Source organism: Juglans regia, chromosome 12, assembly GCF_001411555.2.
Source record: "Juglans regia cultivar Chandler chromosome 12, Walnut 2.0, whole genome shotgun sequence".
In the NCBI taxonomy this organism is placed as follows: Eukaryota; Viridiplantae; Streptophyta; class Magnoliopsida; order Fagales; family Juglandaceae; genus Juglans; species Juglans regia.
The window spans coordinates 22,402,433-22,470,847 of record NC_049912.1 but is presented as its reverse complement, the minus strand read 5'-3'; the positions used below and the strand labels follow the sequence as shown (position 1 = coordinate 22,470,847).

At 36.7% G+C, this 68,415-nt stretch overlaps 5 protein-coding genes across 6 annotated transcripts; 2 read left to right on the top strand and 3 right to left on the bottom strand.

The window, feature by feature from the left end:
- Positions 1-2,797: 2,797 nt before the first annotated feature.
- Positions 2,798-6,038, top strand: LOC109005843 (probable prefoldin subunit 2). Of its 2 annotated transcripts, XM_018984905.2 has the most exons (3): positions 2,814-2,966; positions 3,058-3,159; positions 5,174-6,038. In XM_018984905.2, the coding sequence occupies exon 3, from the start codon at positions 5,182-5,184 to the stop codon at positions 5,626-5,628; it is 447 nt and encodes a 148-aa protein (XP_018840450.1). In that variant the 5' UTR covers positions 2,814-2,966; positions 3,058-3,159; positions 5,174-5,181; the 3' UTR covers positions 5,629-6,038. The 2 variants fall into 2 exon arrangements, with proteins under 2 accessions (XP_018840449.1, XP_018840450.1); XM_018984904.2 differs by lacking the exon at positions 3,058-3,159 and having other exon boundaries at positions 2,798-2,966.
- A 4,285-nt stretch (positions 6,039-10,323) lies between these two features.
- On the bottom strand, positions 10,324-10,967 carry LOC109005775 (transcription repressor OFP12-like). Its single transcript, XM_018984824.2, has one exon. It carries the CDS (start codon positions 10,965-10,967, stop codon positions 10,332-10,334), a length of 636 nt encoding a protein of 211 aa, XP_018840369.1. The 3' UTR covers positions 10,324-10,331.
- Positions 10,968-21,083: 10,116 nt separating this feature from the next.
- Positions 21,084-31,119, top strand: LOC109005844 (SART-1 family protein DOT2). The gene is made up of 13 exons (XM_018984907.2): positions 21,084-21,238; positions 22,165-23,032; positions 23,531-23,672; positions 23,772-23,826; positions 24,202-24,315; positions 24,416-24,512; positions 24,767-24,833; positions 24,976-25,035; positions 25,338-25,956; positions 26,793-27,190; positions 28,180-28,400; positions 29,891-29,975; positions 30,723-31,119. Exons 2-13 carry the CDS (start codon positions 22,170-22,172, stop codon positions 30,795-30,797), a joined length of 2,796 nt encoding a protein of 931 aa, XP_018840452.1. The 5' UTR covers positions 21,084-21,238; positions 22,165-22,169; the 3' UTR covers positions 30,798-31,119.
- A 3,432-nt stretch (positions 31,120-34,551) lies between these two features.
- LOC109005845 lies at positions 34,552-58,523 on the bottom strand. The gene is made up of 3 exons (XM_018984909.2): positions 57,463-58,523; positions 40,045-40,352; positions 34,552-35,135 (listed from the first exon to the last, which is right to left on the bottom strand). The coding sequence occupies exons 1-3, from the start codon at positions 58,380-58,382 to the stop codon at positions 34,783-34,785; spliced, it is 1,581 nt and encodes a 526-aa protein (XP_018840454.1). The 5' UTR covers positions 58,383-58,523; the 3' UTR covers positions 34,552-34,782.
- Positions 58,524-63,045: 4,522 nt separating this feature from the next.
- On the bottom strand, positions 63,046-67,886 carry LOC109005846 (imidazoleglycerol-phosphate dehydratase, chloroplastic). Its single transcript, XM_018984910.2, has 7 exons — positions 67,505-67,886; positions 66,989-67,093; positions 66,442-66,534; positions 65,896-65,970; positions 65,422-65,484; positions 64,846-64,955; positions 63,046-63,474 (listed from the first exon to the last, which is right to left on the bottom strand). Exons 1-7 carry the CDS (start codon positions 67,850-67,852, stop codon positions 63,447-63,449), a joined length of 822 nt encoding a protein of 273 aa, XP_018840455.1. The 5' UTR covers positions 67,853-67,886; the 3' UTR covers positions 63,046-63,446.
- Between the last annotated feature and the right edge of the window lie 529 nt (positions 67,887-68,415).

Sequence of the window (68,415 nt, the reverse complement as noted above, 5' to 3'; positions counted from 1 at the left end):
CTTTTTTTCGTCTGCGAATAGATCCGTTCTTTTCAAAATAAACAATGTTAATACCCAAAATAAACTTCGGTAAAACGAATAGATTTGTTCCTCAATGCTTTAAGACAACACTCGCTCTCTCTCTCTCTCAGACTGCCAGCGCTCTCTCTCTCTCTCTCAAACGGCACTCTCTCCCTCAGACTGTCGGCGCGCTCTCTCTCCCAGACGACACTTCCTCCTTTCCCTTCTTCAGCCGAGTTTCATTTTTTTTTTTTAAATATATCAGCTGACATGGCATTATAGCACGTGAGCCGATTCTCCAAAAGATCCACCAGATACCAACTCTTTTTTATTTTATAAAATCAGATACCAACTCTGATGACGGTAAATTTTAATCTTGAATAAATTCTCGTTTTTTTTTCGTAGTTGGAATGAGGTGAGTTTAATTAGGATAAAAGTTAAAAATTAAATAAAATATTATTAAAATATTTTTTTAATTTTATTTTTATTTTAAAATTTTAAAATTTAAAAAATTAAATTATTTATTTTATTTTATATAAGAATTTGATAAAATTATAATGATGAGAATTTTTAATTTTATTTTGTGTAAAAATTTGATAAAGTTATAATGATGAGATTAGATGAGAATAATTGTAAAAATAAACGAGGTGTTACAAATCTTTAAAATCATCTCATCTCACTACTTTACATAATTCAAACATAAATATTTTTCATACTTAAATTTTTAAACTTTTTATATATTCATTACTTAATCATTACAACTTTTTGAAATTTTTAAACAAAACACAACAAATAATTTAATTTTTTCAAATTTTAAAATAAAAATTATATTATAATCCTCTTTTAACTTTATAATTTTTTTTATTCAACTTTTTCTCTCTCGTAATTTAACATTTCATAAAAATCTTTATTTAAACCATTTCATTACTATTTACAAATTATATCATTACCATTCATAAAATTTTTATCTCATCTTATTTAATCAGTAGATTCAAATGAGATCTCACTCTCTCGCGTATCTTATTTAGGTTCTTGTTGAGTGAACATTGGACTCATTGCGATGAGTTTCTAGTGTCTCGAGTGTTGTTAGTGTGCAATGATCGTGGCCATCTAATGTGAGTGCAAGGAGAGTTGTAGGTTGTGTTCCGACAATGGTAGACGGACAAGCTGTTAAAGCTCGCTGTTATGCGATGAACTCGTGTGTGGGCATTAGTGATGACATGCTAGCCTTGATCATTTTTGCCGTGGTCATCATGGAATAAGAGGTGAACCTACCATTTTTGCCGTGGTCATCATGGATTCATGAGGCATGGCTGCAGGTTGCATAGGTTTGGTTGGGGATGAGATTTTAATATATTGTATCTTAGAATCTAGATTTTAATCCGTTTTTTTATTTAAAGGAAAATTGTTATCATTCATTTATCAATAAATTTACATCCAATATGAAATCATAAACCAAAATAATGTATTTGGAACTCTACTAGTACATTATTTCCTTTTGTGACTAATCTGATCTTCATTAGTATTATTGATACTCTCTACATATAAACGTCCAAAAGACAACACTCTCTGCCTAAACAGAAACTCAACATCACCCTTTATAGAATTGACTCAACCTCTACAGATAAAAGTCCGAGAGACAAACTTTTTTTTTTTTAATTAACAATAAGGAAAATAAAAAAGGAAAGCAGTAATATAGATGCGAAAAAGAACGGATTACAGTTTGGACCAACTTTGATAGATTTTGGAATCTGTGGCGGCGCGTGAAGGCAACACACTTGTATCTTTTCAGCCACAAATGTCAGATATGAAAGCTATGATGGTAGCGAATCTGGTGATCTGGCGTTTGTGGCAAAAAGAGCTGTCGGAATGGATGGCGCGTGAGGACCACGCGCAGATGTGGGCGGCGCGTAAAGACCTTTCGTAGTTGTTTTCACAAAAGTGCCACTTTCCTCTAAATGATTTGCGGCTTGGGAGTTTGCTTGTGCCGCACGTGTCTCTCAGGAGTTGTCAGAAAGTTATAGATCTGTTTTTTTCAACCTTGAAATAAGTAAAAAAAAATTAAAAAAAAAATAACTATCTTGATAGACAAGGTGAGAGATGGAGGAATGAGAGAAATGGGAGGGAGAATCGGGCAAAAATAAGATGTAGAGTCCTTATTTTTTATGAGAGAGAGAGAGAGAGAGAGAGAGAAGCTGTTATCTTTGATTTTAATTAGAGTTCGATATATTGTATCTTCGATTTTAGTTTTAATGCAAAGTAGCTAAGAAAAGAAAGATCAAAGAATAACGTTTACAATCTAATGATGTTTATATAAATATTATCCATTGAAAATATAATTATAAAATAATTATTAAGAAAGTTATAGCTAGTATGATTTTTGGATAATATTTTTCTACAATTGTTTTTAATGAAGCATCTTCTACAATTTAAAAACAAATAAGCACATTATTTTTTATTAAATAGCTAAATACAGTCTTAAAATATACAAATTATACATTTAAAAAAAAATTATGTTCATTATTAAAAAATAATTTTCCATGTAGATATATTTACCCACTTTTTTAGTATGAAGAACTTATACACTAAGATTATAAATATTACTTTTCATTAAATATGATACATGTACAATACTTTTTATAATACTTTATACAACCATATTTTAAAATAAAAATATTTATATAAAATGATGTTACTTTTAAGTTAATTTACAAAAATACTCATTTAAAACATAATATTATAAAATATTATAAAAAAGAATTGTATTATATATATATATAACGCAAAAAATTGTAGTAAATCCCACTCAATATTTTCCTACTTAAAATGTGATGGACTGAAATTTCCAGCAGGGGGACATTTGTCGGACTTCGCTCACCCTCGCAAGGCGGAGCCAGGAAAAACTCACCGTTCCCTTTACGACTTCTGTCCAGTGTCCATTTCCAAAAACTAACATCCTCGAAGAGGTACAAATCTTTCCTCCCATCTCTCACAGGGTTTTTTTCGTTGGGGATTGGTAGATCCGACGCCTCTCTCTCTCTCTATCTCTGATTGTAGGGTTTTGTAAAGTGCTATGCTGTTTCGAAGATTACTGGCTGATTTATCTCCGTCCGGTTCTCGATAAAATTTAGGAGAAAATATATAAGAAGATTGGGAATGGTATGTATTCATTGTGTTGGTTTAAAGGAAAGACTAAATTATCGTTTGGAACAAACTAAGATAGCGTAATAGGTCCGGTCTACTGACTTTAAATAGTTATATTAGCTCCATACGATTTCATTTGTAAGCAGCCAAACGAAGCTATGAAGTGGGATTTTGAGGAAAACGTGGGATTGAATCTATGTATGAAGTGGAGGAAATGGAGACTTTCCTTATCTTAGTTTCTTAGTATTATAGACAGTTCACAACCTCCCATAAGCTGGTGCGATGATGATGTGCTTCTAACTACTTACAGATTAATACCTGATGTGGACATATTGTACAAATTGAGGCTGGAATTTGAACTTAGGGTGTTGGTAACAGCTAGTTAAATTTGAAAATGAGGTAATAATTTTGGGGAGCGATATGTAGTTTACCTCTTCTTTATTAACAATGTGATCATTTATCAAATAATCTAAGTTAATCTTTTGACACCCATGTCTTGTCATTTGAGGTATTGAATTCCAGCTCCAATTCTTGAACAAGATTTAGTTATTTAGGTAAAAAGAAATAAGAAAACAGGTTTTGAACTTTTGTGTATTGGGACCTTTCCTTGTCTTGAGTTGTACTAGCTACTATTCAAACTTCAAATATACAAAATTAACTTAAAAAATATATCAGAAATAAAATATTTTATTAAAACTATGTCCAATTCTAAGAAGAATCATAATCTTCCTTCTATTACATTTAGTTCAGCTTCCTCAAAATACACTACTGTAAGATTAAAGATGGGACGATTGTGATTACTACCAAAATGTTGAAAGGGTGATATATTTACAAACAGTAGTTAGTTATATGGTTCATACATGATACATCAATAGTTGTAGAGTCAATGGTTCCATAAGCTACCTATCTCAAATAGTTGTGGAGTCAATGGGTTCATAAGCTCTCTAACTCATGTGGTTACTCATGAACTTTCCTTCTCATTGGGAAAGAAAGAAGGGAAACAAGGTGGATACCAAAGAAGGAACTGCTAACAATGGTTTTCGTTAAAACCTGATTTTTCGTACAATGGGTTGAAAGTCAAGTTTCTTGAGATGCCAATCATGTATGAAATTTAGAGGATTAATAAATGTTATTAATTTAGGTTAAATGGAATTAGTAGCTCGAGTAGTGTCTGTGTCTCCAAACCTTTCTTAATGATAATCATATTAATCCACTGTTTCTTCTAGAATTTATGGTAGACTTAAGCAATGTAGTGTATTTTGTATGAATTTAGTAGCCATGCAATTGTTCATGTGAGGCTTGTATTTTGATCTTTGAAGCATGTTGTGGCAGAATTGATTTTAGAATTTGAGCATGTTTTTTCTTAGGAGTTAGGTTGAAGTTGTAACAGATTGACATTGGGATCTAAAGTGTTAGTTGAGTTGAATGTTATATATCTTTGAAATGACTAGAAAAGTCTACTGTACCAAAATCAAAGGATAAACGTTAGTGACATTTGGTTATCATATATCATAGAGTGCAAGTATGAGCTGTTGAGAAATATCAAATTCAAATTATGAATTTCACAAAACGGTATCAATGAAAAGTTTGTTTTTGTCATTTTCAGTTTGAAATCATGTTACTTGTGGAATAAATTTATTAAAATTCATGTCTGATCCTTATCAATTTGAAACACCAGAAGGAAAAATTATTGTGTCACTGGTTTTTCTCAAGGTTGTATTTCCAACCCTGATTGTTGGCAGTGTAATCAATCAGAATTTTCTGTAATGTCTTTGTCCTTCTTATTATGCTAATCTTACATGTACCTCATCTCTATGTTTTTTTAATAAATAGATTTTTATCTGCGAATGTTTTGTTTTTATCCTGATGAATTCTTAAAAAGCTTGGGTCACAAATATTTTTTGTAAGTTTTGCAAAATTAGAAGTGGAATGTGCAGCGCTGTTGCATCATTGGGGGCAACCTTTGCTAATGTGGAACAATATTTCTATCTAATGTCCTTAATCCCTTTTTTTTATTATTCATTTGTAGAGAGAACAATGGCGAGCAAATCTGAAGATGATCACAATGAACCAGTAAATGAACAAGCGGTTGCAAATAAGTATGCTACTATGAGGTCTGAACTGAACCAAATTTACTCAAAAATCACTGAACTAGAGATGGAAGTGAGTGAGCACTCATTGGTCATGAATGCTATTCAGCCGCTAGACCCATCTAGGCGTTGCTATCGGATGATTGGTGGTGTTCTAGTGGAGAGAACCATCAGAGAGGTGTTGCCTGCTGTCCATCGGAACAAAGAGGGGCTTGAGGAGGTTATATCCAGGCTCAATGAAGCCTTGGAAAAGAAGAAAAAGGAAATTGCTGACTTTGAGACCCAGTACAAAATTAGGATAAGAAAGTCTGATGGTGAGACGAAGGATGACAATGGACGAAAGGAAGGTTCTTCTCAAGGAGTCCTTGTCGGCCCTGCAAGTGGAAGCGAATGATGGGTCTTGCATCTCTTCCCACTTTATTTTCTCGAACTAGATACATAAATTTTCCTATAGTTTTGTACTGGACATTAAAGTCTAGGGTCTTTGGTTGCCTGATAGTAGACTGTAAACTCTACCAATGTTGCTGAATGTGAGTTTGTGTTCGTTATTTGTGTGAAAAATGATATTTGGTAAACTATTGAGCATGAACACAATTATCTTCTATAATTCTGGGCTGGATGACAATGATAATAGTGGAGAATAGTGGATGTTAGCATCAACAGCAGGGATCTGTGTCTTTTGGTTTGGATGTCAATTTGGGCTGGATGTGGAGTGTGGGCTTCACTTCTAATATGAAACGTCGCTCAAGACTTGTCTTTGTATTATTCTATGTATTATCCTAATTCAGTCGAGGTTCTTTTTCATTTTTGGTTAAATTTGCAGTACTGCAGCTTTTCTAATGTTGATTTGGTCATGGGCTGAAGACAAATAACACGGCATTTAAAAATGTGGAGTGCACTGTCACTTTGCGTGAAAACAAGATCATTTCTGGGTTGCATAATTTTCAGTGAAAATAAAAGACAAAAGTCCTATTCAAATGGACTGAGACAACCATTCCCGAGGAAAATTACGCGGAGCCGGGAAACAGTATCCATGCATACAGATGGCGCCTTTTTGCCAGAGAAGCAGCGGATTGCAGAAGTATCCAAACTTTGACAGATAAAGTTGCAGTTGCTAAATGAAGGACCTCCCTATCACTGCCACAACCTGCTGATCTCTGGTAAGGCTGTATCTGTTTTGGTGTTTTTGAATAATTTGAATTTGAAACTGCCATGGAAATGTTAGTTGTACTGCACCTGTTTACAGAGTTATATTCGATGTTATTGCATCTGTATCTGTACTGTAATGCAACTTTGATGGTGCACCTTGAATGGGTCCAAACAAAGAAAAGATTGCTCTCCCCAACAAAATCAGATTTGAGTTGATTGATGAACAATCCATAAGCTGACAATCCTCTCACATTTGGACATGTATTGTGGCTGTTTATATTTGCATTATTTCCTATTATTGGTTGTCTAGAGGTGACAAATATCATGTTCTCCTTCAGTTTGTTTTGAACTTGACCATTGAACCAAACCTCTTCTTGCAAAGAAAAATTGATAAACACACTATTTCTTACAACATATGTTTTAAAATAAGAGGTATTATTGTAAAATATTATATAAAAGTAACACCATTTTATATAAATATATTTATTTTATATTATGTATTGTGAAAAGTGTTGTGTGTATCATTACTTGTCCTTTATTATCTTTTAAGAACTTGGAGATTGGATTTAATACTCGATCCTCACCCCCATCAAATTGCATAACTTGTTGCCCAAATCTACTCCGCAGTTCAATAATGCAGACATACACTTGAGAAAAAATGGTCTGCTATTAAGCTTTTACCTAAACCAACTAACTTCACAAATAATTATTAATGTTATAGTTGTTGATAAGCTCTCTTTGGATCCTCCTCGTTTGCCTCATTTTTCATATATAATTAATTAAACATACACTATTTTCTAATTACCATCCCACCGTGTTCTCTGCCATGCATTTTGGGGTTCCCAATGGTTTTGCTCACTGATTTATAGACCGAATGGAGACTGCACATGACACCTCCCGGTTGTTGGGATCTTGTGCAATTTGAGCTTTAAAATGTTGAAGACTACATATTATTAAGGAACCAATTTGGCACACTTTTCCCAAATGAAATGGTTGTACTCGAACACATGATTTCACTCAAGTTGAGCAAAATTTCATTGGGTACAGGTTATATATATATATATATATATATATATATATATATATATGTGTGTGTGAATTGAGCCTTTCTTGAGTCATTTTCATTTAAGTTATTTAAAATTATCATAAATATTTAAAACTTGTCCATCTTATCAGAGTAATTATACATCCATAAAGAAGCAGGTATGCTGTAAGTAACTGGTAATTGTACGATGCCCTCCTGCCAAACAAGGCTCTTCGTGGTTATGTGTGCAAAATGGACAACCTAAATGTTCCCACCAAAATGCTGACAGGACCGCTACTACTAAAGTCCAAAACAAGGACAATGAACGAACTTCGGATGTTAATTAAGAGTAATTCTACGTACAACCGTGAAGTGCGTAACCGCCGCGTAATCGTTTTGAAAAAGAGTAGGGTCCACTATTAAAAAATTAATTTTTTTCATGTGGGTCCCATGTTTTATTCATTTTTTTCAAAGCGATTACGCGACGGTTACGCAATTCACGGTTGTAAGTATATTTTCTCGTTAATTAATTATGGGTCGTGCTACAGCCCCCGCTGGGGCTGTAAGCATATATTGTATGTGTTTTTTTTTAAGTTGTTTTTTATATAATATTTTTAAAAAATAAAATAAATTTAGAACATTATTAAAAATATTTTCTTAATCAAGAAGTAAAAAAAAAATTATTAAAAAATACTTCCTTAATCACAAAGTAAAATATAAAATCATCACGAAGTAAAATAAAAAATCATAAAAAAATATTTTATATTTTACTTCGTGATTAAGTAAGTATTATTTAATAATATTATAAATTTTTTTATTTTTTAAAAATATTTAAAATCATTAAAAACATCTATATAAAAAAAAAATTAAAAAATACACATGATAAAATACATTAGAGCTCCAGCGGAGCCCCCAGCAGGAGCTCCAGCATTATCCATTAATTATTAACAATTCTTCTACACACAGTCGAGGGGTGTAAGCGGTGGGGAGTCGGTTGATTTTTGTAATGCCACGTCAGTTGATAGATATTAAAAAAAGAACTACGAGTACTGTGTGAAATCCTTATCCAGAAGTGGAAAGGCAAAACCAAAAGACCAAGAAAATTTCTTCAGCCAAGAGACCAACGCACGAAAATCTCTTCCAAGACAAGTGATCAAGATGGGTTATCGGATTACAACCAACGCACAAAAATCCTGCTTCGTCTAGATATTTGTTGAGCGACACTACATACTTCGATGGGTTATTGGATTACGACCTGGTTTTCTTGTTGGTTCTAGTTGCACAAAAGAAGAAGACTCAAGCTGTAAATGATCAAGATGAATCCTCTGTTTCGAAACCTGTCTCTTCGTCATCTCACCCAAAATCTTCTTCATTCGACCAGGTTCATTCACAAGCTAGCTCTCTTTTCATTTGAACGCAGGAATCAAAGAAATGGGAGAATCATTGGCAAGGTTGTTTTCGTACGATCCACATTGATATTCATGAAATATTTGTATCTATCTATTTAGCTATGGGATTGTTCTACAGATACAAGCTTAAATTGGATGGATGCAACAGCAAGTTGCAATTTTTTTTTTTTTCTTTTTCTTAAATCTAAAGTTGCTCCCTTTACCATTCAAAAGAGAGAAGCAAAATTTCAAAATCTTGCAACTTTTTCTTGTGGGGTTGTTACTGTAACGTATTATGATGGATGGAGGGAGGGAGGCTTCGATGGAGGGAGGACTCGAGGGAGCTGGCTTCAGTAGAAAGAAACGCAGAGGTGGGAAGACGAAACTGATGTAGGCCAAGGAGAGCTTGAATGGAGGGGGAGAAATGTTTGGGGGTCAAACGGTACGTTTCCATTTTTTCCACCAAACAATGCGTTTTCATTTTACCATATCAGTCGCGTTTTCCCTGCGCTTACGCGAGGCGACTGAGTTTAGCTTTTTTCAATTATTAATGGGTCTGGGCATGGGTTTGTCCTCGTCTATTTTTGTCTGCTCAGCCACCATTCTTCACTGTTGTGAATCAGCCACAGAACATCCAACTAGAAAACAAAGAAACCACATAATAGATATAGCTAGCATGCGTCGAGACACGGATTGAATTAGTCATTATATTCTTTATAATAATAAAATATTATTATTTTTTATTTTTATATTTTATAATTAATTTTTATTTTATAATTAATTCTATTTTCATAACTTCCTATAATCACCTATAATTTCTAATAATCATATTCATTTTCATTTTTATAATCCAATAAACAAAATTGATATCAATATTATCAAAACAATTCTATCGATCTTCAATACTCAGGAGAGGAAGAGGGAAGAATAAAGAAAAAGGAGACGGAAGAGAGAGAGAGCCAATATTAATAAACAATATATTTGGAGGTGAAATAGTATTTTTCATATTTGAAAAAAAATATGAATTTATTGTAACTGATATTTAAGATAAAAAGTGTTTGACTAATTTAATGTGGGCCAACTATTGATAAAGTTATTTAAATTTAAAGATGAAATGTTATTTGAAGAAGCCAATGTGAATGCTCTTAGATAGTAAAAATATCTTATATAATTATTATAATTTTTTTAAATTTTTATAAAAAATATAATAAACAATTCAATTTTTTAAAATTTTAAAATAATAATAATATTAAAAAATAATATTTTATTTAACTTTCATATAAAATCATCTCATCTCACCTCACGTTATAAAATGATCTCACGTCTCCTAGCTAGACTACCTAGCCTTTTCTGATTATCAGGTACATTTTTCCTTTGTCTTCGCAGATGAAGAATCATCTGCTCTCACCAAGGACAAAGTAGAAAAAACATTAATCGCCTGCATATCCAAATATATCGTTGCATATTCATTATAATCGCCTGCAAACTATTATAAGAGGAAAAAGTTTAGGAGGGGGACGAATGTTACACCTGCAACTACTGTGAAATATATCGTTGCCGGCGGTTCTTGGACTCCCGGCAGTGATTGGCGGCAGAAAACGTTGGGGACGACGACGACGACAAGATACAGATGACAAGGTCGGCGAAAGCACGAATAATATACCTGTGGGTGTGTTTAGGATTCAGTGTAAGGTAACATAAGAGAAGCTCATGCAAATACTCCCATTCCCTTGTCACGTCGGTGAGATTTCTTGCTTCAGCCATCTCTTGCATTGACCGCCGGAAATCAATGTAAGGATCTAGCGAGTACTTAGGCACTTTGACGCTTCCCTTCACCAATGCGTTCTCAGGGTCTTGCCCGGCGTCCAGGGACTCGAAAATGGAGTTGGAGCGGCCAGGGGAGGGGAAGAAGAAGCGGTGGGAGGCGAAGATGGTGGTAAAGTCGGGGGGTGAGTCTGCGCCGTCAGAGTCATCGGAGGAGGAGAAGAAATCAGTGGAGTCTGAAGAGTTAAGGTCGTAAAGGGTGTTGAAGTTTTTGAGGATGATTGAGCACGGAGTTGTGGAGATCATGGGTGAGGTGATTGGATCTTTGTTTGGAGGGGTTTGGATGGTGGGTACGCTTTTGAGTTTGGAGAAGCAGCTGTGGAACTTCTTCCAAAAGTAGTTCGACATTCTTCAGCTCCACAGAGAGAGAGAGACAGGAGTACACACACGTATATATATTATATGGAAAGAAGAGAAGAAAAAATGCAATTGCTCTAAAGCAGCCTTCACAATATATCATGCATGCATGTTTAGCACCTTACAAATATCAAAGCTCCAATTTACTATCTTAAATTGCTCACGAAAAATATTTAAGAAAAAATAATGATATACATACAATATATTTTTATAACATATTTTATAATAATATTATAAGATGAGAATATTTTTATAAATTGATATTATTTTTATAATATATTTTATAAAAATATCTCTCATTTAAAATATAATTATGTAAAATATTACGAAAGATATTGAGCTAAATCATTTTCCTTAAAAAAAAACTCTCCAAACCACATGAATCTTGCCGATGAAACAGTGAATTTAGACTGCAACTCATTGGGTGGTCTCATATAGCTCAGTGAGCCCTACGGCAGAAAACTTACATGGCCGGCACGTGATTCAAGGAAGTTAAATTGGTTGGCATTATATAACTTATCTTCAGCAATTTCAAATTTCCAAACAACCATTCTTAAAAAGCAACGTCACCGCAATTTTATATATTTTGCTCCATGCATCAACTCACCCGCCGGGTTTAGAAACGTTGTCCAATTCAATACATACTTTGTGAAAACCAAGCACCAAATTAGTACACATTCGATCTAGACAACTAATTTACGACTTCATCTCATTTCATCATTATAATTTTTTTAAATTTTTACATAAAATATAATAAATAATTTAATTTTTTTAAATCTCAAAATAATAATAGTATTAAAAAATAATATTCTAATAATATTTTTTTCAACTTTTACTTTTTATCTAAAATCATTTCATCTCATTTCTGAATTCAAATCAACTCTTAAGAAATGATCTACATCCATTTTCTTAGAGAAATGATACTTCGTCTCTTGATTTTGCCTCCTCAAAATTATTGTTTGGATATTTTAATTTTTTTTTCTTAATAGTTCGAAATGTAGCTATTAGTGAAGTGATGTATTTTTTAAAAAATATTTAAAAGAAAAGGGAAAAAATGCAATTGCACTAATAATAAATTTGAAGGGACAAAATTATGGAACCAGCACCTATGTATAATTTGTGATGTCTCCACAAGTTCTCGTAAAGTGCTTCAACTTAGAAGTGTTTCGACTAGGCCTGCAACCCGGCATGATATTAACGGGTTTGGGCCCGACCCGACCCGAATACTACTGTTTATGGCGCCAAACCGACCCGAACAAAATAAGATCGGGTCGAACCGTACTACTCGAAAAGAGACCCATCTTCATTTTCACAAGCGTGCCATTCTCGTTCAAGCTAATGTATCATTTGCCTAAACCAGAACCTACCGTCTGCCTAAAAAGACACAAAGCTTCAATGCCCTTCCTAGTCTGATCAAGCCCACTAATCATCGAAGTCCATGATATCACATTACGAAAGGCATCTTGTCAAACAATCTCATAGCATCGTCAACTCTACCGCTACCACAATACCCATAAAGTATTGAATTCCACGCTGCCACGTCCCTCCCCGGCATCTCCCAAAAAAAACACTCAGTCATCTCAACTCTCCCGAACTGACAGAACCCATTCACCATCGTGGTCCAAGAAACGAAATTCCTTTCAGGCATTTCACCAAAAAGCTTCACGGCCATTCTCAAATCCCAGCAATCCAAACGCCCTTTGACTATCGAATTCCAACAAACATTGTCTTTATCTGGGATTTCGTAAAACAGCTTCAAGGCATCGCGGAGTCTATCATTTCTGGCATAAGCGTTGATCATCCTGGTGCATAGAGTCGCATCGAGAATGGGGATTTTATCGAGGAGCGCCAGAGCTGCGTCTAATCTGTGGTTCTTTAGGTGAGCAGAAGACAACAATGATTTGTGAGAAGGAGTGCTTGAGTTGGTGTAATTGACCATGCCGAGGAAGCATCAGGAGAAATTAGAGCGTGAAACAAAGGACAAAAAGGAAGCGAGGGGAGATACAAAATTACGAAAAGTAGGGCGAAACATTAGCATCGTATTCGCTTGTGTAAAGCTCGCTTACGAATTGATCGACAAGTTGGAGATGGGAGGCAGTCTTCTCATCCGGATTTGGGAGGCTAGGGTTTGAGAACAGATAAGTATGCTTTTATAGTCGGACGGGTAGACACCCAAAACACAGACCCGCTACTTAGTCGGGTTGAGATCCGAAAAGGTGGAACCCGATAAAAGTCGGGTCGGGTCGAGTTATTTTGATCGGGTTCAACGGGTTATCGGATTTTATGCACAGCCCTAGTTTCGACCATGCTTATGGTTTTATTTTATTTTTTTATTTTGTTAATTACGTTATGAATATATTTAGGATAGATCTTTGGGATTGAGTTGGCAGAAATTTCTTCCAAATCATTTATAAAAATAACAAGTACTGTTTATTGAGCATCTGACACAGATGCATTTTTAAAAGTCTAATTTAAAAACTCATATGTTCATTTATTAAAAACCACATGTACTTCTCACATGACCAAAGGACAGATATAGTTTTTTATAAATTGGTTGAAAGATGTTTTTTTCAATCCAATTTTGAAAAGATTTTGTAAATATATTTATAATAAATAACTGAAAATTTTCAAATATTGAATTGTCGAATACTAGGATATCATTATTATTATTATTATTATTTTTAGGATTAGGATATCAATATCTTCATTTGCACTAATGCATGAATTTTGCGGCCCATAAAAGTTGAACTCTCCCCCCATAAAAGCCCAGTTCAAGGCCTGACTCGTATATAGTACGGTAAGTTGGTAACCGGCCTCACCGCTCAGTGCGCTCACCAATTTCCTTTCCCAAAAAATAAAAATATAACTACAAATTCGTTTACCACATCTATTACTATAGATAAATTCTATTTATAGTCTCTATTTAGAGATTGTATGTGTAAATTTTTTATTAAATAAAAAAAAATATCACTTTGATAAGGATATTATTATAATTTTTAAAAAATTTAAAAATAAAATTAACTAGGCTTGCAATGCAGTCCCCATTTTGGGACTGTACGTAGCAATTGCTCATTACTATATATAAAAGCAAAATCATATAATTCTAACTTAACATTCTACCTGTTAGGGATTAAATTGATTGGGTGAAATCCTCTGGACACTTATCACTAAGGGAATATATAAAATCAAAGAGATAAGGCAAGAAAGAGATATGACAAAAAAGTTGGCTCAGACTTCTAGAAAGAAAATGTATCATAAGTCAAGTTGGACTCTATCACTCAAATGAAATAATCTCTATATAAAGAGCAGCTCCCCCACAAATCTGACAGGCTCTCTCCATGCACTCTCCACCAATTCTCTAGAGGGACTCTCCTGAGACTAAATTCTCTCATTGTATTGAGCGATATGTGAGGTCATGAGACGTTATAAAATCATTACCTCTTATAGTGAATTTTACCCCCAACAACCTGTGGACGTAAACTTTTATGCCGAAGTACGTAAATTCTCGTGTCTCTCTTTTATTTATTTTTATTTGCTTATTTATTATTTATTTCATAGATGAACGCGAAGAGTATCGTATCGAAACTCGAATCACCAACATAGATCGGGGATGACTCTTTCTTCATTTTCGATCTGTTGTACAAATTTAGGCATTATCACTACCCATAAAAGTATGCATTCTACTTATTAAATTTAAAGTATTATGTTTATGAAGCGTTAAACCTTTTAAAAGCAATATTTCATTATGAATCATCGTAATTTTTAAGTTTCATTTATTTTCTTACATATAACGATGTAAACCGATTCAAGACTTCACCCAAAAGTACTAATTCAACGTTTATATTATTTTATATTTTAAGCAAAGTTATATGACTCCGATGTGGCATCCTACCAATAAAAGTAAGCATTTTACACATTAAACTTGAAATATTATATTTATGGAGTGGTAATTCTTTTAAAAGTAATGTTTCATTATAAATTATTGTAATTTTTAAATTTCATTTCATTTTTTACATATAAAGATATAAACCGATTCAAATCTCCACTCAAATGTATTATTTCAACCTTTATATTGTTTTGTCAAATAAACTGTCTTATAAACCGTTTCGAATTTCTCCACTATAAAACTCTGTCTCCCTCTAAATCTTTCTTCCTCATACACAATATACACAACAATCCGCGCATTGTACGGGTTATAGGCTCATGTACGTATAGTTTCCAAATTTGAATGGGGTAAAATATACCTTGCCGAGATAAACTAAGTACAGCCCATCAAAAAGTTTCCATTAGAAAATGACAGAATGAGAGAGGAAGAAGTAGGGATGTAATCGGTTCAATTCGGTCTGATTTTGGATATATTTTAAGACTAAATTGGTATATATTGGTTTTGAAATTTGAAAATCGATATCGCACTAGTTACACCCTTGAACCTATATTTTTTATTTTATCAGTTATGGTCTGAACCTCGGAATATTATATAATATATATTATAATATATAATAATATAGTTATAATATATTGTAGCATATTATAATATATATTATAATTTTATTATAGATTATAGTGATATATTATAGTATATTATAATATATAGAGATATAATATTAATATAACTATTAATATAATAGACTATAGTGATAATATATAGTTATTTATATAGGATTTTAAAATTTAATCATATATTAATTAGTAATTTATCATATAATACAAAATTATTTTATATATAATTATATATAAAAATGATATATAATATAAAAAAAAGTACTTTATACAATATAAAAAATTAAAATATATATATGAACCGGTCTAGTCCGATGTTAGAAAAATAAAAAAATGAACCAAATCGATTTCGATCGATTTTGAGAGAAATGAAAATAGTATCGGATAGAATCGAACCGAACCCAGTATCGGACCTAGTGCAGTTTATCGATTCATCAATTTTTTTTCACCCTTAGGAAGAAGAGACAAATAGTGGACAATGAGAGAACAAAGAAAAAGAAGATGCCATGGGAAAAATAAGGAAATGACATAAAGGAAAAGAAAAATGAGAAATGAGAGAAAAGTAAGTGAGGCACGCAAGCGAGAAGCGGAATAAAACTGTTATTCCTTATCACTCCCGAGGCCAAGATAAAAAAGGATAAAATCGAACGAAAAATATGATTTTTTCTTGAACTTCTCCAATTTCTTCAACCTAGTGACAAGAGCTCCAGAGATAAGGACATTCTCTAGAAAATAACCCTCAAACCTTTATTGTACAGAGAGAAATAAAAGACCATGAAATATTGTAAAATACTCATATTATAGTGGATTTGTCCTCTAAACGACCCGTGTACGTAGGTCCAGTGTAGAACTACTTAAATATGTGTTTCTATCTCCATTTATATTTCTTGCATTTATTTTGCTAGTATGTACGGTCACCGTACAATTACTCTGTATCGCCATCGAACGCTCCAAACCACTTTGATTGAGGCACAAAATGTCATTTTAGGTTGGGAATAACTTTTTCTCCTATTATAGCATATTGTGTAATTTTTTGGCATTAACATTTGGCGTCATCCGTGTGATCGATTTCTTTTCTACACCGAAAGTGGGAGAATGACGATTTTCCAGCGTGCGAAATAATATCAGATGAAGTAGATAAAATTTTTCCCATATAAGTGTTCTCAACCTTTCTTACTCTTATTTTTATTAGCACTTTTACAAAAATTGGGCGAGTAAACTTTTCCTTACCCATAAGGTTAAGAATATTGTGCATTTGGGTGCATAATGCATAAAACACTTAAATTGCCAATGAGAACAAAGTTTCCCGACCATGTAAGATCAAGTGTATTGTCCATTTAAGTTCGCAGTACTGTGGCATGCAAAGTGCACATGTACCGTGTGTAAGGTCATGCACCCACTATGCATGGGCATGAACAGTGTCATGCACAAGGGCACTATAGGTGCACGTTACTGTGCACCCAGGAGGCCCATGACGGTCAGTCGTGGGCCCAAGACTTCTGTTGGCTCGATAGTGGTCCCCGACCACTACAACAAGCAGCATCCTGTGCACCTAGAAGCTCACAGCAACCAGCCGTGAGCCCACTGTGGCAACTAGTGGTCACCATGAAGATCGTTGACGCCTTCTAACGCAACCATAGTGGTACCCAACCACTACGACCAGGCACATGGTGGTTCACGACCACACATCATGTGCACGTAACATGCACCCAGAAGCTCACAACGAGTAGTTGTGAGCCCACTGTGGTAACCAGTAGTCCCCACGACCATTACGACCGGGCACACTGTTGTCCACGACCAAGGGTCAACCGTACGAAATATGGACCGAATAGCTCACAATGGCTAGCCTTGAGCCTAACAGCCAATTAACAGCCACCACGTGGACTGTCAGAGGTTTCTGCCCACGTCGTGTCGACCTTTGTCAACAGTGGTTATGCACGGTATGGGCAATGAGTGCATGTTGTCGTGCACCGGAAGGGGGGCCCCACTTCCAGTAACACCCTCGAGCTTGTGAGCAGCTGCCCGCCACCACTAGGACCGCTGGTGATCTTTGTCGCCAGCGAGGCACTCCACAACTAAGCCGGTTCCTCGGCCACGAAGCCCGACATGCATCCCGCCATGAATGCAAACAGGAACCATGCAGCCCTGCACAGGCGGGCACCCGCCATGCAAACCAGTTGGTTCAACCACCTTTCCCCGTCCACTTCCTCCACCACTTGTAATTCCTTGGGCTTGTGGAGTTGCTTGGCCACAGAGCACCACGGTCACTTGGAATTGCTTGGTCATAGAGCTCTTCGGCTATGTGGAGCTCCTCGGCCATGCGTTCCTCACCAACGTTATCTCGACGAGATGTCGCTCAGCCATAGCTTCCTTAGCTACAATGGGTCCCTCAGCCACAACCACTCCTTACCATAACTCCTCTCCATCACTGAGCTCGTTGGCATTTTTTGTAGCTCGCCACCCTCATGATGTGCAACGGGCCCCAGTAACTCACCGCCAGAGAAACAACCCTACCACCTAGGAGACAAGACCATTGTAACCTATGGCCGAACGACCATCCAACTAGGGTAACTCGGCCACGTGCACCTTGCATGGGAATGTGCAACGTGCTCACTTTCAACATGCACGTCAACATGTGACTAACAGCCATGTAAGGTGGGCAACCCCTTGACTGCCACGAAGCTTCCTCGCCCACGGAGTCAGCTCACCAGCATCGGTCAAAGAGTGCAGTGCACTCGGACACAACTTACAACCACAGTGAGTCACTAGCCACATCTCGACCAACTAAGTTCCTCAAGAAAAAAAGAAAAGAAGAGAGAGAGAGAGAGAGAGAGAGAGAGAGAGAGAGAGAGAGAGAGAGAGAGAGGGAGAGAGGAGAAGCAGGAAACAACAACCAGAAGTAGTCAATTTCAGTCAAACAAAGGTTGGCTACAATGGCTAAAACACCCTAACTTGTCTCTTTCAAAATTTGTGTGAATTTCAGTTTTATTAATAAAATTAGTTTTTGAGTCTCTCTTCGCCAAACTCTTTGAGGTTTCACGGGAATTCTACTGTCAACACACCCCGGGAACATACTCTGTCAGAACTCACCTACGTAACGCGGGACATCAAGTACACAACCCTGCTTGATATCACAGGCACTCCAGATCTTCATCTTTGCCAAAGCATGGCTGCCCAAAGGCCTTACCAGTGCGCCTTAAACCTTCGCCACGCTCTAGCAAAACGATTCAGGTTTGCAAATCTCACATTTGTGATATCGGTTATTTATGCTAATCGATTTGACTTTTTTAGCACGGTCAAGCATCTCTTTCAACAAAGACTCGCCGCGAACCAACAAGTTGGATAAGTCACTCGATTGCCTGATCACTCTCGTGCACAGAAACGCCGAGTTGTTGGACTCACACCTAGACAACAATACCAGCACAACATATTTTTCAGTAAACGCCGAGTGTTTACACTCGTGTTATAATCGCCGCTAGCGAGTTACCTCCGAGAATGAGCATTCGAGCTCCATAACCGCCTCTCACGGGTTACATTCGGGAACGAGTCGACGGGCTCAACAACTGTCTAAGATGGACCTAGGAGTCGACGGACTCCCTGACCACTTAGTGCAGGTTACTATAAATAAACTCTAGCATCAATACCAAAATGGAAACGCTAACAACAGTTCATATCAAGAGGTGAAAATCCGCTAACACCATAAAAAACGAAAAAGATCAGTAGAATATGCACTCTTTGTTAACGACAAAATGATCTCATGCAATCTATTAGGCAAACGTCCATACAAGCAGACTCAAAGTCGAGTCTCTTGAATCGCGACGAACAATAGTGATGACAATCTCTTGACCACTTCGACCCTCGCCCACAGGCACAACAAAGTTAAGTCCCTAGACTCGTAACGAACTACGAGTAGCGACAGTCTCTTGACTACCCGACCCTCGTGCCTAATCTGAGCTCTACACTCACATTCTGTGCGGTCGAGTACATGTTCTACCCAAGCCGAGCTTCGCATTCGCAACTATTGTGGTCGAGCACATCTCTCGCCTTACTCCCCAAGCCGAGCTCTGCTTTCTCATTTAACATGGTCAAGCACATCTCCCGCCTAGCTCCCCAAGTCGAGCTCCTCATTCACACTTAGCACAGTTGAGCACATCTCTCGCAAATCTCTCCGAGCCAAGCTTCGTGCTCGAGTACATCTCCCGCCTAGCTTCGCACTTAGAAATATTTATCGCTTAATGCGAGCAAAACAGAAAGTGGGAGACCCGTTTCCAAAATTTATTTTTCTACAGTTTTATGCAAGCTATCTTTGTTGCAATTAAACTTAAATATTTTCAATGCCTTCTTTTGGAGAAAATTGACTTTAAGAATCGTGAGCAACTGAAGGGGAGTAAAATATCTCCCTAACCCAGTTAAACTAAGCCCAACCTATCAAATGTCTCTCATTAGAAGACAACATAATGAGAGAGGAAGAATAGACAAATAGGAGACAATGAGGAGATAAGGAAATAGAAAATGTTAGAGGGAAAAGATGGAGGTGACGGAAAGAAAAAAAAGAGAGGAGAAAATGGGGAAAAACAAGTCAGACGTGCAATCGACGTGTGAAATCAAGCTGTCATTCCTCATCACTTCCAAGGCTAAGATAAAATGGGATCAGACTGAATGAGAAAAGAGACTTCTTTTTTAACTTCTCCCACTTCTTCAACTTGACAACGAAAGCTCTAGAGACAAGGTCCTTCTCCATAAAATAATCCTTCAGCCTCTGTTGTACAAAAAGAAATAAAAGACTATAAAACACTCATATTCTAATGGATTTACCCTCCAAACGATTCGTGGACATAGGTCCAATGTTGAACCATGTAAATCAGTATCTCCATCTCTATTTATATTTCCTGAATTTATTTTCTATTCACTACTATGAATATATGTATAGTCACTGTACAATCGCTGCAAATCGCTACCAGAGGCTCCAAACCGTTCGGATGTCACCGTGATCAGGAATGACTATTTATTCAATTCCAATTTGTTATGCAATTTTTTGGTATTAACAAAGACAATATAAAGCATATTATTCACTTAAGCTCCGTTTAGATTAAGAGATGAGTTGAGATGATTTTAGATGAGTTGAATAAAATATCGTTAGAATATTACTTTTAATATTATTATTGTTTTGAGATTTGAAAAAACTGAATTGTTTATTATATTTTATATGAAAATTTAAGAAAGTGGTAATGATGAGATAAAACGAGTTGATGTGAATTTTGAATCCAAACAAGATATGATAGAATTTAATTTATAAAATTCAAAACTAAAAATTTATATTACAAATTAAATCATTTAATATATTAAACGATTATATAATGAGTAATACTATACACCACACTATCATCTTATTTTCACTCTATTATGTAAGATGTGTTATATTTAATAATTTATCAGTATTAGATGATAAAAATATATAATAAATAATTATTTAATGATAATAAATATATCACATCATATATAATGAAATGAAAGTGAAATGATGATGTGATGTATAAAATTTTTCTTATATAATTCTTTAATTTAAAATGATGATAATTTCCTATTCGTAAACGATACATAACGGGATCTCATCGACAAAGTTGTTTTTTTCTCTGTTCTCAGCTTCTCACTCCACCGGCGCCCCAGTACCCCCCCCTTCTCGCCGGCAGTTCCCCCTCGCCCCAGTCCCGTCGAGTCTCCGACAGCCCTCACCGACGTCTCCGACAGCCTTCTACCGCTAGGTATCTATACTTCTCTCTCTCTCTCTCTCTCTCCACTTTCGATCTTGCCCCAACTTATTGCTCTCTCACTGCTTCTACACATCGTCGATCGATATATATTACTCCTCGCCGCTCCCGTCACGACTTCTTTTAACTTTTCCACAGCTAACAACCTCGAAGAGATACACATATCTCTTCCTCTCTCCCACAGGAGTTTTTTTCGTTAGGGTTTTATATCCGACGCTCTCTTTCTGATGGTTAGGGTTTGTGGAAAGTACTCTGCTGTATCGAAGGTTTCTTACTGATTAATCTTCAGTTTGGTTCCCAAAAAAAATAACGAGAAGATACATGCAAATTATTGCGAAGAGTGTTTATTTGTTGTTTTGGGTTATGGGAAGAAAAAATTATTGTTTAAAACGGGCTAAAATGTTGTATTGGGTTTGATCTAGTGACTTCGAATAGATTATTGGGTCCATACGATTGCACTTCGAGCAGCCAAACGAAGCTATGCAATATCTTTCGTTCTTGGAACCCTATTCGATATAAATTTTTGTGAAATTTTCGATATAATCCCTAGGGGTTGGCTCAAATGCTCAAGGTTCGAATCCTCTTAAGTGTAAATAATTGCTTGGGGCCATTGGACTGGGTTAATTTTTCCTTGAATTACCTAAGGTACACTTGCAGAAAATTCCTTCCCGATAGCCTGTGCATCCCAGGATTAGTCGAGACTTTGTTCTCGCACACCTGGTGCCAATAGAAAAAAAATTGTGAAAACGTGAGCGAGCTTCACAAATTTTCATACTATTGACCTTGAGCTCGTGCTTGATAATGCCTAAAATGTTCTGCTGGTTCCTGATATAGTTATTTATTTATCTCTTTTGTATTTTTGTTCCTTTTAATAGTGAGGGAAATGGATGGTCTAATATCGGTTTTATATTTTCTTTTAGTTGTGATGGACGTAGAATGGAGGGATAATCAAGATGATTCTCCAGTGAGAGAACATTGGGATGGAGGAGCTTACGACGATTTAGAACAGAATGGAACTGATAAATCAAGCAAGCACCGGAGCAAAGATAGGAAGAAGAGTAGCCGAGGGGAAGACAAGGAACATAGGAGTAAAGACCGAGAACGGTCAAAGAGAATTAGTGATGATGTTTCAAAGGAAAGGGAAAAATCAGCCAGAGATGCAGAGAAGGATCGAGTGTCAAGCAGGGATAGGAGGAAAGAAGATAGGGATGAGTGGGAGAAGGATAGGAGCAGAGATATTAAGTTGAGGGAGAAAGACTATGAACGTGAAAGATATAAAGAAAAAGAGCGTGATAGGGATAAAGATGGAAAAGATCGAGGGAAGGACCGTGAGAGGGAGAAGGAGAGGGAAAGAGAGACAGATAAGGATAGTGATCGAGGACGTGAAAAGGAGAGAGCTAAGGAGAAAAACAGGGAGAGGGATAAAGATAAAGAAAGAGAAAAGGAGAGAGATAGGGCGAGGGAAAAGGAAAGGGAAAGACATAAAGATCGGGAGAAGGATAGAGAAAGCTTTAAGGATGCAGATAGGGAGAAGGGAAAAGATAAAAATAGGGAGAAGGAGAGGGAGGCAGATCAAGATAAAGAGAGGTCAAGAGATAGAGAAAGAATGAGCAGGAAAATTCCAGAGGAAGATTACAATTGGAGCAAGGATGAAGAGCCTAAAATGGACTATGAAGAAAATAAGATTAGGGATGCTTCAAAGCAAGGGAAGGTGTTCCATCACAGTGAGACTGAAGAAAATGCTGAGGGCCACCTGTCGGCATCAGAGCTTGAGGAACGCATCTTGAAGTTAGTAAATCTTTATTTTTGCTTTATTTGTGCATATTGGCATATGAAATTAACAATTGTAATGCTTGAGATTCTTTTTCCCACAAATCCTACCTTAGTTTTGTGAAACAATCACAGCCATTCTTTTGTGCTACCCTTGTTTCACTTGTCTTTTTCCAGTAGCTACTTTGTTCTTGGCACCGTATGAATTTGTATTTAGGTTACTTTTCTTTCTAGTATTCAATTGGATATTATGTCCTATTCTGATTTTTTTTTAAAAAAAGTGTTGTGTGTATTCTGATTTAGTTGTGTGTAATTATTTTGGAGAGTCATTTACATCATATTTAATTTCTTTCCTAGGATTTGTTGCATTCTCTGTTGGTGGTGTGACAAGCCATTTAAGTTTCAGAAGTTTGAAAAACTATATTTTCTAACCATTTGAAATACTATGTTTCTATAACCAAATTTTATGTAACATGAATATATTTCTTTACTTCTTGTTTTAATCTTTTTATTCAGGAAGAGAGAAGAGAGATTGAATAAAAAATCTGAAGGTGTTTCTGAGATTTTATCTTGGGTGAGTCGGAGTCGTAAGCTTGAGGACAAAAGGAATGCTGAAAAGGAGAAGGCCTTCCAGCTCTCTAAGGTCTTTGAGGAGCAGGTTAGTTTTGTTTTTGTAGTGTCTATTTGTACTTCGTTTTACAAGATGATTGATTTCATGTGAGAATTTTCACTAATGTCATGGTATGAGTTTTCTCAGGACAATATTGGTCAAGGAGACAGTGATGATGAAGAACCAAGCCAGCGTACTGCTCGTAAGAGTTCTTACTCTTTGAAGGCTTTTTGTTTATTCCATCAAATTGATTTATTGGGGGTCTGGGTCACATGGAATTGAATCTGTCCAGCCTGTATTTTATTCATTTTGAGTGCACAGTTGGACTGATTCAAATACTGTACTCATTTAGTTCTATTGGGGACTTGTGTAATTTCCTAATGATGTCCAAGCACGATAATAAAAATAATCAGTGTGTCTGCATGTGCATGCATGTGTTAATTGGTCTGAATGAATTCGCTTATGTTCATGATTTATGTTGACTTCTGGTATCTGATCCGTAAGCTAATGGTTCTGGTTGATGGGTTGCTACATTGCTGATCCAGACTGACATTTTTTTAATCTTATCACTTGGCAGATGATCTGGCAGGAGTTAAAGTTCTCCATGGCCTTGACAAAGTAATGGAAGGTGGGGCAGTTGTTTTAACGCTCAAAGATCAGAGTATACTTGCAGATGGGGACATCAATGAAGGTAAAGCTTTTCTGGCGTAACCTTTTGCTTTTCAGAGCTCAATTGTCTTAAGATGACTTGGCATTTTAATGTAACAGACGATTTTGGTCTGATGTGACAGACACGGATATGCTTGAGAATATTGAAATTGGAGAGCAAAAGCGGCGGGATGAGGCATACAAGGCTGCAAAGAAGAAAACAGGGATCTATGATGATAAGTAAGATGAATGTTGGGATTAGTACTTATTCCAATGGCCAGTTGTAATAGAACTCAATGGATTTAGTATCCATGACTTTCTTGCATCAATTGTTAATCATGCTTAGGTGTTTCTCTTGTGACCCGTGTACATGGGCTATGCTTATTGCAATCATTAAAATTTCTTGCTTACCTATCAAAAATTGTTTTTCTGATGTCTTATCATTCATAATCATACCAAAAATGGTTAATGACACTTTCCTTGTGACACTTTAGGTTTAATGATGAACCCGGAGCAGAGAAGAAAATGCTGCCACAGTATGATGATCCCACTGCAGATGAGGTTTATTTTTGCTTTTACCTTTTGCGCTTTAGTTTTTTCCTGAGCTTTGTTTGCCTTTTTTTTTTAATTAAAATTACTGGGAGAAATTGTTGATCATGGACAGTGGTCTTGAAATATGTGCTTACTCGATTCTTATTTTCAGGGAGTAGCTCTGGATGAAAGAGGACATTTCTCTGGTGAAGCAGAGAAGAAGCTCCAAGAGGTAAACTTCTTATTCCGTGTACAATATATTTGAAGATAAAAGAGGAGAGTGGCTCTGTTTGAGGATGGGGAACTTCCTATGCAGTAATGGCATTTTAAAAATCATTGTTTTGGTGACTTCTGTTTATTTGAGTTTTAATCCCATTCTTCCTTTCTGCCGTCTTTTTTTTCCCCTTCACTTCATTTGCACAGTTTGAATATTTGTGATGAAAGATGATTTTAAGCTTCTTTTCATGCTTGAATAATTTATTTCTTAATCAAAATTTTCCTTGCTTATGAAGAATATATTTCCCTTATTGCCAGCTCCGTAAGAGGATAGAGGGTTCTTCTGCAAATAATCACTTTGAAGATCTCAGCTCAGCCGGGAAGATCTCATCAGATTACTTTACTCAAGAAGAAATGCTTCAATTTAAAAAGCCTAAGAAAAAGAAATCCTTGCGGAAGAAAGAGAAGCTGGATTTAGATGCCCTTGAAGCAGAGGCTCTATCTGTTGGTTTGGGTGTTGGGGATCTTGGTCCCCGGAAGGATGCAAGGAGGCAAGCCACAAGAGAGGAGCAAGAAAGAGCTGAGGCAGAATTGAGAAACAATGCATACCAGTCAGCCTATGCAAAAGCTGATGAGGCATCGCAATCACTGCGGTTGGAACAAACTCTTCCTGTTAAAGTAGAGGAAGATGAAAATCCAGTTTTTGCAGATGACGACGAGGATCTTTATAAATCTTTAGAAAGAGCAAGGAAAATGGCACTTAAAAAGCAAGAGGTGGAGGTGGCATCTGGTCCTCAAGCAATTGCACTTCTTGCCACCACTAACACCAGCAGAGAAACTGCTGAAGATCGAAACCCCACTACTGGAGAGTCACAAGAAAACAAGGTCGTCTTTACAGAGATGGAGGAGTTTGTCTGGGGTCTCCAGCTCGATGAAGGTATTAGCTGGGAGCCATTTTTATTAGCCGGTCAAAATTTAGATTTAGTTGTTACTATTTCCCTTTCGAATGTGTCCTGGTATTGTTGCTACCAATTTAAACGTGATTCCATTTACGTGTCAATTTCAAACCTTTTCCCTCCTTTGGCATTCTAAGATGTTTCTATTTTCTTTTCAGTTTGCCAATTTTTTTGCTTACAGCATGGTGGCTATATGACATTATTTGGATGTGAATTTGTATTATCTCTATCTGCACCATCTGGAAGATTAAGGGGATGTTTGGGGAATGAGATGAGATGAAATGAAAATTCTGTGAATAATAGTGAAATGGTTTGAGTTAAGATGTTTTATTGGGTTTTGGGAAAAGAGAGAAAAAATTGAATAAAAATATTATAGAGTTAAAATATTGATAGAATATAATGTTTTAATATTATATTTGTTTTGAAATTTGAAAAAGTAGTATTGTTTTTATGTTTTGTTTGGAAGTTTGGGAAAGTTATAATGATTAGATGAAAAAGTTGAAGAGTTGGAATTGAAAAGTGTTTGTATTTGAGTGATGCTTGGGAAGGAAATTACGAGAAATTATGAGATGAGATGATTTGTGTTTGCAAACAAGGGCTTAGAGTCTCTCCCTTTAAAATAACAGTTTACTTTGCTGTAGGTTTTGAAATCTTCCAATGCTTGTGTAAAAAATTATGTTAATATCTTTCATGTGCACTGTGGTAACACCTTCCTTTATTAATAAAATTTTATCTTACTCATAAAACAAAATTTTTTTTATCTTACTCGTAAAAAAATAAATGTTAATAACTTTTACTTTTGCTATTATTCTATCAGAAGCCCGAAAGCCCGAAAATGAAGATGTTTTTATGCAAGAAGATGAAGAGCCAAAAGTTTCTGATGAAGAAATAAAAGATGAAGCTGGTGGATGGACTGAAGTTAAAGATGTCAGTAAAGATGAGGACCCTGCTGATGAGGACAAGGAGGAGACAGTGCCAGATGAAACCATACATGAAGTTGCAGTTGGGAAAGGATTATCAGGTGCACTGAAGCTTCTTAAAGATCGAGGAACACTGAAAGAAAGTATTGATTGGGGTGGTAGAAATATGGACAAGAAAAAAAGCAAACTTGTTGGCATTGTTGATGATGATGAAGCAAAAGACACTCGTTCATCCACTTTGATCGATTATAAGAAGGAGATTCGAATTGAGAGGACAGATGAATTTGGGCGAATTGTAAGTGCTTCATTTTTTAAGCAAATATTCAAATTGAATTGTGTAAACATCGTAGTTGACTTATTACTTGCATAAAAAGAACATCATTGTCGACTTATCTTCTCTCATCAATGTGGTTTGACATAGTGGCCTGACTTAAATAAGGTACTCTTTTTCCCCCAATTAACTTCAGTGAGAGGAATTGACCATTGGAGTGGATGCTGCTTATGCTTGTTAGAGAGACAATTCACACAAGGTGCATGTTGTAGATATGGGAGTGAACCCAGTTGAAAGTTTGTTTCTTTAAAATCTGATTTTCAGGCAAATGGGCTGTTTTATGGATCTATGAATCTCACAATTGAGGGCTATATTGCATAAGTTAATGTTTGCTTGTCTGTTGGATTCTCTCTCTCTCTCTCTCTCTCTCTCTCCCACCCTCTTTAATTGGTTTAAAATTTTAACTCACATCCTTGATTGGAGATTATACAAAACAAACTGGTTACCACAGAGAAATTTTTTAATTTTATTTTTTTAACCACACCTATGGTTCTTTTAATGGCTATGAAGCATGCATTTAATGCCTACTGTTATTTATTTGTTATATACTAAATTATACTCCTAATTGAAGACAGAGATGATGTCATGATAGCTAGTTGCTATTAATTTATGTATAGTGAAGATAGAGATGGGCGAGACATTCAAGATAAATGTGGTGTTAAAAAAGATGGCTTCTCATATAAGGTGAAAAATTGACTACCTCAATGATTTTGTGAACTTTGAGACTGATTGTGGATGGCCATGTCAAAACATGTTGTCTTATCTGTGTCTGTGAGTTAGCATGTTGGTCAAATGTTGCAGATAAACGGAAGTTAGTCAAATATTAGTCAGTTGTAAATAATATGAGCCTCTTGCTCCCGGCTATATATTCCTATATGTAAGCCATTAGTTTTATGCATTTTTCTTTGTAAGTTTTTGTGTCTATTTGTGACTTGTGACCCTGTTTTTACCAGATGACTCCAAAGGAAGCCTTTCGGATGATTTCACATAAGTTTCATGGGAAGGGACCTGGCAAAATGAAGCAAGAAAAGCGCATGAAGCAATACCATGAAGAATTGAAATTGAAGCAGATGAAGAATTCAGATACACCATCAATGTCTGTGGAGAGGATGAGGGAAGCTCAAATGCAGTTAAAGACACCCTATCTTGTCCTTAGTGGTCATGTTAAACCAGGGTATGCTTTTGTTCTTATTACTTCATCTGTTCACTTAAAATCATTATCAACTACTAATGAATTTCGATATAAGGAAAGAATGTAGAAAAAATAGTTCTGACCAAAAGAAGCATTTGCGATAGATTGGGTAGATAAAAAACTATATTGGCATGATACTTCATGCTACTATCAGCAACTCTTGCACCCGAAATGAAGGCCATGTTTGGTTAAGTCCGATTTTCAAAATGTTTCTAAAATAAATTTTCAACTTCAAACCAAACAGCTTTCAATCTAAAAAAATTTTACTTTTTCAACTTTTCATCCAATAATTTGCCTAGATTTCATTGAAAAGTCAAAAACACAAAAACAAAATCCTAAAAAAGTTACATTTAAACAACTTTTCAAAATCCCAATACAAACATTTCAAAATAGTTTTTATTCAAATTTTCCTATCTATCTCCAAAAAACCCAATAAAAAACATCTCAAAAATTTTCAAAAAAATCCTCAAAATTTCATTTACAAACATGGCCACAGTTTTACTGGATAGTTTTTGTTAGTGTAAATTTTTTGTTGAAATGATGTGTGTGAATTTTAACAAATATCAGTTTACTTCCACAGAGATCACTTTGGGGATCTACCCACCAAAATTTTGGGGTGTGCTGGGTTAGGACTTAGGAGGCTAAACAATTAGTTAGGGCTTGGCACTGCAATTTTCATGTTCATTAATTAAATATGGTGCCTAACATTTTATTCCCCTTTCTGTTCCAGTGCTAGTAGTGGCGCTTACACTTTCCCTCATTTGTTGTGGAATCTAGGTTGCTGTCAGATGATCACAATGTCTTCACTGTATTGGTCCATATTAAGGAATATTTATTGGGGAAAATACGCTTTCCACCCTCCAACTAATTGATGTCTTGCACTCTGCTCCCCAAACTATCAAAACTGACATTACATCTTCCAACTGCTAATTTCTGTGAAATAGCACACCATTTAGCCAAGCCTGACCCATAAGATAATGAAAACAGGTGGCATAATCTTTGACTTTTGGATCTTAGCTATTGGTGATAGTTGGGGAATGCAAATGTGTTAGTTTTGGCAGTTCAGGGTACGTGTAAAACAGTTATTAATTGGAGGGTGGGAAGCGTTTATTCCAATGTTGATTTCTTGTTGGGCAGGTTCTAATCACTTGTTGAGTCACAATGTTGTTAAAAATAGATGACGGAGATTTTTTCACAATGGTACAAGCTATTTTGATGGTGGTGAACGTAAATTTGGTGTCCCTAGCTGGTAGATCATCATGATGTTGTGCTTGGATATCTAGACTTTTGGTATTTTCAGTTGATGGATAAATACATATGATGTTTTGCATCCCTTCAAGGAAAGCTTAGTTCTTAATCAAAGATTTGAATAAAAAATTATGTATAGTCTGTAGTTATATGGTCAAAATGGCATTTTTTAAACATCAAATCACTCAAATATATCAACTCTTTTTTTCCTGTTTTTTTACCAGGCAAACTAGTGATCATAGAAGTGGTTTTGCTACTGTTGAGAAGGATCTGCCTGGGGGCTTGACGCCCATGCTTGGCGATAGAAAGGTCAGTCAACTAGAAACATTTTTGTGATGCTATCCTCACGTTTGTTATGTGCATTAAAAAATGGATGTTCACACAAAAGTTGGAAAGTGAGGAACTATCTTTTTTTAGTCTTGTAGAAATTTTCTAAGGAACTTTTTATGTTTTTCAGTCCCGTAGATGTTTTCTGAGGAATTATCTTTAAACTTATCAGGCCCTTTTGGTTTGATACAAAAATAGAGTTTTAGCATTGGTGGCTGCAGTTTTCTTCTGTGGATGGTTTCACTAGACCTGCTTCTATAATTATGAAATAAAAATAAGCTTAAGAACTGTTCCTAAATCGGAAATAGGTCCTCGCTTTGTACACCTCCTGTGAAATGCCTGCCTAGTGCATGCTGGGAAATGCATGCCATGGTGCTTTTGTATTTTGGATAGAAGTTCTAGTTCTTTAACACCAATCCTGATAAGTTGAATCTAGAACGTTAAAATTTTAAAAACTCCTCGTCAAATTTCCCAAAAGTAAGAGAGTAGGGTGCTAGAGAGATGGAGTAGCCTGTTCAAAAAGGCTGGTTTTTCTTTGACTAAAAAGGTTGAGAATCTCATCTTCCCATCATAGCCATTCAAACCATAATTTTAGGTATCCTTAATTTTGTTTTATCATTTATCTCCACATTGCAAATATTGATTACAAGATATGCAATCTTTTGTAACCTATCAGAAAAACAATTGAAAAAAAAAACTTTCAAAAATATTTTTTTGTCCATCTTTCAGGTTGAACATTTCTTGGGTATAAAGCGTAAAGCTGAGCCAGCAAATTCAGGTGCGGCAAAGAAGTTTAAACCTTGATGGTTCTTTTTGGCGGAGTTTTGGAGTGGAGTCAACGCTCTTATTCTAATTTTAGTGCCAGCAAAGGAGTTGAGCGAGTTGGTTTATGTTAGGCTACTGGCTGATCTGCATCTCTGCCACTGACGACTGTATGTATATAAATTGAATTTGTTAGTTGTAACTCAGTAACAGAAAATATCTAATGATCTGAAACTGCTTGGTGAGATTTGGCTGTGGGGGTCTACGGCTATATATAAAATTCATAGCAAAAAATTTTGCTCATATTTTGTATACTTGGAACTCTTTACACTCTACGCGAGCAGGTTTGCTTTCCCCTTCCCTACCCTCAATCTCCCAAATGCTGGATGTACATGATTTTATAATTAACTGTTGGGAGTCCAGATGTGAAATTGCATGTTTTCGGCTAAAATATTCTTTGGCCTGAACCATAGCTCTTTACATCAAAGACCGTCAACACGTTGAAGTTATTGTTTGAACTTATAATATTGGTTTTCATTTTTCGTTTGCGAGGATTTTCCCATCTGGATCCATTTGCTTCAGATTTGCCCAAATTTGGTCGCTGATACCTCTGTTTATGTGTGCGTGCATGAGTTCGTGTAAATAGCATGTTGTTACATGATCCGGACGAGTTGCGTGCAATCGAGCATTACTAGTTGTTTTTTAGCCAAAATTTGACCAGAAAATTTACTTTTTCTAATTTAGCTAGTCACTTTTTAATACTACCAAATAATAAACTCTTTAAAATCTATCATTATTTCATTAAAATTTCTATTTTAGTTTTTTCATTTATTTTAATTCTAATGGTAACTGGATATTTATTCTTTGGTAAAAAAATGTACATTAATTTTTTAACGTTCATATTATTTCAACGGATATAATTTTCTAATCGTTTTATTTTTCAAAAGGTCATATTTTTTTAATAGGTATATTTTTTTGCCGGCTATATTACTCTCTTATATTAAAATTTAAAGTCAAGTGTAGTATAAGAAACAAATAACACAACGTCAATAAGTCCCAAAAGGCAAAATAAGTAAAAGCGATGCACAACTGAGAGAGTCGATCAGTCACAAAACCTTCTCTCTCATCCTCTCTATAATCTCGAGCTTTTGCTTATGGCAGTGAACAAGCTGCCAAACCCACAACCCTTCAAACAGACTGACTGCTTGCTGCTGTAGTCAAACCCCCAAAATCCCCCAACCAGCCTCAATTTCCACCTCCAGCTTTAACCCCCCCCCTTCAACCAAAAGTCTTTCAAATCGAATCTAGTTTCAAAAAACGAAAAACAAATACCACTAGTTTCAAACAATTGAGTAATGTAGTTTTCCTTGAAGGGGTCAAAATATAGTGGGTTTAGAAATCTCAAACCTCTTTATAGTGGATGTAAAATATTGACTTAATTTTATCTGGCAAATACAAAATCAAAGAAAAAAGAAGATGCAGAAACGCACTAACAATGTTGATGTCGTGTTTCGCACACCCTTGGGCCAGGCTCCAAACAACTTAGGTCTTCACGACAGGCCCTGCAATGAGAAGGATGGATGCGGCTTGAGAGGGCGGCCTGGGGGTCGGGAGCCTCCGATGCTAAAGTCAATAAATGTTTTTAAAGTGTAGTAAATAAGTAAGGAAACTTCAAAATAAGTGAGAATCCTCGTACATGGGATTGGCTATTTATACTATAAATTCGGTGAGCAAATCAGGTCTGTTGCTATGGGATATGGAGTCCTCGTATTGTTCATTTTGTCAGATTCTTTAAATGTGGCGTGATCTTATGACGGTTCCATTAATGTGGTGTGCGGTGACAGGGCCATTAAATGCAGCGTGGTTATCCAACCTTCTTCCCTTGGTTTGCTCTTTTCTTGGTCCGTCCATGCTTTCCCTGTCAGTAGATCGACGATCATTCGCATGTTGCGCCTGCCAAGTGGGCGAGCACTTGATGTTTGGACATTACTCGAGGGATCTTAGACCATCTAGTCCCGATGAGTCCCATCTTCTGTTGCACTGTCTCCTTCCTCAGGTCGTGTAGAAGGGGTTCTGTTAGCAAGCTGGGTCTTTTTCCTTTTATCTTGGGTCAGGCTTGGCTGGGCTTCCTTGGCCTTGAGTAAGGGAGGAAATCTCCCGTACAAACAGCATCAAGCGAGGGAGAGCGGCCCAAGAGTTTTTTTTTTTTTTTCAAGAGAGAGCGCCCCTGAAAATGGTGGAAATCCCCCTTGCTACAACTAGGGGTGTAACCGGTCCGGTCCGGTCCGGTTTTGGATAAAATCTAGGACCGAACCGGTATGTACCGGTTTTATATTTTTCAAAACCGATTACGCACCGGTTACCCTCCTAAACCGGTACTTCCGGTTTTACCGGTTTCCGGTCCGGTCCGGTTTTCCGGTTTTTTAAAAATATAAATTTCACAATTTGTCATTAAAAATTTATTTATAAAAAAAAAAAAATTGATTTTAAAAAAACTGTTTTATACTTTTATTAATATATTAGACTATATAATAGTATTAATATTAGACTATTGGTATAGTTATAAGTTATATATTAGTATTAATTATAAACTTTTAGTGATTTAGTATTAACATTTTATGTAATAATTTATAAATTATAATAAGAAATTTTTTCATATATGAATATATATGTTATATATAAAATTTCACATAAAAATTTATAATTATACATTATATATAAAACTTATATATATTAATATTTAATATATATAAAATATTTTGTATAAAACTTATATATAAAAATATTATTTTTTATTTTTTTTAATCAACCGGTCCGGTCCGGTCCAAAAAATTCCGGAACCGGAACCGGACCGGAACCGGCCGGTTTTTACGTTTTAAAAACTGGTTCCGGACCGGACCGGTTCAAAACCGGTAAAACCGGTCCGGTTCGGTCCGGTCCGGTCCGATTTTCCGGTTTGAGTTTACACCCCTAGCTACAACCCAATAAGTGAAATGCACAAAATAGAGATGAAATGAAACTGAACACACGAGTTTGGGCAACCTCTATTTCCAACTGGCCAAGGGCAGCTTGGGAAGAATACGGAGATAAGAGACAAGCATCAATAGCGAGAGAGCGGACGAGAGAGAAATTACTTCTTGCCAAAAACAATGTAATATTTTTATCTAAAATAATAGATAGCAAGCTGAATCTATTGGCCAAATTTAGAGCATTAATAGTGGCCTAGTTATTTTTTAGCCAATATTTGATTAGAAAATTCATTTTTTCTAATTTTGCCAACCATTTTTCAACAACCCCAAATGACAAATTCTCTAATAATCATACCAAAGAGTCCAAATTTGCAGATATTTTTACTAATAATCATACCAAAAAACAAAACTGGAATCGAAAGGCATGGAAATAGAATCGAATAATGATAAAGTTGAAGGACAATCACTTGGGAAGTTCTGAACTGGTAAAAGAAAACAATGAAACCGAAAATAATAAAACAAGCCAAAATAAACGGACCGAACAAGCCGAAAATAAAATACTCGTGCAAAAACAATGAATATTTTAATGTAAAAATATATATAGCCAGCTGAAATAGCCCAAGCCAAAAACACTGTAGAAATAGCCAGTTCATTATTTGCTATATTTTGAAGGAAATGGGCCATACTTGAGCTAAAATTTAACTTTATTCAGCCCACTACTAATGCTTAAAGCCAATAAGTTCCTACCAAACATCCACTGGTTTTGAAACCTTTCCTTATCGAGCTAACTTCTCATAATCTGTAAGAGGATTCAGCCTCATGTAGTGGAAAGGCCAAAAAATAAAACAAATTCATGTATAAATTATAGAATATAATATCAGGATCAAGGGGGTGAAGAAAATCGGCGGCAAATGCCTTTACATTACCAAGAAGAACCAGCAGCAAAGCATTCAAAGAGGCCGCACGCCATATAACATCAGAAACTGTTGGTATATTACATCAAACTTTGTAACAACAAATTGGGATACACAACACTACCTTGCATTGTCACCAAGAATCTACTTGGACAGGTATTCCCTTCGGCTCTTGATCGTGACCTTCTTCCTCGTTTCTGGATCAACTTTATCCAGGTCTGAAGCAGTTCCAAGATAACCATAAAAGATCCTCGTTTTCTCTCGTGTCTTCTCATCCACCTGCATAAGGTTTGGGTTTTTCTCGTCGTCTCTGCTAAACGTCAAGGGCTTTACACGAGCCCAAGCATTCCGTCCATGATTTTCTTTCTCGAAGAATTCTGCAAGCTGCATGGCCTCCTTGAGGCCTAATTGATCACCAGAAAACTTAACCAGTGTTATACCCAGATGACCATCTTTCCCATACACAGACTTTGACTTGCCACCCCCAAATCCAAGATCTGAAACACGAACACAAACGGTTTTTTTTTTTTTTAAAAAAACATAGTTGTCAATAAACTTGTCAAAAGGAATCCATTAATTTATAGTTAAGAGTGCATAACAATGCACAAGGATCATCGAGGATAAATGTAGAATTATCTTCTCAGATTCCACCCGTGATTGAACTCCATATCAATGCATCATCGAGGATAAATGTAGAATTATCTTCTCATAAAACCACCGGTTTCACATACTCTAAAAGAAAACCTAGGCCCCCCCAAAAGATCCACTATCATTAGAATCTTAACAGTTCTCACTGGATGCCTACGTGGCTGGGCAAAAGAAGCATAAGAACAAAAAAAGAAGAAAAAAAACAACTCTACTACCATATGATATGAAAGCAAAACACAGCATTTAAGTACAACTGAAAAATATACTCGGAAAATGTCTCAGATAGGAGATGAGGAATAAACAAAACATGCAAATCGAGGCACTATAAATGCTTAAAGGAATCAGTAAAACATTATAACGCCCTATAACACAGGACAGAACGTAAAACACCCTAGCAATAACTATTATGTAACAGATTGTCCAACACTGACAGGAAAATAAGGAACCGACTATCCATTTACAAAGGCTAGGATCATTGAAATACAATTTACAGACCATTAGGTGGTTCTGCCTGAACAAACAAAATCTAATTAGATTGGCCAGCAACTACTGATGTGGGAAGCTTCAACTTCCTTGTTTTAGCTCTTTGATCAGTAAGTATTAATATATAAGTTAAAGAAAAATCACATTCTTTTTATAAGTGAGGAAAAAAATCACATTCTAACCTAGAAGCTTGCTCAGAAAGCTAGCAGGCCCATTTCATAAACATGGAAGCAGCATCCATCATTACCATAGCAAGATGCCAAAACAATCACGACAATAAAGCATAATAACCTCAAAAGAAACAACTCAAACTACATCAAAGACACTGCTACTGCAGGACTTGTGTACTTAACAATTTTTGTATCAATGTCAAGGTAGGGAATAATGATAAAAGTATATATCATCAATAAGATCTAAGTTAGTATCCTACTGCTTTCGTAACACAACTGCACAATAGCTGTCATTGACATATTCATCAGTCAATGAATAATCTCTGTTTTTTTTAAGTAATCAATCAAATTAATCTAAGTTACGATTCCTAGTCCATGATCAGTGGATATGTGTAAACATATAAGCTGTTATGATCAAACTATCAAAATGATTCAGGTATCGTGGACGGCAAATTCCTTTTCGGACTTTCAGTTGGGGTAACAAACACCGGCACATTGGATATCTCTCACCTCTTGTTTGCAGATGACACACTTTTTGTGAGGCTAAACAAGATCATGTTGGAGCTTTGAGGCCTCTTGTTTGCTTTGAACCCGTCTTTGGATTGAGAGTGAATCTAGCTAAGTCAGAAATGGTCCCAGTGGGAAATGTTAGTAGTATGGAGAATTTCCTCCCCATTGGGTGCCTCATTCAAGGCTAAGTCTATTTGGGATGGGCTGGTTGAAAAATCAAGAGAAGGTTGGCAAGTTGGAAAAGGATGTATCTATCTACCTTGATCAAAAGTACTATTTTCAACTTGCCTAGTATTTCTTGTCCACGGTACACACCCCAATCTAGGGAGGCGGGCTGGGAGTATGGAATCTGCTGGTTTTCAACAAGTCTCCATTAGGAAAGTGGTTGTGGAGATACCAAATAAAAAAGGGGGGGGCCTTATGGAGAGCCGTAATTGATTCTAAGTTTGGTGGGGCTTGGGGTGGATGGCATTCGAATAAGGTGAGTGGAGCACATGGGGTGGGGCTTTGGAAGCATATTAGAAGACGATGGGGTGCTTTTTCTAGGTACACTTGCTTCAAGGTGGGTGATGGGTCCAGAATTAAATTCTAGCACGATCTCTGGTTATGACAACAGGGTCCTCAAGGAAGCCTTTCCAGAAATCTAACATTGTATTTTCATCTTCACACACTATTCAAAAGATAACAAGTAGTTCCACTAAATAGGAACTCAGCTGAATATATTCTCACTGACCACATAATTTATCTATTACAGTTCACTTCCTCTCCCAAGCATTTTTTTTTTTGTTGGGGAGAGAGTGGGGTGGGGTGGAGGGGCTAAAAGCTCATCTCCAAAACCGATTCAACTTTTCTTGACTCAGCATGAGGAGGCCATTAAATGTTCAGAACACAAGCACTGATTCTAAACGTCTGAACCAGTGTGGATATTTTAATACTAGTGAACTTTTTTTATTGGCACCACTCATTTGAGAACAAAGTCCTGACTAATCCTAGGGGTGCACAGACTCTTGGCAAGGACTTTCACACAAATGCACCTCAAGTAATTCAGGGGGAAATTCCCTCATTCCGATAGCCCCTAAAAATTGTTTGCGCCTAAGGGTAAAACTGAAGGGAGCATACCACCAAGACCAAGGCCTTTACCATGAGCCAATCCCTAGGGGTTAATGCTAGAGAAAACACTTGGGAGTCAAATCTCATAAAAAAAAAAAAAAAAAAAAAAAATCAAAGCCAAGCATGAACTTCTGTAAATGTTAACCAATGCTTGGAGAGAGTGGAGTTGGTGGACCCACCAGATCCAGAAATAGGTTAACACATTTTGGAATTAAGTAGACACAAATGGCAGCTTTGGGAGGTTTGGATAGTGAGTTGAGACGAGATGAGATGAAAGTTGAATAAAATATTGTTAATGTTATTTTTTAATATTATTTTTGTTTTGGGAGTCTGAAAAAGTTGTAATGATTGGATGAAATGAGATGAGATGAGTGAAGAGGCTTCTTGCATCCAAACAACCCCTAATCATGATTCAAATGCCATTTCCTGTAACAAAAGTACAACCAACGGATCACGTGGATATAGCATACTGAAAAAGATATAATAAGCTGATCCAAATCCAGTTAAACCAGTGATTTTATTTATGTTTGGGGATCTGCCTGTGAATTAGTATGTTGACTGAACCAATAAAGAAGAGAAAATGTTCAGAAAGGCATATTCAACAGATGCAAATCCACAAGGTGAAAATCCAGACAGGCTTGCATCGGCGGAAAACAGCACCCCATTTATAGACATGAAAGAGGCACGCATGTGATACCCGAGATTATGTAGATTGTGAGGTGATCTACAGGCATACATTGAGTCCCACATTAGAAACATACCAAGTCAATCTAGGCTATATAAACAATTAACTACTTTTGTAGAATCACACAAATACAGATAGTGCATCAAATCATGAAATAGAATAAAAGTCAAGTTAGTAAGCCAGGTAGCATGTGGGTACTTCAACTCCCCGAAGCATTTCGTCACTTACTAGGGAAAATTATGTAGTTTGTGATGTGCATTGTGTGGACACATGAAAGTCCCATATCAAGTTTATACAAGGCTGATCAAGCTACATAAATGCTAATGGGAAACCCCCCAATGGTGACTGGTCCTTTAATATCATGCAGATCTAGCTAGCGCACCCCCAGGTTGCACTCTCAATCAATTATAACATAAAAAGAAAGAAACAAAAATCACCGGAGGAAGAAAAAGATGAGGAAATAGGGGGCAAAGGGAAAATCGTATAATCTTACTGCAGTTGGACAATAACAACCAATAACAACCATAAAAAGGGCCTGCAATTGTTTTTTTAAGTAATAGTTATTTCATTAAAAATACTTATAAAAAAAATTTCTTTCATTAAAAACACAAAAGGAGCAACCCAAGTACACAGGAATCATACAACAAAAACCTATCTTGAAAGAGAAAAATATAACAACAAATTTTCAAACAAGGAAAAGCATGGAATCAGATCTGTGGTGTAGGTAGTATCAAAGAGCTTCAAGAACAGATAAAAGCTCAAGGTAATAACCAAGAGCTTCAAGGCGAGATAGAAAGCTCAACAGTAAGAAATGCAACTCTTACAAGTACATCCATCAACAGAAATAATCTTAAATCTTGGTTATTTAATAAAGAAAAAGCTTAGACCCAAACCAAGCACCAGATCGAGCCTAATATTCTGTTAGTAGTAAATCTTGGCCACCAAGTTCCAATAATACATAAATAAAGAATTGGCCACCACTGTTAATTTGGGGCCTCACATAAGCTCAACTTGACACAGACCTCATCCATAATCATCTTTAACCATACATTAACAACAATAGAATTTAGTAAGCAACCAACCAAGCTGCACGGACCCATTCCTTCTAAACCACACCTCTAATTCTATACATTTCCTACCAAGATTTAAATACCTAGAATCAACCTCCTTCAAAGTGAAAAGTTTGGAGCACAGTGCCAAGTGAAGTCATCCATTTGAAGACCTGATATCTCTCTTATAGCTTGCATCATCATTCTATGAACCTTCAATAGATTGATACAATTTTCTGTCATTGTATCTATTTTTATTCTTACTCAGGTGATTCTCTTATATTCGCCTTATTTATATGGGCTATGCCTTTTGTGTTCTTCACTAAAATTTTAGATTACCCATAAAGGAATAAAGGTTTTCCAAAGAACCTCACAAAACCAAGACATTCCTCTCAGGCTGGTTTTCCAAAGAAAGGAATGCTTGTGACATCTTATCAAAGCAAATAAATCTAAAATTATAAAACAAATATATATTGTTAGAAGGGTAGCATGACAACTAAACTGGAGAGGTTTGCATATAACTTTTCCCTGGAATGAATATCCCTTTCTTGATAAGTAGAACGGATATCCCTTAGAATCTAATAAAGTTCATTATAAAAATATCATATGCATTCTGCTATAGAGGACGGCTGACAACTAAACTAAGATCAGATGCATGCCTCTGACCTACATGATCAGGGACCAACCTTTTGCAGGGACATTTTTATATAAATAAAATAAAAACGATAATATATGGAAGGGCACATTATACCTCTAATTTTATTATCCATTGTTTTGTTTCCCAAACCCTCCATGCGCCCATCCTTAGCCTTTCCCGTAATGGTATTATGAATAATCACCAGAGGTGGCCATACAATCAGATCATCCTGGTTTGCTATGGCTTCGTCGGCAGATAGAAACTGATATGCCTTTGAGCTATCAGGAGGCTTCGAATAGTTCCACCCCATTAACACGCACAGAGCTTTGTGTAAGCCCAAGTGATCCAGAAGCAAGTCAGCACTATCTGAGTTGTAAGCGTGCATTATGAGACCATGCATGTCCTCATAATCTTTTGAAGACCTGAAATAATGCATACCAAGGGCATTGAAGAATATATTTCAGGCTTTCCTCTCAGATATCAGTATCTGCCTACAAGTTTCAACTATAAGGGGGAATGAAGGCAATTGATTCACCAGTTTAGAGGAATAGTCAAGGCAAAGGTGAAAAGTCTAGGTATCAGGACTAAACAAAATCGTAGACTAGAGCTAGATAACAAGCATTAATTTATCAACTGCATTACAGGAACAATACTATATACAACAACAATAAAGTCATTCTATTGTGTGCACCCAAAAACAGGAAAAAAATAAGCCAAGATAATTATAAATGAGTTCATCTCTACATATGGAAAGATCTAGTAGAAAGTTAAAGTGAAATCATTTGACTTTCATTTGGGCGTGATACCACAATTTTCTGCAATGATGCTCACCTGATGTGATGGATTTGTGCCTCCAAATCATAAAGAAAGAGTAGCACACAAATTGAAACTAGGGATCTCCAAATGCACACCAAAAAAACATGTATTATCATTCTTATAGACAGCTTTATTTCCATTAAATAAATAACAATATCGCGGCATGCCATCCATGAGTCACCAGAATCTGAGTGAATATGACCTACATAGAGCCAACAAGTTTAAGTACCATAACCAGTGCCAAATAAATCCATTCAATACACCAGCACAATTCTTTCTCTATATCTTTATAATGAAGCTGCAGTATCTGTCCATAGACAGCACCACAAAATGTTGGAAATGTTTAGGGATCATAGGAATGGATAGCAAATAACTAGGAACACTAGATAATTTAGAAAATATGGAATCAGTTTACGGCCAGTATTGCAGTGGATATAAGGTTTGATTTCTGTCAAATAAAACAAAAGGGCAATCAGCTTGAAACAACAGCACATAATGGCAGTTAAATACCAGAAGAAAAGGACAATTACGGTAATTGAACCTGTGTTCAATTAGATCAGACACAATCCAAATCAAACAGACTGATAAACTAATCAATACATCATATTCCACATCTTATGCTCTACCACTACAACCTCTAACTTAACTTCCAGACACTTTAAATATCATTCTATCCGTTTGATTATCACTTATAAAACTTAACATCCACGCTTTATACACAATCGTCTTTTGAACAAGTGGGTAAATGACTTGAAAAAAAAGGATTATTTCTTTTTGATAGGTAATCAAGAAATTTTATTCATAAAAAGAGAAGGCATAGCTCAAGTACATAGGAAATATACACAAGAAGTATTTAACTATGGTTTACAACCGAAAGTAGAAAATCATGGACATATAGTCCATTAAAATCAATGGCCCCGCCCATAAGAACAAGGTTTTAAAAAGGAGAACTTTAACCTTATCAGTTGTCCTCTCACGATCCTCGAAGCTTCTACCATTTCTTTCCCGCCAAATGCACCAACACATACGTATAGGAGTCATTCTCCAGATTGCTGCCACTTGTGGATTACTTTGGAGGCCTCTCCAGCCTGTTAGGAAATCCAACAGCCTACGAGACATGACCCATGATAATCCAATCCCCGCAAAAAAATCATCCCACATGGTCCTGGCCACCTCACAATGTAAAAGTAGGTGGTCTACTGATTCCTCATTCTTCTTACACATGCAATACTAGTCCAACATCATTACCCCATGTTTCCTCAAATTGTGTGTAGTAAGAATCTTGCCCAAGGAGGCTGTCCAAACAAGAAAAAACTGCTTCTAGGGGAGCTTTCGTCTTCCATATATTCCTTTATGGAAAAGTGGTCATAATCGAGCTCATTAGAACTTGGTAGAATGATCTAATTGCGAATCTACCTTTCTTGGAGGGACTCTAGCTGATCTTGTGTATGGTACCCTCAATCACTTTTACAGAATACAGTCAAGCAAAGAACTCGATGATAACCTCCAACTCCCAATCTCATGCAACCTTAATGAAATCTACATTTCATTGAGGGGAGCCACGAGAGAAGACCAAGAGATTAGCTATTGTTGCATCCTTCGCTCATACAAGCTTAACAATGCTAGGGAATGTGTCTTTGAAGCTTTGTTCACCACATCATTTGTCGTACCAAAATTTGACACGAGAACCGTCACCCACCACAATATGTGCATGTCTTAGGCAGATCTCCCAGCATTTTCTAATGTTTTTCCATAGACCCACCCTATATGGACTGTGTACCTCATTCGAGCACCATCCTCTCCAAGCCTCACCAAACTTGGAATATAAAGTTGTCTTCCATAGCCCCCCCCTCTCCTTTTTCGTGTTGGTACCACTACAACCATTTACCCGAAAGAGCTTGGTTGAGCTTAATCAAGTTACGGATCCCAAATCCACCCCCAAATATTGTTGTGAACTTTTCATTATTGTCATGGAAGCTTTCGGCAAAATTATTTGAGGCCTTGTGAAAGGTGGTTTTCTCTATGGCTTCTTGGCACGGAATGATGATTACGACTCAATTGATATTTCTCATTTTCTTTTTGCCGACGATACTCTCATCTTCTATGGAGCAAATCTTGGGTACATCCAATCTTTGAGGGCTCTCGTCCTCTATTTTGAAGCTGTCTAGGGTCTGAGAGTTAATCTTTCAAAGTTTGAATTGGTGCCAGTAGGGGTTGTCCCCAATGCCGTGAGTCTAGCCCGTCTCTTGTGATGTAAGGTACCTTCTTTACCTATGAAGTATCTTGGCTTACCGTTGGGTGCTTCCTTCAAATCAGAGAGGATTTGGAATGTCGTGGTTGAAAATGTGGAGCGTAGCTACGCAAATTGGCTTCTTCGAAGAGGTTATACTTATGAGGTAATTAAATTTAAGCAAGATTATAGCTAGGTATTAAATTTAATAGTTCATTTGCGTTCTATGACCACACGATGCTATGGAGCATCTATCCGTTCTGGGACGTCTTAAGTGTCCAATCTTCACTTCCTCAAAAAAAAAAAAAAAGTCTATCTGCAATTAGTTTTTAATATGTAATTGGAAACTTTATTGAGGAAAGCAAAAGACATAGCCCCAATACACATGATGTATACAAGAGAAACACTTAATGCAAAGAAGAAAAATATACAAGGAAATCATAAAAACTTGGCACATTAAAATATATAACAGCTGCCCAGAGAAACAAACTATTGAAGAACATTTTAAGCTCTTCCATCTTCCGTTCACGATCGCCGAATGATCGGCCAAACAGAGGCTAGGTCTGCTTCCTTCCCATGACGTCCTTTCAAAATTTCTATAATTACTATCCCTCCAAATACACTACACTCACAAAAAGGAGCCATCTTCTACACCACATTAGATATGCATGTAGGTGTGGGTGTAAGTACACTGCTATACATATTGCCTACGAAAATCAAAAGCATGGAGCCCAACCATTCAATTGCTCCACAGGTCTCGACACACATTCCAGGCAGAAAACAATTTAGAAATATCAAATTTGTGGTGACCTTGATACTATAAGCCACTTATCAAACAATTGACTACAAAGGGCATCCAGTGATTACATATGGCAAGTAACAGAATAAAGGGTGGGTAACCCCTATATATGCATCTAATCTATTAATGCATGAAAGAAGATAATGATACAATTGCAACTCTGAAATTCTAAATCAAGTATAAACATTCGCAACTATGCAGTTGGGAACTAATTCAAAATTTAAAAAAAAAAAAAGCCATAAATGAGATCTGATTGAAGGCTGATCACTGCACCATTCAACAACCAAGTTACAAAGTACAAACAAAAATTTAAAATACAAGAGATGATGCGATCAAGACAGCATGACTCCAATGCAGTAGACATTAGACAACAGTTACTCTACCACTGATTAAAACACTGAGATCTGAACCATGCATACTGGCTCATCATGCACTGGTAAGCATACAATTTAATATACTGAGATTCGAATGGGCTAACATTGAATAAATTATCTTTCCAAAACTACCCCAATCCTACTAAAGCACAAAACGTGACTGCACAAGCTTATTTTCATGCATATCCCACATGACAAGTTCCGAAATAATCAGGCCTGCTAACATTTCATAAAGTAAGATTTAGTGCAAGAAATGGTGCCCCTAGACAACAATAGCTGTAAAAAATAGAGCATTATGACAAGTTAGCCAGCATTAACATTGATTGGAAACTTGATACATTAAACACGCTTATTCACAAAAATTTACATATTCACAAATACCAAAAAAAAAAATCTGAACAAAGCCCTAGAAATCAGGTCATAATCATTGGACAGCTTTATGCCCAGGCATAGAAGCACATATCAAAGCTAATACCTTAATCCATCTCCAATTAATTGCTATCGTTCATTACATCTCTAAAAAAATAAAAAATAAAAAATAAAACTAGTTGCCGTCATGATGGCATGCACCTATCATAACAGGAAAAGAAATATATAAAATACATAAACACTAAAGTAACCCACAAATTCATCATCCAATCTAGAAGCTGATCCAGTGCTACATATCTGTACTAATATTAAGTAGTTACAAATCAAATATGATTAAAACTACCTAGATAGGAACTACAAATCAAATATGATTATAACTATCTTATAAAAAAAAAAAAAAGAATACAAAGATCTGAACAGCTAGGTGCAGTAACTGAAAGAAAGCACATACAACATAAATTGAGCAACTTTATGGTCAGACTTTCACAGTTTACAAGGTACTGAATGTTGCAAACAATATACGATGACAAAAGAAGCAATTACATTAATTATAGCAATCCTATGTAGGGGTGAAAGTTGGTCGGTCCAGACCGGAGAAACCGACCAGACCGGTTGGTTCGGTCCGGACTGATCCGGGACAGAGACCAGTCCCTAAAATAGAGGATCAAGACTTTTCAGTCCGGTCCCAGTCCAGGGGTTTCCCACCCCAGACCGGACCGGACCGACCGAATTTAAAATTTATATTATTTATATAATAATTGTATAATTAATTATGTAATTTTCATCTAACCTATCACCATTAAAAATATAAAATTTTAAATATGTTATTAACAAATTAATATTCTATCAATTAACTAATGTATAATATCAATTAACAAATTATATAGTAATTATATAAGTTAAGAATGTAATTTTCATCTAATTTATTATAATTGACCATATAAAATAATTTTTTATTGAGTTAGTTACATAATCTACATTAATAATTCACTTAATTTTAATTTAGTATTTTAAATAAATTTTTTTTATTAATTTTTTTATTTTTTTAAAAAAAAAGAAAAAAAATAATTGGGCCAGACTGAACTATAGCAACCAGTTCGGGAAAAATGATAGACCGAAAATTTTGGTCCATCACCCCCCCGGACCGATTTTTACCCCTAATCCTACGTATTACTCATGCTGATATTTCTTATTTGACATGGAATGGTAGGAATCTTAATAAAATAAACATATCATGATTAACCCAAACACCTGAATTACTGGCTCCATGATTGCACAAGTCTTCTTATCTCTCACCTATTGGCCAAGTCTGTATTACCTCTAGTTGGCAATGTGACTGATGTAGACAACCTGGCCCGTATCTTGTGATGTAGGTTGTTTTCATTGCCTATGACGTATCAAGGTCTCCCATTGGGAGCTCACCTTAAAGCCAAGTCGATTTCTTTTTTTTTTTCAGAGCCGGGCGTTGTTGGGGGGGGGGGGGGTTATAGAAAAGATGGAACGACCGTTGGTTTGATGGAAGAGGTTGTATCTGTCTACAGGACCTAGGGTAACATTGAAAAACAACACTGCCTCCAATCTGCCCAAAAGTTTTATTCCATTATTCCCCCTCCCTGTTGTTGTTAACGATATCAAAAAACCCATTGGGGTTGGCTCAAGTGATAAGAACCTAGGCTTGGCGGTATGCTACTTCTAGGTCTAAAGTTTGAACTAGGGATGACAATATATGACATGACCCGTGAACTCGATACGAAATAAGTAGGTTTGGATTTTATATAAATGAGTTTGGGTTAAAACGGGTTGATCCGAGAAGACACGATTAATAAACAAGTCAACTCGCAAAACTTGCAATCAACTCGTATAACACAAATAAACTTTATTTTAAAATTTTATGCCTTTTTTTGTTATTAAGAATATGTGATATTAATATTAGTATTTGACTATTATATCTCAAACTATTAAACTTTTTTTGTTCATATGTAATTTTATTTTATCAAAATATTAGTTTTCTTATATATCATTGGTTTGGATATTGATAATAAAATATTTTATCATGAATCCAGTTGTAATTGTAAATTATTTATATAGTTATCCTTGTATTATATATGAAATTATATTAATTTGGTTAAGTAATAAATATATGGGTCAGCTCAACCCATATATATGAAATGGATTGAAGCGATTGTCCAAGTTAATTACTAAACAGGTTGTGCCATGTCACTCGTTAATTAAACAGATCGGATTCGAGTTGACCCATATAGTCTAATACCCATGGCTTGACATGACACGAACACGAGCCGCGAATACGAATTGACATCCCTAGTTTAAACCCTTGGGTGCAAACAATTTTTAGGAGTAATCAGACTAGGAAAATTTTACCTTGAATAACCCTAGATGAACTTGTGGGAAACTCCTTGCCAAGGGCTTGTGAACCCCCAGTATTGATCAGAACTTTATTTCGGACACCAAGTGCCAATAAAAAGAATGTATCAAAAAGTTACATAATGACTTCTTATGGGGTGGTATGGGAGAGGTGCATAAATTTCACTTGTTAAATTGGCCCAAAGAATGTTACCCAATCTCTGATGGTGATATGGGCATCGGAAGATTGATTACATCTTAATAGAGCTCTTTTGTGGAAGTGGCTTTGCAGCTACGCCAAAGAAAGAGATGGTCTATGGAGTACAGTAGTAGCCAAAAAGTATGTTAATATGTGGGGAGGTTGCAACTCTAATGAGAATGGGAGTAATAGGATTAGGAGAAGGAAGAACATCCAAAGGGCCTAGGGAGAGTTTTCCAAATACCTTAGATTTGAGTTGAGCGCTTAATCCAAGATAAAATTTTGGTGTGATATATGGTGCAAAGATCAGCCCATTAAAAAGGGTTTTCCCAGATCTACTCAACTTGCTAGGGCCTTATAAGCATCATTGGCAGAAAATCTCCAGCTTTCAAATGGCTTTACTCAATGGGAAGAAGAGTTTATCCACACAACACAAGACTTGGAGAGAAATTTGTTTACCTATTTTTACACTTGGTTGTATTCGATCCAATTGAAACAAGGTAGTGCATACAAGATGCACTAGAGCATTTTTAAGAGAGCCGTGTTTGAAATTAAATATTTTTTATATGTAAACATTAATTTTACTGATAAAAATAAGTAGGTCTAGCCCAAGACACGAGACGTATAGAAGAGAAAGTACCTAGCTAAGAATTAGAAGTAAATACAAGGATATAAAACCCCTTCCCGTAGGTCAAGAATCATCCTAGGTATTTCCTATCTTAGAATCCTTGCCTCTAAAAGTTTATAGAATCTCTCGACCTGAGCTTTGATACCAAATTGTAACATCCCTTCCCATAGGTCAGGAATGTCACTTAACTTTGTGACATTATGCTCGGTAAAGAGATTCGACATCATAAAAATATCTCATTTATTTAATCATAAAACTTGCTTAGCATAACAAAATTTCATATTATAAAGGCTAAAATTTAATAAAGTAACATAAACTACTCCTATGTGGCAATAACATTTATTCAAATGTCTAAGCATAAACTAATCACATCATATCAAATATCACCAAATCCGCTAGAAAATGCCTCCCTTGAATTTCTATTGGGCAATTTATAAGCATTGCAAACTATGTGTACACCAGTGGGTGTAACAACAGATAGTGTACAATCAAGATTTTCTGGTGTTCTCACATGCAAACAAGCATAAGAACACGATATAAAAGAGTTGGTGAGTACATGTAACCACATCGTTAGATGCTTCAGCATCACCAGGAGTAGGAGCAAAAACTCTAGCCGATGCAATAGTCCTCTACTCACTTCCTAAAGTGTTATTTTTCAGGCAATATCGTTTGGTTCTCCACACTTAAAACAAGCATTCTGACCCTGAAAACAATTTCCTGGATATATCATTCCACAAGTCTTGCAAACTGTATAGGACTGACTACTGTGAGATGTCCTCAAGTGGTTGCATGGAGTAGGCTTCTTGTTCTGTTAGGCCCTTGTAGTAGCTGTTGGCATTTCTTCTTGTTGTAAAGTTCTCTGCTCGCTCTCAAATCTTCCTCCACGAGTGGCTCGAGTGATCAATTTAGTGAAATTGCAAATCCTGAGTGGTACTAGGCGACTCCGTATCCTCGAATGTAGTTCCTGCTCAAACTTTTCTGCCTTCTTCACTCCATCAGGAATTAGATAACTCACAAAATGAGACAGCTCCACAAATCTTGCAGCATAACGCTCGACAGTCATTGTCTCCTGAACTAACTCGGCAAATTGTCTAGCCCTTGCCTCCTGAAGTGTCTAGGAAAAGAAACAGTCTAAGATCACCGGCTTGAAGCGATCCCAAGTGATGGGTACTCCTTCACCGAGTTCCTACAATAGCAGAATACCACCACTCATCAACTGCATCCATCAACACGTAGGTGGATACTCCAGCTTTTGATCGTCAGTACAAAAAAAGCGCTCTAAAGATCTTCTCCATCCTCTTTATCCAGCTTTCACCATTTAGAGCTTCCGACTTGCCATCAAAAGTCAGAAGGTGTTGTGGAGTAAACTAATCTAGGGTACACCCAACTTGGGGAGCCCTAGGTCCCATGCCTTGGCCATTGGCAAAAGTCCGGAAAAATCGTGTGGTAGCAATAGCCAGAATGTTTCTTGGAATGTCCGAGGGTTTAACGAGGCAAATAAACGCTTTTGTATAAAAAATTTGCTTCGTGAGTGGAGGGGGAACAACATATGCTTACAGGAAACTAAATTGAAATATGTTACAAGAATAATTGTTAGAAGTATATGGAGCTGTACATATGTGGATTGGGCTTATCTTGCAACTGATGGGGCTTCGGGAGGTGTATTAGTGATGTAAGATAGAAGAGTGGTGGAGAGAATGGAGGACTTTATAGGGGAGTACATAGTGGCATGTTCTTTTAGAAGTGTGGAAGATAATTTTATGTGGGCCTTTGCTGGTATCTACGGGCCAAACTTGGACAACAATAGAAGTATGTTATGGGAAGAATTAGCCGGAGTATATAGCTAGTGGGAATTACCATGGTGCATAAGTGGTGATTTTAATGTTATAAGATTTCCAAGTGAACGCTTAGGACATAGTAGAATGCGACCAGCAATGATAAAATTTTCTGAATTTATTTTCGACTTGGATATGGTGGACATCCCTCTCTTCGGAGGGGTATTCACGTGGTCAAATAATCATACGTGGTCTAGATTGGACAGACTTTTAGTATCCTCGGATTCGGAAGCTCAATATCCGAAAGTATGTCAAAGGAGGCTGCCTCTTCTGTGCTCGGATCATTTTCCTATTTTGCGTGATTGTGGTGGTATCCAAGGAGGGTGTAGGTACTTCAAATTTGAAAATGTGGCTGAAGGCTGAAGGTTTTGTGGACAGGATTTGGCAATGGTGGTCCTCATATCAGTTTGATGGAACCTCTAGTTTCATTCTTGCAGGTAAACTAAAAGCTCTAAAAAATTACTCAAAGATTTGGAACAGTCTTTTGGCAACATATGGGAATGAAAGAAGTCCATATTAAAAGATCTTCAGGAGCTAGAGAAGACACAAAAGGGCCGAGCTCTTTCCTTGGAAGAAATATCTCAAAAGTCAGAGGTGGTTACTGAATTAGAATCATTTTGCTAGAAGAGATTTTGTGGCGCCAAAATTCTAGAGCTTTGTGGTTGAAATAAGGGGATCAAAGTACAAAATTCTTCCATAGAGTGACCAATTCTCATAGGAGAACCAACAATATAGAGATGCTGAATATAGAGGGTGCAGCATGTACTGAGGCCCCTGTAGTTAGAGATCATGTTGTTGGTCTCTTTGAATATTTACTTACAGAACAAATGGGATGGCGGCCCAAGCTCGATGGTTTAGCTTTTGATTCTATGGATCCACAAGATACCTCAAGGTTGGAGAGACCCTTAAAGGAGATGGAGATTCAAGATGTGGTGAGGAAAATGGCCAAAGATAAAACACCTAAGATGGAAGGGTTTTCTATGGGATTCTTCAAAACGTGTTGGGAAGTGGTGAAAGGAGATTTAATGAAGAGCTGTTCATGGCTGGAAAATTTGAAAACAACCTTAACGCCACATTTATAGCATTAATTCCTAAAAAGATTGGAGCATCAGATGTCAAAGATTTTCGGCCCATTAGTCTTATAACTAGGGTGTATAAGATCATCTCTAAAGTGCTTGCAAACCGATTAGGGGAGGTGTTGGGGAAGATTATAACAAAACCCCAAAACGCATTTGTATGAAGAAGGCAAATCCTAGATTCAGTCCTTATTACCGATGAGTGTCTAGATAGTAGACAAAAATCTGGTAAATCAGAGATCTTATGTAAGTTAGATATGGAGAAGGCATATGATCATGTTAATTGAGATTTCCTACTCTACTTGCTTGGGAGGTGTGGGTTTGGGGAGAGATGGTGCTTGTGGATTAGATGGTGCATATCAACAACAAGATTCTTTGTGTTGGTAAATGGTAGTCCAATTGGCTTCTTCAATAGTTCGAGAGGTTTGAGACAAGGGGATCCACTGTCCCCACTCCTCTTTGTTATTGTTATGGAGGCATTGAGCAGAATGACTTCGGCGTTGGTTTGCAATGGTTTCATGGCTGGATTCTCGGTTGGTGACCCCACTAGGGGTACTATTAACATTTCTCATTTGTTATTTACAGATGATACGCTTATATTCTGTGAGGAAAAACAAAACCAATTGCGGGCATTGAGGGCACTCCTACTTTGTTTTGAAGCAACATCAGGTTTGAAAGTGAACCTTCAAAAATCTGAATTGGTGCCAATTGGTAATGTTCGTAATATCAGACAATTGGCTAATACTTTAGGATGCAAGATGTCTACCTTACCTATGAATTACCTGGGTTTATAGTTGGGGGTTGCCTCAAGGACGGTAACAATATGGGATACAATGATTGAAAAGATCGAGCGTAATTTGGCTGGTTGGAAGAGACTGTATTTGTCAAAAGGGGGCAGGATCACTTTAATCAAAAGTACTCTCTCTAATTTTTATTTTTTATTTTTTATAAGCTACTCTCTCTAATCTATCAACGTACTTTTTTTTTTTTTTTTTATCTCTATTCCCAATTCCAGCAAGTGGCGACCCGGATTGAGAAACTGTACAGGGACTTCCTTTGGAGTGGCATGGGGGATGACTTTAAATTCCATCTAGTCAAATGGACTAAGGTATGTTCCCCACTTCCCATGGGAGGGTTGGGTATTAAAAATCTAAGGACTTTCAATAGGGCATTACTTGGAAAATGGTTGTGGCGATATAACACGGAACCGGAAGCTCTATGGAAGTTGATTATTGATTATAAATATGGAAGTGTGTGTTTTTTTTTTTTTTTTGGGGGGGGGGGTTGGAGTAGTAGAGAGGTAAATGGGCCTGACGGACTAGGGATGTGGAAGCATATTAGTTGGGGATGGGAGGTGTTATCTCATCACACTAGACTTGTGTTGGGAGATGGCTCTAGAATAAAATTTTGGAGCGACAGATGATGTGGAAATAATACACTCAAAGATTTATTCCCTTCAGTATTTAGGATGACATGCGAGAAAGAAGCTTCAGTGGCTGATTTTATGGTGATAGCTGGGGATCAAATACAGTGGAACATAATCTTTAGCAGGGCGGCTCAAGACTGGGAAGTTAGTAGTTTTAAGGATTTCTTTCGACTTCTATATTTTGTGAGACCGAGCATCCAAGGAAATGATAAGTTATGGTTGGTACCAGCAGGTAAAGGCACATTCTCGGTTCGATCATTCTATAAGTCTCTCACACAAGTGCAGAACACTCAGTTTCCATGGAAGAGGATCTGGCGTAATAAGGCGGCTCCGAAAGTGACTTTCTTTGCATGGACAGCTTCATTGGGAAAGATCTTGACAACGGATAATTTGCGAAGACGCAGGGTGGCCATATTAGACTGGTGTTGCTTGTGCAAAAAGAGCGGTGAAACTGTGGATCATCTTTTATTGCATTGTGATGTTGCTAGAGCGTCATGGGTTGAGGTGTTCATTAGATTAGAGGTAGCGTGGGTTATGTCCACCACAGTGGAGGCGCTCTTGGCTTGTTGGACAAATCTAGGAGGTATTCCACAAATCAAAGCCGTGTGGAAGATGGTTCCTATTTGCATTCTATGGTGCTTATGGCAGGAGCGGAATGACAGGACGTTCGAAGACAATGAGCGATCATTTAAGGATCTTAGATCTTTTTTGTTACAACGTTATTCCTATGGGCCATAACTATAGATTTTAATGGTTTAAACCTGCATGATCTTCTTGTTTCCTTTTCTCCTTCCTAAATAGGTGTTTTCTTTTGTATATCATTTTGTGTACATGGGCTATGCCTATTCTGTTAATACAATAGTTTACTTATAAAAAAAAGCCAGAACCCCAGACTCGCTGTATTGTGATTCTGTGGACTCAGGACAATGATTGTCGAATGCTATGTAGCAAAATTTGTGCAGTTGTTTTGTTTCGCGAGTTATCTAATTCCTAATAAAGTGAAGAAGGCAAAAAAATTTGAGTGGGGACTACATTCGAGGATATGAAGTAGACTAGTACCACTAAGAATCCACAATTTCACTAAATTGCTCACTCGAGCCACTCTCGTGAAGAAATATTTGAGGGCGAACACATAGCTTTACAATCAGAATAAATGCCAATAGCCAATTCAAGGGCCTAACAAAAACAAGAAGCCTACTCCAAGCAATCACCCGAGGCCATCTCAAGGTAGTCAGTCCTACCCAGTTTGCAAGAATTGTGGAAAGATGCATCCAAAAAATTGTTTGCAGGGTCAGAATGCTTAAAACAAGTGTGGAGAACCAAACCATATGGTATGAGATTGCCCAAAAAAGAACACTTTAGGAAGTGGGCAAAAGACTACTGCACTAGCTAGAGTTTTTGCTCTTACTCCTAGTGATGCTAAAGCATCTAACAATGTGATTATAGGTACTCTTCTATTATTTTCTCGTCTTTTATATCGTGTTCTTATGCTTATTTGGATGTGAGAATAATGAAAAATCTTGATTGTACACTATCCGTTGCTACACCCACTGGTCAACACATAGTTTGCAATGCTATACTTCGAAATTGCCCAATAGAAATTCAAGGGAGGCATCTCCCAACGGATTTGGTGATATTTGATTTGAAGGGATTAGTTAATGCTTAGATATTTGAATAAGTGTTATTGCCACAAATGATTATTTTATCTTTATTAAGACCTCGTTTGGTTACGCAGTTCAGATGAGATGAGATGTCTATTGAAAGTTGAATAAAATATTGTTAGAATATTATTTTTATTTTGGGATTTGAAAAAGTTGAATTGTTTATTATATTTTGTGTGAGAATTTGAGAAACTTGTAATGATGAGATGATATAAGATGAGATGAGATAAGATGATTTTGTATATACAAACCAGGCCTAAGTTTTAGCCTCTATATTATTAAACTTTGTTATGCTAAGTTTTATGATTCAATAAATGAGGTATTTTATGATGTTAAATCTCTTTACCAAGTATATAATGTTACGAACGTATGTGACATCCCAACCTACGGGAAAGGGTGTTACAAAGGAAATCATGGCAACTTCGCCCATTGAAATCTATAACTATTGCCCACACAAATAGGTACTAATGAAGAGACTTCTAGTTCATCCACTGATTGTTCATGATCTTTGAAATTCCACTTATTTCGTTCCCTCCAAATACATCAAAGCAAGCATAATGGGACCATTTTCCACACAATTGCAACTTGGGGATTGCCATGTAATCCTCTCCCGTTTGCAAGAAGATCAACCACGCTTCTAGGCCCATGCCCCATGCAGGGCATGCCCAAATTACCTCGAATAAAATACCTTAAGAGCAACTTTCTTTATTTGGACGACTGTACTTGGGAAGATCCTTGCTTTGGACAATTTAAGAAAGAGACATGTTATTGTATTAGAACGATGTTGTATGTACAAAATGAATGGGCAATCAGCGAATCATCTCTTACTCCACTTTGAGGTAACTACAAGGTTTCATGTTGTCATATTGGGTTCAGATCATGTTGAGTATGGGTCATACATGAGTCATCCTAACTAGGCCAATTTAATTCAACGATTCAGACCCCTCAACCCTACTACGACAATTTCATATTGAGTTTGTGTTCTTTTCACAAATTGTGATAAAATAAAAAATAAAATCAGCTCTACACGTCATGTGTCAGGTTCAAGTCGTGTCAAGTTGAGTAAAGGTTGTATATTAGTAAATCTTACTCGACCCATTTAATTAACCAATCTAACCCCTCAAATCTAGCACATTAACAATGTGTGGGGGTTGTGTTGAATTCACGAGTCATGTAGAAAATTACCAACCCTAGTTCACTGTGCCAAACTGTTAATGCTTTGTTTGATGTGATGCATACGGAGTAAAATAATTGCTCGAGGTTTTGAGATCAAAAAAGAGCTCAAAGCATTGTTTTTCAATTCACTTTGCCATTGGATAGCAGTGGACCTATGTACATCTAACTTTAGTTTCTAGAATTTACTCGATCTCTTTTCCTTTTACGCTTAGAAGCATCATGTATACACCCTTCCCTATGTATTTCAATGATGTCTGCTTCTTCTTGATCAAGATTAAAAGCTATCATGCTTATGAAAAAAGCATGACTGAAGTTACTACAATCAAAAATACAAAAAGTTTGTTGAAAAAAACAATAAATGCATATTGCATAGATCTTACAATCACCTTTCTCAACTGCATATGTAGGTCAAACCAAGATATATAAGAGCCAGGAAACTTTCTAAAAAAGCACTATAAATAGCTGACACATAACAACAAGTTGTTGTTTAGGCAATGAAGCAATAATAATATCATACACCTAAATCCAACTTTCACACTAGGCACCACCAAGGGTGTTAGCTCAATGGTCCTTGGGTTAGTCCCAAGTGATTTATCAAGCACTAGGCCCTAGGTTCAAATCCGAATACAGATTCATCTTAAACTATTAGTATTAGCTACCTAAGGATCCATTGAATTTCCTAATGGGGCTAGGATCTAAGCTATGGCTCAAACCCGACTTGAGGGAGTGCCAGCGGCTTCCCGTTGTTTAGTCTCCTCTTGTCCGATTCCCAACATATAAGATGCCACTATGGTCACGCCCAGGTAGGGAAGCCACCTCTAGTTGCCCCATCCTACCTTTTTCAAGGGGGAAAAACTTTCATATTGGGCAAACAATAGTTTCAAAGATCACAAAGTATAAACCTAATAAGAGAATACCTAAAAAGTTATATAAGGAAATGGAAGCGACAAGGAATGAAAGATTCCCCTGTTAAAGTTTATATTCTGAAATAGAGGGAAAAGACTTCCTCGATAACAAATAATTTCTTACTACACGACTTGTCAAAAAAAAATCTAACTACATGACAAACCAACCAAGTAAGATTGGTCATCATGAAACAGCAAAAACTAGAGATATACTATTGAATTCTATGTGCACACACACAAACACAATGCTTAAGCATTAGCTTTCTTTCTTTCTTTTTGATAAGCGACTCTTAAGCATTAGGATTAAAAAACCTACCCACAATTCCAAATGTTGCATTAAAAACTATAGGCGATGATCAATTTTACTCATTGCGTGAAGTGTATTGTAATGACCTGGAGAAAACTTTATCTATCTGTGGTTTAACCTCAAAAAGGCTAGTCAATTTGAAAGTTCCCTAAAATTACTTATAGCTCAGTTTTCTTCACTTAGTAATTTGTCGATGTGGGACTTAGCACCCATAACTACCTTGATAACTTACCCACTTTGTGGGTTATTCATATTCCCAATATGGGACTGGGTTCTTACATGTGTCCAAAAACTACAGTAGGAAATCCCACATGATGTCAAGATCAGCTCTTCCAAGCCCCTCTTTCAACACAGCTTTATAGATAGACATAGTTGACAAACTTGCCACAGCACAATCTCACGTTGTAACTGGATTAACCATGAATAAACAGCCCATTATGGAAATTAGTCCTTGAATCTTGAAAATCCACCTCATAGTAAGAAATACCGAGAGAAAAATAAATGGAACTAACTAATTAACTAACAACAACTTAATAGATCCTTATATATCACATGAATTCCTCATGCATAGACCACTGCACAATGAAATGGATCTCTTCATGGCTCAGCTGAACGATATGTACAAAATACTCATTACTCAATCTAATAGATTATACGAGTCACATACAAGAACGGAACTGACTCAAGAACGGAACACCGATCAAATACTCATCCCAACTCATACAAGGAGAGGGAGAGAGAGCCCATATATTTCCAAACTCTCTCCACCTAGCCCATCTGGTATGACTCTTATCCGTCGGTCAAAACGTATAAGGCACCAAGGTACTACGTGATATGTTACATAGACTAAAATCAAATTATATGGTCAAGAAGAGTCAAAATCACCCGCGCTACGAAATCTTTCGTCAAGATCCACTGTTATGATTAAGAGGGTTAAAGGTTTAACCAAATTAGTATCCAACTGTTCTAAAGTTTTTAGATCAATGGTTGGATACTATTATGGACATAATGTTAAATCATTGAATACTGATAGATAGGTGAAGCCGTCAAAAGGAAAAGAGCTACTATCGGGTCAGTGTCGATAGAGTGAGCCTCTATAGAGTCGGATTCGGAAGCATAGTGGAATATTATGATCATGAGGGTTAAATAATTAACTAAATTAATATCCAACAGTTCTATAACTTTTGGATCAATAGTTGGGTGTTTAACATCTACCTAATGTATTTTTCCTTAATAACCTATCCCAATCACAACAGGGTTTTTTTTATGAATAAAAAAAACGTATTCAGGGCTTTTTTCAAAGCAAAGCAGCGAATTTAAAACAAATAAAAGAGAAGGAAATAAATGGATCCCACTCGACTCAAGCACACCTGCCACAAGCAATGCATTGAAGCCGCCCATGCTTTCCTTCCTCTAAGTAATTTTTCCTTTGACTCGCATTCTCATTGACTAACTTCGCAAGTTGAAGAAACACCGCATTCAACGCGTTCTGATCAACTTCAAGGTGCTTTAGACCGACATTACCACCACCACCAACCTTCATGTACTTGAATGCCCTATATTCATCAGCCCGGTCAAACGGACCACTGGTTCCCGCCCAAGACTCGCCCCGGTCACTGGCGGAACCGAACGGAAGCCGGTTCGGGTGCCTGTGCTGCGCGAACTCATCCTTCTCATCCTCCTTGCTATACTTCCTCTTCATCGATCCCTCGGCGGCCCCATGCCCATCGAGTCCAAGCGAATTCCAGTAATCCCGATGCCTACTAAACCCTCTGGGACTCGCAGGCGGCGGGAACCGCTTATCAAACCCACCCAATTCTGGCCCACGGCCCATCGGTAAGAACCTCCCGGCGGGGTCTATGTGAGGCCGCGGCGGTGTAAAATCGTGGTAATCGAGCGGGAGAGCGAAGTAGGACCGGACGCTACCGTCGGCGAGAACGATGGTCCGCCGCTCCAGCATGTGGAAATCGTATGCCGGCAGAGGCGGAGGGCCCAGAGCGGTGGGGTCCGGGAAGGGAAACGAAGCTCCGGGTGAGGGGATTGGACCCGGGGCGGAGTGAGGGGTCGGGTTCGTCGTGGGTTTATGATGGGCCAGGCTTCGGGTCGGGGCGGGTTTCGGGGATGGGTTAGACGGGGTTTTGCCACGCTTCGGAGCACCAGATTTTTTAGTAGAATCGGAGGGAGGCTTATCGGATTCCCACTGGGATTTGCGTTGAGGGGAGGAGGCTGAGGATGAAGAGGGTTTCTTGTGGCCATGGGATGCGCTTTTGTTATGGTTACCTCCGGCCATCGTAGAGGCGCGTGGGGATTGTTTTTTCTATCAGATCTGATTTGCGGGGAAGCACCCTGCCACCCGCCGGGGTTAGGTTTTGTGAGTGAGAAAAAATAATGAAATTTATGATTGTTCGTCCTTAGCTTTGACTCCTACATTCGTAATGTTTTACGCAGAACTCGTGTCGACGTTTGGACGAATGTGAATTCAGATAAAGGTAAATATAAAAGTTAAATAATATAATTTTTATTTTAAAATTTAAAAAATAAATAAATTATTTATTATATTTTATATAAAATTTTATAAAAAATTATAATTATGAGATAAGTTTAAATGAGTTTTGAATTTAAATATCCCCTAAATCAAATGGACAACCAATTAATTTATTTAGAGTGATATTCTATAATTATAATTTTATTAACAATCGTATATATAAGATCTATTATCAATTTTTTTAATTCAGATTTTAAAATTTAAATTCCATATTTTTTCAACGTATCAATGATTAATCGGTCAAAGTAGGGCGGAATCTTTCCTCCCTCCTCCCTTTTCTCTTTAATTCTTTCTGATTTTGTAATGTTGTTCTTTCAAAGTATGGCAAAATGCAGATATGTTGTTATGCAGATATATTGTTCTCCAGAATTCGACGACCACCACGGGGCTTCGAACTTTCAGACGGGCAAAGAATATCGTTGAATGGAGCGACACGTGAACCACACGCACGGTCTAAAGTGTGTGTGTGACATGCGCCACCGCAAAGGGAGCCTACTGCCACCACGCGCGACATTTATGGAATCAGGGCCATCGGTTTCTTCAAACTCGATTGTCCACTGTACTTCCAGGGTGGCGCGTGTCTCTCACACGCCACCACAGTTCCTGTGTTTACTTTTTTTTGTTTCCTTTAAAGTTGAAAATGCACATCCACAACTTTCCAAACTGTATTTCGCTATTTTCTCATCCTTCTCATCCTTTTTGTCAGTTCTGCCATGATCTGGGTCGGAGGTCCCGCAAGAGTGCTGCTAGGGTTATTTTTTCTTCTTGGTTATTTGTTGTCATACGTTCTATGTTGAACTTGAACAAGTATGCCTTTAGAATCTCATATTCTTTATGTTTGATGGTCAAGAGGTATGCCACGGGGTGCCTCTTCCTTTTGCTGGCCATAAACTATGTGAGGAACAGGTGAGCCAACTCCCCGAAGCTGTCTATTGATCCAGGCGTTAAAGACTTGAACCATACTCTTGTCAGTCCCTTTAAAGTTAACAGGAAAGCCCTAAAAGTGACCTCCCCAGGAAAACCTTGCAGAGTCATGTGGGTTCTGAAGATCTCCGGGTGTTCGAGGGGGTCACTGGTCCCATTGTACATCTCTGTGAGGGAAACTCGAAACTTGGGTGATAATGGCACAACCATCACCTCTGCATTGTAGGGTAAGCAGGTGCTGGTGAGCAGCTCGTCTACTAATGATGATGTGCCCATCCTTTTCGTCATTTCTTCATACTTCTAATTGAGGTTACACAGTTCGTCCTCCATGTTCTTCCTCTCTTCATCAGCGTTACCTACTCCTTCGGCGTTTTGGAATTCCACATGCTCGCTATTACTTGGTCCTGCATCATTCTCTACTTTATTTATGTCTACCCTGAGGGTCTCGTTTTCTTTCCAAAGAGTCTCCACTTCCGTGGTTAGCTTGCCTACCACTTGCTCCATCCTCGTGAGTCTTGTTTCCATGTATGCCAATGTCACTTTTTCTTGTCTGCGAGTTGCAGGTTGTCGCAGGCATATGAATGACATGTGAAGTCTATAAAGATCCCTTAGACGGCCCCACTATTAATGTCATATTTCACACACCTAAGCTTGATTCCAGCAACCCGGGTCGAGGGCTTGCTTGATTCCAGCAACTCGGGTCGAGGGCTTCGTGCATACACACAAATGAAGATAAGGGTGGCTCAGTGGTGTCCAAGGAGCCTCCGATACCTAAGTTAGTTAATCTTCTTAGTAAATTGTCTGAGAGTGTGAGAATTCAGAGAACGTCTTTCGTACCTGGGGGGTCGGTTTTATACGAGATTTTTAGGGGGACATCATGTACCCTGTGTTAGGGAGTTCATGTCATTGCCACTTTAGCCCTGTCAAGATCATTTTAATGCAGTGTGGAGTTTGGGGTGGCGCCATCAATGTGGCGCAGAGTCCGGGGGATGGCGCCATTAATGCGGCATTGCTCCTCAAGTGGCATCTTACCGATAGATGATCAGCGTCGTGTTCCCCCATACCCTCTGTTAGGGAATCAAGGGTAATCCGTGTTTCCTGCCCATTTGTCGGTGCAGGTATTCGAGTACTAAGTGTCACTGGGGGTGCCAGGGGTGGCGAGTCCCATTTATCATTATCAATTGCCTTTCCCACGTGGGGCTTGCCTCTCATGTTGGTGCAGTTCGCGGGCTGGGTATCTAAAGTGGTGTTTGGGACCCCTTAGGGAATGAGGCTTGGGCTAGGTTGGGCCCATCGTTGTCCTGTATGGGCCCATCCCAAAAGCCGTGGGGGCGGGGATTTTCCTCACATAATATATATAATATAATATAAGAATTAAAAATATATATACCGATCCAATTCGGTTCACATTGGTTTTCAAAATATAAAAATTGGTTTCAATTCGGTTTCTATTTTAAGAACCGGTACCAAACCGAACCCTTTGGGATTTTTCCAATTTACCATTTTACACGTGTGACACTACATAAATTGAGACTTGAGAGCTGGTTCCTCTAATGTTTGTTCTCCTCAAAATTAAGTTTTTATTAATAACTTGATATTAATGTTCATGTTCAAGTTTCAAACTTCATGTTATATTAATTTTATGTTATAATATTAAAATTCATATTTTATATTAAATGTTATATTAATAAAATTATAAGATTAATTTTATATTATAAGTTTAATAGGCATGAATAATAAGATTAAAATTTCATGTTATACTAATTAGCAATTTAGTATATAATTTTTATAATATAATATATAAATATATATATACCAGTTCGGTTTGATTCACACCGATTTTCAAAATATGAAAATTTGTATTGGTTTCGATTCGATTTCCATTTTTAAGAATCGGTACTAGACCATACCAATTACGAACCGGATTGAACTATCGGTTTGATTTGTTCAACCTAGGACTGTTCATCCTGGTTTCTACCCAGGAATCCGGGTATACCCGGACTGAGTCAAACCCAGATGAACCCGAGTTTTTAAAAACCCAGATTCCAGGTTCAGGTTTGAAACTTTTTTTTTTTTTTTTACATAAAAGCCTAGCATTTTCCTCTCATCATTGTATATTAATTCTAGCATTTTCTTCATTATCCAACATATCAAAATATTTAATTAAAATGAAAGAAATATGTAAAAAAATGTTGGAATTGATATAAAGATTTCTATTTCAATAAGTAACCAAGTTCTCTCCACGTTTGCATCGCATATTCATAATTCCGCACGAAAAATGATGCACGTATTCGAACAAGCTGCGAGTCTTAATGACTATAATTCCTAGGCTACCCTCCACAATTTATAGTTTCTCAAGAAAGAAGAAATAGAAACAAAGTGACAAGTGACTATAATTACAAAAACTGAAATAAGAATTTGATGTGATGTAACTTAATTAGATTAATAATGCACGGGAATTTATATCCGCTTTTGAGCAACATTACTTTCCACAAATGGTGGAGCTGTGGAGGTTCGGAAAAACTCAGGAGATTTAAGAACAGAAAACATAGTAAAAACCCAGACCTAGGAGGTTCAAAAAGTTTTGACGAACCGGGTACTGGATTTTAAACCCAGTACCCGGACCGGATAGGTCCGGGTTTGGGCAAACTCGTTAATTTATTTATTTTCTCTAGAAGCTATGATCACGATGCCGGCATCCGTTGAATCGATTGTAGTGACGCATTAATTGGTGGGCCGGCCCAAGATGATTTTTTTTTTCAAATTAATTTTTTTACAGCTATTTTATATAGCGCATTTTACAATGAATAAATATAATTATATCATTTCGGTAATTTTATTTTTTCATCAGCCAAAGTTTTTGATCCTCCCTGACTCCATGCATTTTTCTTTTTTGCCTGTATATATAGAAAATGCTAGGTTGCCCTGGTTTTGCCTCCTGGATTTGACCTTTTGTATATTTTATTTTTTTTAATGGTTACGAAAATTATTACTAGTAAATTTGTATATTTTTTTAAGTGTTTAAAGATATTTGAAAGGAAAAAAGGTACTTCCTGTTCAACTTGGCTGATGAGACCCGAATTGGGATTATATGACTTTCATTATATAGCGAGATAGGCAAAGCCGTCCATCCATGATTCCATTTCAGGACATATTACAAAATTTACAAGTTTCCCTTTCAGAAGACAGTATACACGGTTTGCATTCACTGCTGTTTCGGCTGCAGGATTTCAAGGAATGCTTGCCCTTGTCTATATGTGCATCCCACGGCCCGAGGCATGGAGTTAGGGCCACTTTAAGAGGCACTATCGGCCAGTATCACCTCATCTTGGTCAATATTTTTGCTCCCATCTCTCTTCTTCCCTTTCTTTGGTTAAGTTGATATGCTAAACCCATGTTTGCTTAAGGACAACCGACGGGGATAAAGAAGCAGCCTCATCATAAAATCCTCAAATGATCTTATGCAAGATAGAACAAATCTAAATGTTGTCAAAAGGCTCTGTAAAATTGAACACTGCTGGTAGCAACAAATTAAATCACACAAGCTAGAAGGTACATTGATCCATCTGCATGGGATTTAACGATTGATTGACTGGTCTCAAGTTCTCAACAACCAATAGAAGACAATAGGAGCACCAAACAGTTACGTGTACATCAATTCATACAAGCAATCTTCCGCTTGGACACTCATTGCACAAGCGGTAGCCCCCAGGTAAGTATGTTGTTCTGTCTCAACTCTGCAGGGCTTCAACTGACGGTCAATGACCATATACATGTGGGATCATCAACCAGATTCTCCCAGAAGCATGCGTCAGGAAAATAAGGATATGGCTAACATTACCACCTCAAGGCATTATCCACCTTTAGCTTGATAATGACTAAAAATCAAGAACGCGATAGCACGCCTTTTGAACTGCAGATTCAAATGCAAGACGTACTTAGAGTGAGTTCGCATGTCATAACTTATTCAAGTGTTCTAGCTTCCAAAGAACTAACGCACAGCCACATGCACAGAGTAAAATAATATGGGAAAGAAGCCCTTATAATGTCAAACTAAACATCATCGTGCTGCATAATTGGCAGTAAACATGACTGTAGAAATATGAGATTAGTAAGAAAATAGAAAATGATTCAAGTTCCCCACTATTCTGAAGGAGTTACCGCAACAAAATATTAAAAAAAATCTTTTTTTTTATAAGTAAAAGAAAAAGAACCTCTTAAAATGGATACCATGGAGTAAAACTTGTAAAAGCTCGGAAAGTAAAAAAAAAAATCATCTTTCAGAAATAATTTTGATGTGGATTTGATAGGAAATTATATTTGGAAGACAGAATTCAAATATATGAATAGACGAGTATGTGGGGAGTGTAGTAAAGATAACTCTAGCAACATAGACGGGGCCTGCTTCCCATTCATTCTTTTATAAGGATGCTCTTTGGCTAGTCAATAAGGCGTATTGTTTTTGCTTCTATAATAGAGGCGCTGTAATGGGCACTTGGCTAACGAATAAGGCATCCAGAGAATAATAGTCGAAGATGTGATGAACCAAGGAAATGACGCTAAAGCAAGTAACAAGCTACAACATCAATAAATGAAATATATATTAAAGAATGCAAACAAAAGAAGGGGTAAACTGTATATTCTACAATCAAACTACTTGTCACTATTACAGTGAAGTTTAAGGGCCAGTTTGGGAACACAACTGTTCTAAAATGTTCTCAGACTACTTTACTACTATTTACAAACTATTCACTAACTATTTCACTACTATTTACATATCATCTGAGATACTCTTAGGGGACGTTTGGTAATGTTTTTCATCTCATCCCATCTCATTTCATTTCCAAACATTACTCAAATACAAACACTTTCAAACTAATGATTACAACTTTTTCAAACTAATCATTACAACTTTCCCAAATTTTAAAATAAAATATAAAAAAAAATTCAACTTTTTCAAATCCCAAAACAAATATAATATTGAAAATTTTTTTCTAACAATATTTTAACTTTATAATATTTTTATTCAACTTTTTCTCACATTTTCCAAAACCTTATAAAATATCATAACTCAAACTATTTTATTACAATTCATAAATAATTTCACTACTATTCACAGATTTTTCATTTCATCTCATTCCCCAAGCATCCGTATCCAAACGGAGCCTAAAAATCAAACCTTATAAAAATTGTAGGATTCAGAGATGTATTGAACCTAGTAGATGCTCCTAGGTTCAAATATCAATGGCAATGATAAGTTTAATTGAAAGGGTAAATAACAAACCTAGGAATTGTCCCACGGCGACGTGGGTCATATTCTGTCGCTTGCCGAAGAGCTCTTGCAAAAGCTTTGAAGGTTGCCTCAATTATATGGTGAGAATTTCTTCCAGAAAGCTGTTGTCATCCACAATCAAAATGCTGTTAAAAAACTTAAATTGGAGTGAAAAGCCGAATACAATTACTGCTGACATTCCATTACTTGTTTTCTCTTTTTGTCAATTTCTTTTTTCAATGGAGCTCTACATACTTCCCTTTGCACTAGGGCTTTGCCATTTCCTATTCTTTCAATTCTATTGTATGCTTATCATGAAAAAGAGAAATGCTTTCAGTTCATTACAAACAGAAATCATGGGCATAATTACTAATAATTAGAAATATAAGAATAGGATGGAAGTGAATGGTAATGCTCAAAATAACATTAAACATCCATTCGCATAAAAGAATCGAGTATATAGAGTTCATCAAGTACAAAGTGCATGAACCATTACTCCAGTATTTTTTTTTTGTTTCAAAGAATCTAATGATCGAGAATAGTTAGACGAGTTCTCTGACAATGTTAAGAAGCTCCGCGTATTATTACCTGGCGGATGTGAAGTGTCATGCCAGAAGTATTCACCAGTGACTGGAAAAAATGCTCCACCAACTACAAATAAGAGTTCCAAACAATTCATTTCCTCCAGTAACAAGTTCAGGAAGAAAACTAAAACAAAAAACACAGATACTAGACTCTATAAAATTGAATGAAGGGTACATTTTAAACTCTAAGAATACCAACATTTTATCAATTTGCACCTTAAACTGCCAAAATTTTCAATTAGCACCTCAAAGTACCACTTTTTAACAATTTGTCAAAAAGTGGTAGTTAGAGGTATAAATTGAAAAAATGGTAGTAGTATGGGGGGTTGCAAAATGCACTTTCCTGTAAAATTGCATAGGTGCACAAACTTTCACATTTTGTCAATGTCTCAGCGGGGGTAGTTCTAACACTGCCCCAGAGATGAATGGTAAATGGAGACATCTACACCGTGTGGAAGTAAACAAGAACATCACCTACCTGAGTGTCATATGTTCCGACTCTCTGAGTAGGTATTTGCAGATCATAACTTAAATGCGGTCGTCCAGATAAATCCTGAACAAACAAGTTCCTATCATTAAGTAGTGATTTCAAACATCAAGAGGACTTGAATATAAATTCAAGTTGTCAGCTTTCAGGCTCTCACATATAAATTCACCTAACACGTAAAAGAAGATAAGCATCAGAAAGCTGTCCTAAAGACAATCTTCTACCACTTGATTTGTTGTATGGATCTACACGAATACCATTTTTTTGTAAGTGATCAACACTAACACCTCAAAAAGAAGACTAGCTGTACATAGCACTTTCAAAGTCGCTTTGTTCTCAAACTACACAATTCTTTAGAGGATAATTAAGAACCCAACAGCCACAATGTCCTAATTCGGATTTGTCAAAATTTTACAGCATACGATATAAGTTGGTGATAGCAAACCAATTTCCAATATGTGCAAAAAAAAGGGGCTAATCTTATTGTCAGTATATTTTTCAACAGTTGGTTTGTGTGGACAGTCAAGTTGAACCTACCAGCACAACGTGTATTAGTGCTTCATCAAGAGGGGCAGAGAAGTCACCAAACCGATTTATTCCTTTCCTATCACCAAGTGCCTGCAAAAAAGCCTGCCGACCAACCAGAACTAACTTATTACATCTCATACCCAGCAATACCAACAGGATGATCCAAAAATGAAGCTATTGAAGCAATAGGCTTTGGATGTCTGATTTGGTCCATTATGTCAAATACAATATTCTCAAGTAATGTACATAAGTAAAACTATTTCAAAGACATTTTTTTCTGTAAGTAAAATCTAATTCAAAGACATGTGAGACTAGATGTATAACTGGATAAATAAACTAAATTATGGAAACAACTAAAATTAATTATTATTTTTTTTATAAGTAAGATTTTATTGATAGTAAAAGGAATAGCCCAAGCACACAGGGAGACCATCAAAGAAACTTTTTTATCTTCATAGCTTATAATAAAAAAAATGGACTGCCTCAATTTCAGTAACATACAGACAAACCATAAGTCATAACCAAACAATTGCTATAATGTTTTTATTTTCAATACCGTTCCAATGGCAAGAGCAACATCTTCATTTGTGTGATGATCGTCAATGTGGATGTCCCCAGTAGCCTTCACATGCACATCTAATAGCCCATGCGAAGCAAGTTGCTAACATGAAACAAATAAATATAATCATCAACCTTTTCCTATAAGAGAGATAAAGAGCCTGCCCAAATAGAGTAGTAATTCTTAAGTGAGTTTTCCAAACCATTCCAGCATAATGAGCTGGAAGTGGAGTGCGAAGAAATATATATATATATATATATATATATATCGAAAAATATTTTATCTTTGCAGGGAAATCATAAAATGCTGAGTAGAATTCGCTTTTGCTCTTCCCTGAACCCACCAAGAAAGCATTTTCTAAAGCTAAACTAGCTACATCCAAAGATAAAAAGCCAGCACCGTTCGTAAAAAACTGAAATTGGAAACCAAAACTAAGTGCAGCTAAACCAAGATTGAGAAAAAAATTAGGAAATCAGTAAAATCAAAGCAATTTTTAAAGCTCAAATCACTAACATCCAACATGTGATCCAGGAAGGGAATCCCAGTATTGTTCTCAGCAATCCCTGAACCATCCAAATTTATTTTCACCGACACATTGGTCTCCTTCGTGACCCTTTTGACCTCCCCAATCCGAGCGTTTATCGTTGAGACATTCTCTTCGAGCGATGCAGGACAGGAAATAACTCTGTGTGGGTCCTCAGACATTCTCAGGAGCAGGCCGTGATTCAGTGAGAAAATTGGGCGTTGAGCAAAAGATGTGAGAGTGGAAGCGAGGGGTCTCTGAGAAATCTTCACCCTAGATTTTAGCATAGGAGAAGAGGTGGGATGGTACACAAGACGAAGAGCTGCGACCAGCTCCATGTTCAGAAAATAGAAAACAGTACCTCCCCGAGAGATTGATATGCTGCAGTTGCACAAGGCAAAACTCAGTCTACCAAAAACGCACCGTTTGTTTGTTTGGAATAATGGTAGGGTAGTAGGGCTGCCTAAATTATAACTTATTATTTAAATTGAGGATTAAGTGATAGTTTTCATAGTTTTATGGTCATATTGTAAAATGAATAATAGTTTAGAGAAAATAAAACATAAATTCTTGTCAATTTCTTTAATGGCTATGCGTATAACAAGTGGGTCAAGGAAAAATAGTTAGATTTAGATAATTTATTTGAAAATAATAAGACCAACAAAAAAATGTTTATATTTTTTATGTAGATACTAGGCATGCCCACTTTTTTTCAAAATAATTATATAAGACTTGTAGTCTTAGTTATGTTGGACTTGCACATTTTTTTTTTTTGAATGAAACATACTTATTTCATTAATAGACCGAAGTTATAAATGTGACTTATCAATACAAAAAATTCCAATACATAGGAAATCCAGTCTATAAGCCAACTAACGCAACAGCTTTGGGGCTTTCCCAC

Bases quoted from the DNA above. Each gene is read 5' to 3' on its own strand.
- LOC109005775 (XM_018984824.2), bottom strand. From the start codon at position 10,967: ATGTCGAACTACTTTTGGAAGAAGTTCCACAGCTGCTTCTCCAAACTC.
- LOC109005843 (XM_018984904.2), top strand. From the start codon at position 5,182: ATGGCGAGCAAATCTGAAGATGATCACAATGAACCAGTAAATGAACAA.
- LOC109005845 (XM_018984909.2), bottom strand. From the start codon at position 58,382: ATGGCCGGAGGTAACCATAACAAAAGCGCATCCCATGGCCACAAGAAA. The intron at 40,353-57,462 runs GTGTGCTTGAGT...GCATTATTTCAG, and splicing joins CAATGCATTGCTTGTGGCAG to GTCTTCAAAAGATTATGAGG. The intron at 35,136-40,044 runs GTATAATGTGCC...TTCGTGTTTCAG, and splicing joins AATGGATAATAAAATTAGAG to ATCTTGGATTTGGGGGTGGC.
- LOC109005844 (XM_018984907.2), top strand. From the start codon at position 22,170: ATGGACGTAGAATGGAGGGATAATCAAGATGATTCTCCAGTGAGAGAA. The intron at 23,673-23,771 runs GTTAGTTTTGTT...GAGTTTTCTCAG, and splicing joins CTAAGGTCTTTGAGGAGCAG to GACAATATTGGTCAAGGAGA. The intron at 25,036-25,337 runs GTAAACTTCTTA...CCTTATTGCCAG, and splicing joins CAGAGAAGAAGCTCCAAGAG to CTCCGTAAGAGGATAGAGGG.
- LOC109005846 (XM_018984910.2), bottom strand. From the start codon at position 67,852: ATGGAGCTGGTCGCAGCTCTTCGTCTTGTGTACCATCCCACCTCTTCT. The intron at 66,535-66,988 runs GTATTGAAAATA...GTTGGTCGGCAG, and splicing joins TTGCTCTTGCCATTGGAACG to GCTTTTTTGCAGGCACTTGG. The intron at 64,956-65,421 runs GTAATAATACGC...GGATGACAACAG, and splicing joins TGACACTTCACATCCGCCAG to CTTTCTGGAAGAAATTCTCA.